Genomic DNA, 72,089 nt, shown 5'->3' on the forward strand with positions numbered 1-72,089 from the left:
TACATGTTTGAGTTAAATGCAAAGAGTAAAGGGTAAAATGCAAATTTCTAAGTCATAAAATTGGATGAGATTGAAGAAATGTGTAACCTTGTGTAACCACACCGCACAACATCACTCTAGAAACTTCCCCAGCCCATTTTCTGACAATACCCAGCCTCCACTGGCAACCACCAATCTGATTTCCATTACCATAGATGCATTTTACCTGTTCTTGGACTTCATATTGACGGGATTATGCAGTTTGTGCCCACTTGTGTCACTTTGTTTCTCCTTGACATTTTAAAAAATTATTCATCATGTTGTATGCCTCAACACTTACACTGTAGACTGATGAGGATTATTTTATTACCCGGGAATACAGTCTTCTTGTTTTTATTGAGCTCAAATTGACATATAACCTTGGTAAGTTTGAGGTGTACAAAGTGCTGCTCTGATAGATTTATGTATCCCCACACGGTTACTATGGGAACCGTAGTTAAGGCCATTATCATGTCGCAGGGTTACTTCCATTTTGTGTTAACAATTAAGATCCGTGGGACACCCGGGTGGCTCAGTGGTTAAGCATCTGCCTTTGGCCCAGGGCGTGGTCCTGGAGACCCGGGATCGAGTCCCACGTCGGGCTCCCTGCATGGAGCCTGCTCCTCCCTCTGCCTGGGTCTCTGCCTCTCTCTTTCTCTGTGTCTCTCATGAATAAATAAATAATAATATTTCAAAAAAATTAAGTTCTAGTCTCTTGGTACCTTTAAAATTTGTAATAAAGTAACATTAACTATAATCGCTATGCTGCGTGTTAGATCTCCAGGACTTATTTAACTACTATTTGCAAGTTTTTACTCTTTACAACATCTTCCCAATTCCTAACCCCCATGACTTCCATGCTACTGTCAGTTTTTACAAATTCAGATGTTCAGATTGCATGAGGTGACATTTTACAGTATTTGTCTTTCTCTGACGTACTCACTTCACATAATGCCCTCAAGGCCATCCATGGTTACAAAGGGCAGGATTTCCTCTTTACTCAACATATATATGTATCTGTGTACACACACACACACACACACACACACACCCCACATCTTTATCCATGCATCCACTGATAGACCCGTAGGTTGTTTCTATAGGTTGCTCCCATATGTGAATAATGCTGCCGGGAACATGGGTATGCAGACACCAAGATGCTGATGTCACTTGCTTCAGGTATATACCAAGGAGTGAGGTTGCCAGAGCATGTAATCGTTCTATTTTTAATTTTTTGAGGAACGTCCATACTGTTTTCCATTACAGCTTTACCAACTCACATCCCAGATAACCGTGTGTGAGTGTTCCCTTTTCTCTACATCTTTGCCAATGTTTGTCATCTCTTTTATTTTTTTAATTTTATTTTTTTTAATTTTTATTTATTTATGTATGATAGTCACAGAGAGAGAGAGAGAGAGAGAGAGAGAGAGAGAGAGAGAGAGAGGCAGAGACACAGGCAGAGGGAGAAGCAGGCTCCATGCAGAGAGCCCGACGCGGGATACGATTCTGAGTCTCCAGGATCACCCTGGGCCAAAGGCAGGCGCTAAACCACTGTGCCACCCAGGGATCCCTTATTTTTTATAAAAACCATCTTAACACATGTGAAGGGATATCTCAGTGGTGGTTTTGATATTTATGTCCCTAATGATTCATCATTTGAATCTTTTCACATACCTGTTGGCCATTTATATGTCTCCTTTGGAAAAAGTATCTATTTAGTTTCTATGCCCATTTTTTAATTAGATGATTTTCTTTTTTGATATTGATATAATGATTCAGCTTTGTAGAGCATACATTTCTATGATTTTTTTTTCTAGGTTATCTAGTTTGGAATATAATTGTTAATAGTAGTCTCTTCTTTCTCTTTCTACAGACTAATTACTTTCTCAATAAATCAGTGTTAATCCTCTTTTTTCTGATATGTTTTATTTATTTAACATTTGATTCATAGTTATGATAGCTAAAGTATCAATTTGGTAATACTTTGGATAACTGGTCTTATTTTCATTGATCTTTGGTGATTACCGGGGCGTTATTTTATTTATTTTCTGCTCTTGACTCTGTTATTTTCTGCCACCTTCATCTATTGAGCTTACTTTGTCCTTTTCTACTTCCTTTAGGATATAAGGCTTGTTCTTTGAGATCTATTGTCTAATCTACTCATTTTAATAATTAGAAACTTCCTCCTAGAACTGCTTTGTAGTATTCAAAGTTTTGAATTGTTTGTCATTCAGTTCTCTGATTCAAGATATCCCTAATTTCCCGTCTTGAGCTCTGTTTTTGAATCTTTGTTGTGTCAGAAACATGTTGATTTAACCTCACAACTTTTTTTCTAAAATGTGTTTAAAAACTGTAACAGAAAATAAGAGGCATTATATAATGATGAACAGAAAAATCAATTCATCAAGAGATATAATAATTGAATAAAAATGCACCCAACACTGAAGCCCTTATATATAAAGCAATATGATTTTAATAATTAAATAAATTTCATGTGTAGATGCTCCAACAGTGTAAATTTTTTGATTTATCCATTTTCTTATATAAGTATAAGATATCCCCGATCCTTTTGGTGTTCCATAGGTCTCGAAAAAACTTTTTTTTTTTATTTCTTCACTCACACCTTAGATGTGTCCTTTTTATCTTTTTAATTTTATTTATGTTATTCATTCAGAGATACAGAGAGAGAGAGAGAGAGAGCAGAGACACAGCAAGAGAAGCAGGCTTCATGCAGGGAGCCCGATGCCGGACTTGATCCTAGGACTCCAGGATCATGCCCTGGGCCGAAGGAAGGCACTAAACCACTGAGCCACTCGGGGATCCCCCTGTGAGTGTCCTTAAAGCTTAAGTGAATCTACTGTAGGCAGAATATATAGTTGGGTTTTTTTTTTTTTTTCCTAAATCCATTTAGACAGTCTGTGTCTTTTACTCGGAGAACTTAAACCATTTATATTTAAAGTAATTATTGACAGATAAGGACTTACCATGATCATTTTGCCAAAAGCTTCATAATTGTTTTGTTTCTTTAGTGACTTTCTTCGTCTCTTGCTTTGTTGATTTTTGTGTGATATGCTTGGATTCTTGTCTCTTTATTGTTTGTGTATTTATTATAGGTTTTTGCTCCATGGTTACCATGAGGATTTCATAGTACTTCTTACGACTGTCAATTTTAAGCTGGAAACTATAATTGCATTAGAAAGTTCTACCCATTTACTTACACCCCCAATTTTTGTTGGTGTTCCAAACTTTATCTCTCTACATTTATTTTTAACACTTTTGTCTCATAACCTAAGTGCTAGATTTCATAGTGATTCCCACATCATTGAATTATTAAGACATTTTTAATTTGACTATATTTATTTACCTTTACCAATGAATTTTATAGCTTCATATATTTTCATCCTACTGATTAGCATCCTTTTTTCAGTTTAAAGAACTCCCCTTAGCATTTCTTATAAAGCAGGTCTGGTAGTAATTTTCTTAAGTTTTGTCTGTCCAGGGATCCCTGGGTGGCGCAGCGGTTTGACGCCTGCCTTTGGCCCAGGGCGCGATCCAGGAGACCCAGGATCGAATCCCACGTCAGGCTCCCGGTGCATGGAGCCTGCTTCTCCCTCTACCTATGTCTCTTTCTCTCTCTGTGACTATCATAAATTAAAAAAAAAATGTTTAAGTTTTGTCTGTCCAGGACTCTTTATTTCTTCTTCATTTCTGAATGACAACATTCCTGGGTCAAGTGTTCTTGATTAACAGCTTTGTTTTTGTTTTACCTTTAAGTACTTTGAATATATCATGCCATTCTCTTCTGGTCTAATGTTTCTGCTCAGAAATTCTGGTAGACTTATGAGGAGTCCTTTATATGTGATGATTCTTTTTTCTTTTCATGCTTGCAAATTTCTCTCTTTGTCTTCCACTATCGAGATTATAATGTCTCAGTAAAAATCTCTTTCAATGAATCTGGAGATCTTTACATTTCCCAAATCTGGGTAGCCATGTCTCTCCTTAGATTTGGGAAGTTTTCAGTCATTAATTCTATAAATGAGGTTTCTGTCCTCTTTCTCTCTTTTCTCCCTTCTAGAACTTTTATAATATATTTTTTTGATCATGCCTTGTAATTCATGGAGGGATGGCTTTGTTCTCTCTTTTTCATTCTACCTTATTCTCCTCTTATTAGATATCAAGAGAACTGTCTTCAATCTCACTATTCTTCTGTCGGATTAAGTATGATATTGAAGCTATCTATTGCATTTTTTTAACTCATCCATTGTATTCTTCATCTCCAGAATTTCTATTTGGTTCTTTTATTATTTTATTCATATATTCTTTTTCTGTGTTGGTTGATTTGTCTATCTGTACTCTTTTTAATTTTTCTGAACTTCCTTAATATAAATTCTTTTGAATTCTTTATCAGATAACTTGTAGATCTCCATTTTGGGGGGTCAATTATTGGAATATTGTGTGCTTTTGATGGTGTCATGCTTTCTTATAGAGTGTGCTTCAAGTGGGTTTGCATATTTGATATTTACATACTTAAGGGTAAACACACCTCTGTCAGTCTTTTTGGCTTCAGGGAGCAAAGACTTTGACTTGGAGATGGTTATAAGGATGCTGACTGGGTGAAATGTAACGTCTTTGGTTTCAGCAAAGGCACAGTGGTGCCTCCATGCTGCTCTTTCAGCTAAGGTTAGCATTGGCCAGACTGCAGGGTTCTTATCCGGCCAAGGCTGCAGGAGACCTGGCAGTAGCATTGGCAGGTAGCCCTACTGAGATCTTCAGAGGCCAAGGCTGTTGGGTCTCTTCCTGTTTTGTTTTTCCTCATGGAAGAAAGTTCTACCTGAGGGAATCCTTCTCCTCTGTATGCTGGTGCTCAGAATACTCAGAGCTGTACTGGAACCAGGAACCTAGTGTCAGCTACAAGCAGCACTACCAAAAGGCATGTGTCCTGCAGCATAGGTGGACTTGCTATGGCACTGCTGTCTGGTGTGTGCGTGTGCAGATCTCTTATGGAACCAGTACAGGGGCTTGTTACTGAGACTCCAGGTAGCTGGGGTTGTGTGACCCACCAATGGCCTCGGCCTTAGGATGACAAGATGCAGCACTGGCCTGAGCCCAAGGGGCAGACCTTGTACAGTCTGTGGATGGTGGGTCAGAGCCTCAATTCTGGCTCCAGGGAGAGTCACAAGACAGCAGGGGTACAGCTCTAGTGGTGGTCTATTAAAGTCATGTGTTGGGACCTGGCAAGGCTGACTAAGTGCAGTGGCAGTGGTGATTCAAAGTCATGTCCTTGGAGCCGAGGGGCAGCTCTGTGACCGAGGACCAGGAATGGGAAAAGGGCAGTGGCAGCTCCAGTGGCATGATGATAAGGTACCTGGTCCCTGAGAGCAAACAGAACCACTCTGGCCCCAGAAGGCTGGTGTCACCCCAGCAACAGCTCCAGTCTCTGGGAGTAGAAGCAGGAAGGAGGCTGCTCGGGGCTGCTCCTTTGGTTCAGATCCATCAGTGAAGCCAGGGCGGGGGACCTCCATGTCATGGCTGGAAGGAGTTTGCAGGGATTCACCTGCCCTCCTCCCTGGGGCTTCCTCCCCGCACAGAGCTGCTTCAGAATAGGGTTGGAGCAACACAGGCAAAATGCTTCCTACACTTTTCTATGTACCTATGCTTGATTTTTGAGCTCTGCAACACTTTTACTGCTGCTGCTTTGTAATACTAAGCTTTCCCCGTCTTCTGTGTTCTTTTCTTTAGTTTGTAGTTACTTCCTGTCTATATTGGGGGAAGAGGGGGAGAAAGAAGACGTGGAACCTTCTAGCACTCCATATTGCTGATATGACCCATAAAATAATTTTTACAATCCATTTTCCTTTGGCTGTATCTGTGGCTTCTGTCCATGTTGGTACTATTAGGAGTATAGCTGCTGGGAACTTTTTTTTTGGAAATCTTTTTGTGCAAATATATTTTCATTTCTCTTAGTTAAAAAATGAGAGGAAATCCTCGGGGTCATAGATTTGGTGTATTTATTAACTTGAAAAGAAAACACCAGTTTCCAGAAAATGTTGTACACTTTTACATACCCAGTAACAAAATTTGAGTAACGAAATTGCATTACATTCTCAGCAACATTTGATGTCATTTTAGTAGCTTGGAAATGGTCATTATGGTTTTAAGATGCATTGTCCTCAGAATTGATAATGTTAATAAGTGTGTGTGTGTGCTTCCTGGCTATTTGTTTATACACTTTTGGAAAAAGTGTAAGTCTTCATTTTAATTGGCTTGGTTCTTTTATTGCTTATTTGTACTATTCTTTCTGTATCCTGGATGAATAAGCTTTGTCAGACCAAAGAAGCACAAATCTTCCACTCTGTGGCTGGCCTTCTCCTTTGTTTAAATGATATTTATTTTTTGAGTCAAAGATTATATCTTTGATAAGGTACAATTTATCAACACTTTGTCTTTTATGATAAGAGATCTTTGCCATGCTAGCACATTAAATGTTTTCTCAAGTATTTAAAAAAAATACATTTAGGCCTATCATCTATCTCAAACAATTTTTTATGTATTGTGTGAAATAGTTTATATTTTAGTTGCTTTGTTTTTGTGTCTTCAGTTATTAAAGAAATATTGAAAATTGCTGAAGTTCTTTTTCTGTTCTGTTGATCTCTGTCTATCCTTCCATCAATACCATACTGTCTTAATTGCTGTGTATTTATAGTAAATCTTGCAATCAGGTGATAAAAGTTCTTCAGTATCATTCTTTTCTTCGATTATTTTAAGTTCCTTCAATTTCCATATCAATCTTACAATTAGTCTCTCCTTTTCTACCCAAAAAAATATATTGGAATTTTGATTAGAATTCTAATAAATGTATAGATCACTATAATGAAATGGACAACTTAACAGTATTAAGTCTTCTAGTCTATAGTCTAGTCTATAACTATTGCATATCTCTCCATTTATTTCAGTTTCTTTGGTTTCTCTCAAAATATACAATTTTCCATGTAAACATCTTGTATTTCTTTTGTAAATGTATCATTACATATTTTATGTTACTTGTGCTATAATGAATGGTTTTAATTTCATTTTACAATTTTTGTTGACAATAGAATTACAATTTATTTTTCATATTGATTTTATATCCTACAGTCTTGCTAATGTCCGTATTTTTCAAAGAAGTATTTCTAGATTCTTTGTGATTTCCTATATAAGCAATCATGTTATCTGTTTATAAATTCTTCTCTTCCAATCTTTAAGATTTTATTTCCCAAAGCCACAGTAAATGTTTTGTGTGCCACACCTAAAAAGGCATAAATAATTTTGTTCATATTTCACTGTTCAGTGACACCCTTTTCTGTTGAACTATACCTCCCTGAGGTACAGAAAATAAATTTCTTTTGCGGACAATATCTCTGGCTGTGGTTGTGGAGTTGAATCCTGCTTGTGATTTTTTTCTTCCTGATAACTCTTTAGATGTGGAACTAGCTTTATCAGTTTCAACAATTGCATAAGTCAGTTCTTTATAATAAAACAATATATAATCTCTTATAAAACTACAATCTACTGATTCTGCTTCTCATTAAATACTGACTGCTGCAGATTTTGTATAAATTTTCTATAAATTATAATTTATTAGACAATTTGTCTTATTCATTGATTTTGTTTGAGGTAGCTCTAAAATCAATATATGTATTTTAAAAATTGTCAGTTTAATGACTGCTACCTATAATTTCTATCAATGTCTAGGGCAGACTCTTAATTTGAAAAAGAATCTCTCAACTGTGGTGACATCTACATTTGTCTACACTCTTTTTTCTAATATTATTAATAGCTCATGCTTCCTAAATTTGTCTACCCCATACATACTATAATTTGGATGTGATGTCAATACATGTTTTGCAATTTATGGGAAATATTGCAACAAATCCCCAATTTTAACATATATGAAAATAATTAAGTTATCATTAAATTATTAAAATAATAAATAAATATATCATTAAAATTCAAACAACACATTTTAACCTGATATTTGTTTCTTCACTAATATTAAGTCCTATAATTTTAGGCTTAATATATAAAGATTTGATTGCTATTTTCATTTTTTCTACACACAGTGTTTTTTTTTTTTTTTTTTGCTGACCGTCTTATTTCTCTATTTTTTTAAACTATAGAGTCACTTCTGTAATCTCTAAGATTTACCAAATATTTTTATGATGCGTTCTGTTGTTTCCAGAATGAAAGTATGTTTTCAGAAGCCTAAACATTCAATTCCTCCTATTTATGAGTTCCAAAAATAGATCAATTAGTTAAGGGTGACAGGGTGAAGGCAAGTTACTAAGGAACTGTTCACATCCATGTGCTCTGGGGGGGGGCCTCTGTGTGCACAGGCTGTGGTAGTTTCAAAGTGAGGTGTAAGCATAAGAATTAGAAGGCGGTAAAACCTTGAAGCTCATTCCTACTATGCCTTTAGCTAAATGCATCTTCCAGAAAATATTTATACCTCTGTGCATCTCTCAACCTTTTGCAAATGTAAATTTCAACAAGAGATTCACCTTATAGAGTTCCTAATTTTACATATATTACTTTTTTTTATTCCATTTTATTGAGATGTAGTGATACACCACACTGTGTAAGTTGAGTATGGCATAATGACTTCATTTACATATATCGTAAAATGATTACCGTGAAATTTAGTTAACATCCATCACCTTAGATTGATATAAAAAAAGAATAAATAATTAAAATAATGTTTTAAAACCTTCTGGTGAGAAGTCTTAGCAACATTCAAATATCCCTTGACCTTAGTGTGAACCGCAGTGGTCATGTTGTATGTTACATCCCAAGTACTTACTTACCTTATGACTGGAAGCTTATCCCTTAATCATATTCATTCAGTTCCCCCACACCTCACCCCAAGCCTCTGGTAACCACAAATCTCTCTTTCTCTGGATTTTGAGGTTTTTTTTTTTCTTGTTTTTTTGTTTGTTTTTTAGATTCCACATACAAACTTTTGTTTTTATGTCTGACATTTCACTTAACATTATGGTCTCAGGGTCCATCCATGTTGTCACAAATAGCAGGATTTCCTTTTTTTATGGCTGAATATTACACACACACACACACACACACACACACACACACACACTTAGCCGTCTGTCAATGGACACAAGCTATTTCCATGTCTTGGTTGTTGTAAATAATACTGCAATGAAAAACATGGTACAGATATCTCTTTGACATACTGATTTTACTTCTTAGTTATGTACCTAGAAATGGAATCACAGGATCATAAAGTAGTTCTATTTTTTAATTTTTTGAAGACTTTTCATGATGTTTTGAATAGTAGCTTTCCCATTTTACAATCCATCAAGAGTGCACGGGGTTCCTTTTTTCCCACATCTTCACTAGGATTTGTCACTTCTTGTCCTTTGGTGATAGCCATTCTGAGAAGTATGAGATGATGTCTCTTGGTGGTTTTGACTTGCATTTCTGCATGATGGTTGATATAAAATGACACCTTTTCATGTGCTTGTTGACCATTTGGACACCTGTGTAAAAATGTCCATTCAGGTATTTGGCCCATTAAAAAATATTTATATATTTTAGTGAGAGAGGGGATGCACATGAGTGGAGAAAGGAGTGAGAAAAAGATTCTTCAAGCAAAATCCTTGTTGAGTGCAGAGCCCAACTGGGACTTAGTCTCATGACCCACGAGATCATGAACTGAGCTGAGACCAAATGAGCCGCCCAGGTGTTCTGTTCATTTTCGAATTAGATTTTTTTTTTTTTTTTGCTACTGTAGGAGTCTTCTGTATATTTTGGATGTTAACCCCTTAATAGATGTATAATTTGCGAATATCTTCTCCAATTGTTTTTGTTTTTATTTTTGTTTCCATTTTGTTGATTATTTTCTTGGGAAGCTTTTTATTTTGATGTAATTCCACTTACAGAATCTTTTTGATTCTGTTGATTGTTCTTTAGGTGTCATATCCAAGAAACAATTGCCAGGTCTGATGTCAAGAAGCCTTTTTCCTAAGTTTTCTGTAATTTAAGGTTTTACATTTAAGTCTTTAATCCATTTCATTTTTTTCTCTATTTTTTCTTTAATCCATTTCAAATTAAATTTTTTTGTGAGTAGTGTAAAACAGAGGTCTAGTTTCATTCTATTGTGTGTTAACATTCAGTACTGAAGAGACTGTCTTGCTCCAACTGACTATTCTTGGCTTCCTTGTCAAGTATTATTTGACAATAACACATAGTTTTATTTCTGGACTCGTGATTTTATCCCATTGATTCATGTGACTGTTTTTACGCCAACATCATACTGTTTTGATTATTTTAAATTTGTAATATAGCTTGAAATCAGGAAGTATAATGCCCTCCCGCTTCGTTCTTTCTGGGAATGCTTTGGCTATGTATGGGCTTTTGTAGTTCCATAAAAATTTTAGGATTATTTTTACTGCTTCTGTAAAAATCACCATATGGATATGGATTACCTTGAATCTAAAAGTGGATTTGGGCTTATGAATATTTTAGCAATATTCTTCCAATCCATACCCATGGATTGATTATCTTTTCATTCTTTCATTAATACCTTGTTTTTTTCAGTGTACGTGTCTTTCATCTCCTAAGTTAAATTCATGTGTTTGATATTGTTAATGGGATCAATTTATTTCTCTTATAGATAATTAATTTTGTATACTGCAAATCTACTGATTTTCTTTATTAGATGTAATACCTTTTAATGACATTTTAGGATTTTCTCTATATCAAATCATTGGCAGATATACATTTTTTTCCTTTCCCTTACAATTCTGGTATGTTTTATTTATTTTTCTTGCCTGATTTTTAAGTCTTGAAATTGCATTATTATATTGAATAGGGGTGTTGAGAGCGAACATTATTGTCTTATCCTGGATTTCAGAAGAAATGTTTTGAATTTTCCACCATACAGCGTGTTGTTAGCCATGGCCTTGTCATATACGGCATTTATGTTGAGATACGTTCCTTCTATATGTAATTTGTTGAGTTTTCATCATAAAGAGATGTTAGATTTTATCAATTTCTTTTTCTGAATCTATTGACATGATTGTGATTTTTAAATTTTATTCCTTGTAGTATATTACATTTCTTGATATTTGTGTGTTGAACCATCTGTGTATTCCAGAAATACATCCCACTTGATCATGACAAATGATTTCTTGATGTGACTGAATTCAGTTTGCTAGCATTTCATTGAAAAATTTCACATCTATGCGCTTCAGAAATATTGGCCTATAATTTACTTTTCTGGCTTTGGTATCAGGGTAATGCTAGCCTCTTAGAGTGAGTTTCAGAGAGTTTACACCTCTTTGATTTTTTGGAAAAATTGAGAAGGATTGGCATTATTATTTTTTCAGTATTTGATAAAATTTATTTAGTGAAGCTGCATGCAAGCCCTTCATTGGGAGTTTTTTGATTACTGATTCAATATTTTTCCTAGTGATTAGCTTGTTCAAATTTTCTATTTCTTCATGAGTCAGTCCTAATGGATTGTATATTTCTAAAAATGTATGTATTTCTTCTAGGTTGTTCGGTTTGGTGGTATATATGTTTTTGTAGTCGCCTGTTAGGATCTTTTGTAATGTCTCTCTTTCATGTATAATTTTGTAGATTTACAATTTTCTCATTTTTTCCTTTAGTTAATTTAGCTAAAGTTTTGTCAATATTGTTTATCTTTTCAAAGAAATAACTCTTTAGTTTTATTATTATTTTCTATTCTGTTCCTGTCCTCTATTTCTTCTTTTCTCTATTTCTTTTATTTCTTTTCTAATCTATACTATTTCCTTTCTACTGCTAAGTTGTGGTTTCATATGTTCTTATTCTAGTTCCTTGAGGTATAAAGTGAGGTTTTTTAGTGTCTTAGAACTACTTTTGCTGCATCCTGTAAGTTTTGGTATGTTGGGTTTCCATCTTCATTTAATTCACTATACTTTTTTATTTTCCCTTTTATACATTGGCTGTTGAAGAGAGTAATAATTTCTAAGTATTGTTGAGTTTTTCTGTTTTTCACCTATAATTGATTTGTAATTTAATATCATTTGGTCAGAGATCGTACTGTCATGATTTTAATTTTTTTGTATTAGTTAAGACTAATTTTGTGACCTAATATATGATCTATTCTAAAATATGTTCTATGCAGACTAGAGAAGAATTTGTATTCAGCTTTTGTTGAAAAAAATATTCTCTATATGTCTGTTAGGTCCATTTCATCTAAAGTTTTGTTGAAATTTCCTGTTTTCTTACTGGTTTTCTATCTGGATGTTCTATCATTATTAAGTTGAAGTATTAAAGTCTCCAACTATTATTTTGTTGTGTCTCTCTTTTTTATTTCTGTATTTGCTTTGGATGTTATATTTATATAATCCAGTGTTAGATATATAAGTATTGACAATTATCAGATTTTGATGAGTTGGCCATTTTATATTATATAATGACATACTTTTGTCTCTTTTTACTATTTTTACTTTAAAGTTTATTTTGACCAGTGTAAGTATAGATATCACTGTTCAGTTTGGTTAGCCTTTGTTTGAAATGCATTCATCCCTTCACTCTTGGTATATGTGTCCTTAAAGCTTAAGCAAGTTTCTTATAGGCTCCATATCATTGGAAAAGAAAAAAAAAAAAAAAAAAAAGCCTAGTCAAACTGTCTTTTGGTTGGATAATTAAATCCATTTAAACTAAGTAATTATTGATAGGTAAGGACTTACTATTACCATTTTTTATTGTTTTCTGATCTATTTTGTAGAAGCATTGTTTATTGCTTCTTATCTTGCTGACTTCTTTTGTGATTCAATGGCTTTTCTATCTATATTCTTTGAATTATTCATCATGATCTTTGTGTAACTTCATCTTTTTCCCTGTGGTTACCATGAGGCTTAAATACTTAAAAATTATTGTACCTTGGGATCCCTGGGTGGCGCAGCGGTTTAGCGCCTGCCTTTGGCCCAGGGCGCGATCCTGGAGACCCAGGATCAAATCCCACGTCGGGCTCCCAGTGCATGGAGCCTGCTTCTCCCTCTGCCTATGTCTCTGCCTCTCTCTCTCTCTCTCTCTCTCTCTCTCTCTCTGTGTGTGACTATCATAAAAAAATTAAAAAAAATATTGTACCTTTTGTAAACTGACAAATTATCTTTTATAGCATTCCTAAACTTTGTAATTTTACTTCTCCTTCCCTTCTCCTTTTAGGTTGTTGATATTAAATTTTACATATTTTATGTTGTTTATCCAATAACAGATTATTATTGTTATTTTTAAGACCTTTTAACTTTTAAATTAGAATTGTATTCAGCTTTGGGCAGGGCTTCAGAGCAGGTCCTGTGGACAGAAAAAAACACTATATGTTAGGGGATAAAATCAGAAAGAAATAAATGCTCACCTCCTTGGAAAATCGGTGCTCTTTCCAGCTTTGGATATGTAGTGCTGCTGGCCAGGATCTTTGCTCAAGTGCCACTATAATCAGAACAGCAGGGCATCTACTGAGATTCCTGGGATCTCTGGTTAGATTTCCTTGGAGGCAGAGTTGGACATTGTGTTCAGCAGTAGGAAGGGGCACAGATGAGCATCCCTGCCAGCAAAGGTAGGGACGGGCACACAGAATAGGCCTCAAGACTGGTGAGACTCACCAGGCAGGATTGGGCACCACTCTCTCTGGCCACTTGGATTTGCTGGCTTGGCTCTGTTGCTGGTGCTCAGGATAGGCTTTGTGATCGAGAGAGCCTGGGAGTTACCCTCATCAGTTCTTGGCTATGAATTAGCAGACCTGTCTGGGTGGAGCAGCAGAACTAGCTTCCAGACCAGAAAGATTCTTTTTGGGGGGTCTTCACTCAAGTGGAATCATGCCCTCTGTTTCCTGAGGAACCTAGTCACCAGGTTTGCCCTGCAGACAGCTCTCCTGCCAGGCTCTCCTGCCAGTTCTGCTGGGCTAAGAAGCTTTCCAGACCCAACCTTCTGGTTAGTTAGTGCTGGTATTCACACCCAGCAATGGGTGAGGTTATGACGTAGCTCCCCTCTGCTAAAGAAGGAATCATGCTGAATTCCTTGGTCAAACTGTTGATTGACTTGGCTCAGCAATTGAGGAAAACCTCCAGGTGGGACTTTTATTTGTATACCACAGATAGGAACTTGCTCTGCCAAGATCTGGGAGCTGGTTGCTAGAAGCCTCTTCCCATTTTGTATCATTATCCAATTCCTAGTGATCAAGTACATTCCTTTATGATCCCTGTGAGGTGAGACCACATTGGTCTTCTGAGAAGTGGCTTACAATGTTGGGGGCGCTGGATGTCCACACTGGGCTCCTTCTTTTCACTGAGACATCTCCATGTGTTAGTGTCTTGGTCTGACAGAGGGGCAATCAGTTTGCATCTACTGTTCTTATCTTTTAATGCTGCCTATCTGGGTCACTATGGTGCAGGGAGGGTGCTGTGACTTCACCTAGGATTTTAACAGTGATATCTTGTCCATGGGAGGTGAAGTTGGGAATGGCCTGTTACCATCTTGGTAAGTTACTCCTCTGTACTGCTTTAATTTTAATATGAGCTATTGAAAAGTATCATGTTACTTTTGGACACTTAATTTTCCTGAGAGTAGGAATCATATAATTATAAAATTTGGATGTCTTTGGTATTTTGAAATGAAGGTAACATTTTTAAAGAAGCTTACAGTAAATGTTAAGAACAAATATGTGTTTATTAAATAAAAAGTTCACTGAAACATCAATTATACATTTTTAAAAGTATTCCCTCTTTTATAGTTTTATTTCAAAATTTAATTTGATAACCAATTAATTTTTTATTTCCCTGTTGATTAGTTCTCAATCAAACCCATCTTGATAAATCTTTAAGTCCTTTAGACAGTTCATTTCATTTATCTAGGCCATGTTTTATTCATCAATTGAAAAAAGCAGAAGGATTACATTAGTGACTTAAAACTGGGTTCTCCCAAACCACAATATTCAAAAGAAATTCAGCATTTCACCAACATCTTATAGTTTAATTTCATTTGAAATGCAAATATCAATTAACACTTAAATAAGTTAATAGACCAATGGGAGACTAATTGACTACATACTCATATTAACCTACTGGTTAGACCTCAAAAGAAATCCAGCCTAGTGCATATATTTGAAGATCTTATAAATGTGTCCTTGATTTTAGAGGTAGGAATTTGGATTTTTTTTTTCTTTTTAAAAGCCAAACTTGCAAATCTGCTAAGTTAAAATTGTACAAACCATTACAATGTTGTAAGCACACATGCAATTCAGTTATGCGACTTCTAGGCAAGTGCATGTGCTATATTTTTGTTTTCATCAAACCCGAAATGTGTAGTTGCCAAACAGTATGTAATCAGATGATACACAATATAGTAGATAAGACGAATGTTTCAATTTTGCTATTACAACTAATTTTCAACTGATGAAAAAGTAAATATAAACCATTTGATACCTAGGGAGTCTGCTATTTAGAAGAAAGAGGGTAGCAGGGAAGTTGGCAAAGTAGGTGGATCCTGAGCTCACCTTGTCCCATGGACACAATGGGGCAACAACTGTACGTAATGCACCTAACTCTGAAAATGACTCGAAGACAAGCAGAACAGATCTTCTACAGCTGGTCATAGAGAGAAGGCCATACATACATACATACATACAGCATTCTGCAGGCTGAAAGAGAAATGGTAGGAAAAGATACTCTATGAAAATGAAAGCAAAAGCATAAAGCCAGATAAACAATTCTTACATCAGACATAGTAGACTCTAAAACAAAGACTGGAGCAAGAATAAAAAGAAGAGAATTAACTAATGACAAAGGGGTCAATCTAACAAGAGGATATAATAATTATAAATATCTATGGACTCAACATAGAAGCATTCAAATACATAAAGCAAATATTAGAAAACATAAAGGGAGATATTGACAGTAATACAATAGTAGTAGGGAAATTTAACACTCAGTTTACATTAATAGATCACCAAATAGAAAATCAATATGAAAACAATGGCTTTGAATGATGTATTAGACCAGATAGATTTTTTTCTATTTATCTGTTAAAACTAATAACAGTAGAATATACATTTTTTTTTCAAGTGAATGTGGAACATTCATTAGGAGAGATCACATTTTAGGCTATACAAAAAGTCTCAGTAAATTTAGGAGAATTAAAATTATATTAAGTATGTTTTCTGAACACAAAGTTTTGAAACTAGAAATCAGTTATAAGGAAAAAAATGCAAAAAGCATAAAGACATGGAGGCTAAACTTCCTCCTTTAAAACCAAATAGTCAACAAAGAAATCTAAAAGTAAATTTCAAAAATACACGGAGACAAATGAAAATGGAAACACATGATCAAAAATCATTGGAACACAGCAAGAGCAGTACTAAGAAATACAGGTCTAACTCAAGAAACAAGAAAAATTGCCAACAATTTAATCCTACACGTAAAGAAATCAGAAGAGAAAAAAAAGGAAGGTTGGAAATAATAGAGACCAAAATTAAAAAAAAAAATTAAACTAAAATCTGGATCTTTGAGAAGATGAGGAAAATACATTAGACTGATTGGAAAAAAAGAGATGACTCAAATAAAATTACAAATTCAAGAAGAGAAATAATACCACACTACAGAAACACTAAGAATTGGGGCACCCGGGTGGCTCAGTCAGTTAAGCATCTGCCTTTGGCTCAGGTCATGATCCTGGAGTCCTGGGATCAAACCACATGTTGGGCTTTCTCCTCTAAGAGGAGCCTACTTCTCCCTCTCCCCCCGTTCATGTTCTCTGTCAAATAAATTTTAAAAAATCTTAAAACAATAGAAATACTAAGAATTATAAGATAATGCAATAAAAAATTATATCAGAAAATTGGAAAACCTAAAATAGATATGTCCCTAGAAACACATAATCTTCAAAACCAAATCAGAAAGAAATTAGAAAACTTGAACAGAGTCATAATAAGCATGAATCAATACTACTACTAGTTAATAATTAATAATAATAATAATAATAATAATATCTTGAGCAAGAGCACAGGTCAATGGCTTCATATGTGAAATCTACTAATCTTTAAAGAAGACTTGATACTTTTCTTCTCAGACTATTAAAAATTTTTGAAGAGTAAGGAAAACTACCAAAAATTCTTTAGCAGCATTACCTTGATACCAAAGCCAGACAAAAGACACTCTTTTAAAAAACAAAAACAAAAAAACAAGCACTAGACAACAAGCTAATATTTCTGATGTACATAGGTGCAAAAATCTTCAGCACAACATTAGCAAGTTAAATCCAACGATACATTGAAAGAATCATGTACAACACTCAAATGATTTTTTTTCTTCTGGGAATGCAAGGATTACTCAATATTTACAAATAAATCAGTGATATCACATTAATAAGAAGAAGGATAAAAGCCATGACTATCTTGATAGATTCAGAAAAAGCACTTGACAAAATACAACATCTGTTCATCCCCAAATCTCTCAACAAAGTGGGTTTAGAGGGAATATACCTCAACATAAGACCATTTATACCACAGCTAGATATCATACTCAATGGTCAAAATCCAGAAGTCTTTCCTCTAAGATCAGGAACAAGAGAAGAAATGTCTGTAATCCCTACTTTTGTTCATAGTACTGGACAGTCCTAGCCACAGCAATCAGATAAGAAAAATAAATAAAACCATCCAATATAAGATATACAGATTTACAGATATAAGTAAAACTGTCACTATTTGCAGATGATATAATAATACATATAAAAAAACTTGAACATTGTAAAGCTTCAGGATACAAAAATAATACACAGAAATTTATTATAATTCTATACACCAATAGCAAAGTAGCAGAATGAGCAATTAAGGAAACAATGCCATTTACAATTGCATTGAAAGTAAAATGTCTAAGAATAAATTTAATCAAGTAGGTGAAAGACCTATGTTCTGAAAACAATAAGATATTGATCAAAGAAATTGAAGATGACACAAACAAATGGAAAAAGATATCCACTTATAGACTGGGAGAAATAATATTGTCACAGTGTTCATACTACCCAAAGCAATCTACGGATTCAATGCAATGCCTATCAAACTACAAGTAGTATTTTTCACAGAAATAGAGCAGATAATAACAAAATTTGTATAGAAGCACTAAAGACCCCGAATAGCCAAATAATCTTGACCCAAATAGCCAAATAATCTTGAAAAAGAACAAAATTGGAGGTATTGCAATCCTAGATTTCTGGATATACTATGAAGTACAATAATCAAAATAGTATGGTACTCACACACAAAGATCAATGAATCAGAATATTGAGGCTAGAAAGAAACTTATGTTTCTGTGGTCAACTTATTTGTGACAAAGAAGCCAAGAATATATAACGGAGAAAAGACCGCCTCTTCAATAAATGGTATTGGGAAAACCTGATAGCTGAATGCGAAAGAATACTACTGACCACTTTCTTATGCCACATGTGAAAATAAACTCAAGATGGATTCAAGACCTAATCATGAAACCTGAAATTTAAAAAAACTCCTAAAAGAAAACATAGGCCGTAATCCCTTGGAGATCATCTACTTTGGCAACATCTTTATGGATATATTTCTTCAGGCAAGAAAAACAAAGGAGAAATAAACTATTGGGACTATCTCAAAATAAAAAGCTTTGCCCAGCCAAAGAAACCATCAACAAAATGGAAAGGCAACCTACTAAACGGGAAATAAATCTTTACAAATGACATATCTGATAAAGGGTTAGTATCCAAAATCTATGAAGAACTTACCACAACATCAAAATACAAATAACCTGATTAAAAATGGGCAGAGGGCCTGAATAGACATTTGTCCAAACAAGGGGAGATGTCCAACAGACATATGAAAAGGTGCTCAACATCACTAATCATCAGGGAAATGCAAATTCACATCACAGTGGGATGTCACCGCTCAGAATGGTTGGTATCGAAGGACAAAAAATAAGTCTTGGCAGGGATGTGGAGAAAAAGCATCCTTTTCGCACTGTTGTGGGGATGAAAATTGGAGTAGCCACTGTGGAAAGCAGTATGGAAGTTTCTAAAAGATTAACTCTAGAAATATCATATAATGCAGTCATTCCACTACTGGCCATGGGTATGTACCCAAAGAAAATGAAAACATCAATTTGGAAAGATATATCCACCCCCGTATTTATTGCGGTCTAATTTATAAAAACCAAAAAATGGAAGCAACCCAGATGTCCATCTGTAAGTGAATAAATAAGAAGCTGTGGTATATACACAGTGGAATGTTATGCAGCCATATAAAGGAATGAGATCGTGCTATTTTGAACAACATGAGTGAGTCTACAGGGTATTATGCTAAATACAGAGAAAGACCAATACCAGATGATTTCATTTATGTATAGAATTGGAAAAAAAAAAAGACACAGACACAGACTCAACTATAGAGAACAAACTTGTGGCTGCCAGAGGGGATGGTGTGGGGGATGGGTAAAATAGCCAAGAGGGATTAAGGGGTACAAGCTTCCAGTTATGCAATAAGTCGTGGACATGAAAAATATAGCATAGGAAATAGAGTCAATAATATTGTAATATTTTATGGTGACAGTTATTACATTATCTTTTTGAGCGTAAGTAGTGTATAGAACTGTCAGTGTTCTACACCTGAAACTCATATGACATTTCATGCCAAATATACTTTAACAATAATAATAATTTGGAAAGAGGAGAGAAATAGGTTTGGCCATATTTTGTCTATTAAAAAAAGTCGTGATTTGAAAAAAAAATGATTTCCTCCGCACAGTGCAGCAAAAGAAAATACAAAAGCCAGGGGCTGAGGCTGGCATTGCACTACAGACAGTAGCCATTTATTATGTTTCAGTTTGGACTTGCTGACGAACAAATATATCCACCTGTTCCCAGGCTGTGTCATTTTTGTAAGAGAGTGATGCATGCAAGTAATATTGGCTGAATAGAATTTAAAAACCTGGAAAAACATGTAACACTAAATAACTTTAGGGTATTTCGGAAAGAAAAACTAAAAAAAAAACTAAATGAAGTTGTAAGCCAGGGTGCTTGACACTTTTTGTTTTTGTTTTTTAATGCATCCGACCTGGAGCCACTGGAGCATCTGTACGTTGAACTATCAACGTGAAAGGGATGGAGAGTTGATCTCACACGCCCAGGGAATGGGCTCCGCCTCATCCTGACCTAGTGCATGTAGCCTTGGAGGGCGAAGGCGAACAGAACTGGTGGGGCCAATGCTCGTTTCTAGGACCAGAGCCTCAACCCCCTAGTCTAACACCATCCAACTAACATCTCAGCTTCTAATCAATCAGGTTTGTGACTTTTCCTCCTTAACTAGGGCTAGTGAGGTTGGAAGATGGGCCTCCGAAAATGAAATTTGGCCATAACTAGTCTCTTCACCCAAACACAAAACACATGGCCTGAATTTCAGGCTTTCGAGTGTATCAAAGGAGCTTCACTTTTCTTATTATTTTTAAAAATGAGCTCTTTACTTGAACTATTCATTTTTAGTCATAAGTCAGTGTCAGAGTGCGAATAAAACCAAAACAGCATCTACTTCTTTATCTTATCTTCAGAGAATCTAATTTTCTCTTTTTTTTTTAAAGAGTTTATTTATGTATTTGACAGAGAGAGAGGGAGCGAGCCAGTGGGGGGAGAAGCAGAGGGAAAGAACCTTCCAGCACACTCCCCGCTGAGCACAGAACCCGACCAGGCGCTCCATCTCACTGCCCGAGATCATGACCTGAGCCCAAGCCTAAGAGTTGGATGCTTAACCACTGTGCCCACAGGTGCCCCACAGAATGTCATTTTCAATTTTAGTACATTTTTATCATGATGTTTGCTTCCATTCTTCTAAAAGCCTACTGACATTTATAAGTGGGAATTTAGCCCTGACTCCTTTTTTCATACCTCCTCATTATAAAAAAAACACAAAACTAATGTGATACTGGGTTAACTCAATATTCAGTGTTTACAGTCGCAGATCTATGTAAATATCATTTTTTAGCTGAGCCATAATGTATTTCATAATTAAATTTGCTACCTACCACTTATTTTTCCCTTCAATTAAAATTATCTTTTAAAAAATTGCATAGTTTGTACCTATTTATTGCTAATTTGATCCCAAACTCTTAGATTATAAATCTGAAAATATAAAAGTCACCTTTATTTTTGTCTTGGTGCCATGTGTCTTAGAAATGTCCATTTCCCTTTAGTTGGTCTTTGGTCTGGCCTGGGAATTTCCTTTTCTCTTTTCTTTATCAGATCTTTTGTTACTTGCTCTCTACATTCATGGACTATTTTTCCATTTTAAAGAAACAGCTTCTCCAGTTTCTTCTTTAAAAATTATGCTAAAGAGGGATATTTTGTCAAGCCTCAATATCTCCGCAGCCTGATTATAGTTAATTAGTGTTTGCCTTAATATGGAATTCTATCTTGAAAATCATTTTTACTCAAAACTGCTAAGGCGTTGCCCTATTTCTAATCTTTCTCATGAGCACCGAGTGAGGTCCAAGCAGAACAACCAGTGAGCTCAAGTATGAGCTAGCCATTAGCTCATGAACTTCCATGCTAGCTTGGAACTTCCATTCTAGCGCGGAAGCTTGAACTTCCATGCTAGCCCACATTTGGCTATTAGAAATTTATTGCATTCTTGTTTCTGACTTCTTTTAGTCTGTGTGGAGCCCAAGTTCCTTCTTCTTCCTTTCATGAGCCCAAGTTCATACCATGTCCCACCTTGAAGATCTCTGTCATTTCCTCAGACTTCAGGTTACTTAGCTAAACTGAAATATCTCCTCACAAATTTTTTTTTAATTTTTAGAAATACCTTCTTTGGGGCACCTGGGAGCTCAGTCAGTTAAGCATCTGCCTTCAGCTCAGGTCATGATCCCAGGGTTCTGGGATCAAACCCTACATTGGGCTCCCTGCTCAGCGGGGAGTCTGCTTCTCCCTCTCCATCTCTGTGCTCTCTCTCCCTGTCTTCAATCAATCAATCAATCAATCAATCTTTAGAATTACTTTTTTTTTTCTTGTTGTTAGCCTGGGCAAAATGCTCTCTCTAGCTTTCTATACTGTACACAGAATCCAGAAGCTCATTGTTCAGTTTTTTTTTTAAATTACATTTAGGTAAAACTAATAAAATATATTCCCATTTATAAAATATAACTTTTGATCCAACTTGTAGGCCATACTGGTGTGCGTGTGTTCATTATAAAATGGATGGAATGATTGACATTATTTGAATAGATATTTAGAATATTAGATGATAACTAAATTCTAAGCTAAAGCATGTGAATTTATGTCTAAAGACCTTCAAAAATTAATGTTGTAAGTATTGCAGTATTTCTCAAATTCAGGCTAGGCAAATTCAGGTCTAGTTTCTATTAATCCTTTATAGCTTGTGGTGTTTTTTCCAAAAATGATTGTCACCCTAGGAAATTCCCACAGGTGAATTTAGGGAAGGAGGCTATCTCCATGTGTATATTTGCAAAAACGATATAGGATCTTCCTCTAAGGGATATGACTTGTCCTTGAATTAAGGATACCCTGAAATCGACTCTGATCTCTGAAGAGACTATGATCTTAAAACTGAGTAAGCACTCCTTAATCTCCATTTTGGTGGCTCATGACAGATCAAGTCATAAATTTTATGTAATTTGAATATATATGAATATTAATATATGTAAAATACAAATGTATGTGCTAGTAGTAGCTACTTTCAGATAGCACAAAGCATGATAGGAAGCTGGATTAATAGCCCTTAAGAATGAAAAGTCAGACATGGTATTATTGTATTCATGGCCTTACCTAGAAACTAATATCTATTGTTCTATTAAAACATAATGTTGTCTGAAGCATTTCCTTACTTGGGAGATTCTGATATTAGTAAAAGTTTAAGGGTGTTTCAGTTCATGTACAAGGTAATATATATGTAAAAATTATTAGCAAAATATACAAATAAAACTTTATTTTACTTTTTTGCTTACATTCAGATCCCATAGAATCTATTGTCCTTCCTCTCCCGCACCCCTGGAACATAACTTTTTTCTTATATAGATTTAACTGGAGAAAAAAAATCAGAAAGAGCAGTTAGCCAAAGACCCAGTTTTATTAAGTTAATAACAAAAATAACCTAGGATAAAAAGTCGAAATAATTTTAGAAGGAAATGATGGCCAAATTACTGAAAACATGGAAATAAAGTGTGTTTGTAATTATGCAAACCTTGTGAATCCATTATAGATAAGGTATTCGAAGTAACAAAAATAATAACAAGCTATTTCCATGGAAACCTCTGGATCATAATACATATGGTCCTTTAGAGATTTCAAAAATATCCTTGTAGAAAATTGCAAACTCTTAATGCTATAAAATCCCAGGAGGCAAAAATGTGTTACAGCAAACTATCACAGTTTAAAATTGCATTTAGCTTAATGTTTATAAATATTTAGTATCTATTGAAAATAAACGTTCCTTAGGAAAAAAATATGCAAACATTTATATTTGGCAGCTTCTTTTTATCTTTGCATGTTTCATGGCAGTAAACTTAATAACATAAAAATGACTATGTAACTATAATAACTAATGAAATATAACTATTTTCCCAAAGTTCCTTATTCTTCTTAAGATGAATTGATAGAAATAGCAACTGGATTAATGCTAGGTGAATGTCCTTCTTGAGTCTCAGTTTATTTTATCAATGAAATTCAGAATTTTTTAGCAATGCATCTTTAATACATTTTGCCACTCACTTGTTCTGGAAATCTAGGCAAATCATTAAATTCTCCCAAGTTGGTTACATTACATGTAAAATGAAGGTACAATTAAGCAAGCATTCTAGTAAATTTTATATATTTAGTTAATATTTTTTTATATTCAAATGACCAGTAACACTTTATCTTTACAAAATCTAAAATAAAGTACAAAATAAATAAATAAAAGTTCTGGTATTAAATAAATGAATCCAAAGAAACAAATGACTGTATCTATCAAGTACCAAAAATATTTTTGCACTCATGGTTTGTTTATTTTCCTCCTTATAATTCATTGACCATACCATTCAGTTACTATGTAGCAGCTCTAAATACAAACACATATTGCAGCATTTTCTCTTATACAGAAAATGTTGAGGTTATAGTAATAGAAGCTTTAAAACATTGAGACTAAGTGGAAAGGTAGCATTATTTTTAACATAACAGAGATCAAAAAACAACCTAATGTCACTTACTGAATGATTAAAATATTATTGACTGACCATACGACAAAATATCAGGTCACCAAAGTAACATGAGAATAATATGGTGGAGGGCCTCCTGGCTGGCTCAGTTAGTAGAGCATGCAACTCTTGTGCTTGGAGTGGTGAATCTGAGCCTCATGTTGGGCACAGACTTTACTCAGAAAATCTGGTAGAGAAAGAAGTGCCAGGAATATGTTTCTCCACCTAGAAAATAATTAAATGGCACAAAATGGCTGAAGTGACTCATCTGAAACATGGAGCTCTCTTTGAATACTTAGAGTTACAAGGGGAGAACTTAACTGGTAAGCTACAGAGACTATTACCCACCCAAATTCCCTGATCTCTGTGGCAGGCAACTGTGGAGATGACAACCTGTCTTTCTGGAATGGCTTTTTGAAGCCAGTGTGGGCAATAAGGGCTTTGTCCTCCAAATATTGGGCTTATTAGTTTTGATTGCTGATAGCTGCCTCTTCTTGTCAAAATGCAGGTACGGAATCTGGCCATCATTATAAATCACTCTACCAGCTGAAGAGGCCTCCAGGAAATTTGAAAGTGCCACATTTGTTTTTGGTTTTTAGACATTCAAAAACAGCAGAGCATACAGGGATATTTAGAAAGCCACTGCACATTCCCAAAGTCAGTCTTAGAAACAATCCGAGAAGTCCATCAACTTTCACTCAGGCTAGCAAGCAGCAGAAAAACAAACAAACAAACAAAACCAAACAAATAAAAACACATTTTCAACACTGAAATAAACAGAAAACCCAAAGGGAGGTAAATAATCTGAGTTTCAGAGTTACCATGTTATAAGATTCGAATGCAAATTTCTTTTTAACAACACCAACACAAAACATACAAGGAAACAGGAAAGCATGGCTTATTCAAAGGAGCAAAGGAAGTTGACAGATAACATACCTGAGGAAGTCCAGACATCAGAGTTAATGGACAAAGACTTTAAAACAACTGTCCAAAGATAATCAAGTAGCTAAAGGAAGACATCATAGGAAAAGATTTATGAAGTAAATGAAAATTTTAAAAAGGAGGATCCCTTGGTGGCTTAGTGGTTGAGCCTTCAGCTCAGGCCATGATCCTGGATACCAGATGGAGTCCCATGTCAGGCTCTCTGCAGGGAGCCTGCTTCTCCCTCTGCCTTTGTCTCTGCCTCTCTCTCTCTGTCTCTCATGAATCAATACATAAAATCTTAAAAATATATAAAATTTTTAAAAGTCATAAAAAAGGAACCAGAAAGAAACTTAAAAATGCACTAGAGATTCAAAAAGAGATTTAACAAGCAGTAGAGGGAGTCAGCAAACTTAAAGGTAGGAAATTTGAAATTATTAAGTTGGATAATAGAACAAAAATGAAGAAAAATAATATACAAAAGGTTATCAATAAATTTATCAATTTCTCATCAGCAACTCTGAATTCCAAAAGGTTTGATATATTAACAGTTCTTCACAGACAAAAACAAAACAAATTAAAAAAAAAAGCTAACAACAGAAAAAAAAAAAAACCAACTACCCAATGAGAATTCTATATCCAGCAAAATTCTTTTTCAAAAATGAGGACTATATTAAGACAGGGATAAAAGCTGTAGATTTCATTGCAACTATATATGTTTTGAAAGAAATGCTAAGAGGAGTCTTTCAGGTGTAAATGAAAGAATATTAAACAATAAGTCTAAGTCTTGCAAATAATTAAAAATCTCCATTATAGGTAAGTACATGGGCAGTTATAATTAATTTTATTGTGTTTTGAATATGTAACTCCACTTTTTATCTTCTACATCATATAAGAGAAATTTAAAAAATCATCTATTATTATGAACCCAACGTCTAATCATAATCTGTGATACCAATAACAGAAAAGTGCTATTGAAGTTAATATATATTCAAATTAGTTTAACATTAAAATGCCAATTGTAATGCTCATGCCAACCACTAAGAAAACATCTGTAGATTGTGCAGAATAAGAAATAAATGGCAATTAAAATGTTTCAGTATTAAAAAACAAAACAAAACACAAAAAAAAAAAACACCTAAAAACAAAATGGGCAGTAGTGGAGGAAATGAGGAACAAGAAAGTTGTAAGGCATAATGAAAAAAAAAATTGCAGAAGTTCCTCTGTCAGTAGTTTCTTTAAAGGTTAAGTGGATTAAACTCTCTGATCAAAAGACAGACCAGAAGAATGAATAATATTACAAAGAAGATCCAACTATATGCTGCCTACAAGGGACTCATTTTACACTCAAAGATAAAAAGAAAATTGAAAGAAAAAAGTATAGAAAAGATATTCCAAGGAAAGAGTAACCAAAAGAGAATCGGGGTGGCTATACTAATATTAGGCCAAAGAAGGTTAAAATCCAAAAAGTTTATAAGAGAAAAGATACTACTTAATTTCTCAAAAGAATAAAAGTTATAAACATTGACAGATCTAAAACAAATCTTCAAAATACATGAAACAAAAATTAATGGAATTCAAGTCTTTAATTCCCTACTTTTGATAAGAGATAGATCAACCAGACAGAAAATATGTAAGGAAATAGAGGTGTTGAACAACCCACAAAGGCTAAGGACACATACAGGGCACTCCACCCAAGTGGAGAAGAATACAGGTCCCTTTTAGGTTCACATGGGATATTCTCGACATTAGATCATATATTAGGCCATAAACACTCTCAATACATATAAAAAGATAGATATACATAGTATCTTCTCAGACCACAAAGGGATGAAGTTAGAGACCAATAACAGAATGAAACCTGGAAAATTCATATATATATAGGGAAAATAACTTAAAAAGTGTCAAATCAATGGATCAAGGAAAAACCAAGGGGAAAATTACGCTGATTAAAGATGAATTAAAATATAAACAGATCTTGAAGCACCTGGGTGGCTCAGTCAGTTAAGTGTCTGACTCCTGGTTTCAACTCAGATCAGGATCTCAGTGTCCTGGGATTGAGCCCCACAATGGCCTCCACCCTCGCTGGGGTGTCTGCTCCAAGGTTTCTCTCCCCCTTCCTCTGCCCTCCCCGCTACCCTCTCTTTTAAATAAATAAATGTTTAAAAAATATAAATAAAAACACTTCTCCAAATTTATGGGATGAAGTAAGAGTAGTGTTTGAAGAAAAATTTATAGCTATAAATGACTTCATTTAAAAATAATTTAAGAACGTGATTTTATACTGAGTAACTAAACAGCATCATGCAAAAATCAAAAATAGCAGAAGGAAGAAAATAATGGATCAGAATGGAGATAAACAAAATATATAATAGAAAAAGAGACAATAAAACCAACGATTGGTTATTTGAAAGATCAACAAAATTGACAAACTTTATCTAACTTGACGATAAAATAGAGAAGATGCAAATAACTGAAATCAGAAATGAATATAGAGATATTACCACCAACTTTATATATAGAAGTATTATTATAATATGAACTATTATACACCAGGTTAGATAACCCAGCCCTGGAAAAATTCCTTGAAACACTTAAACTGGGGAACCTGGGTGGCTCAGTCAGTTCAGCATCTACCTTCAGCTCAGGTCATGATCCCAGGGTCCTGGGATGGGGGCCCCACATCAGGCTCCCTGCTCAGTGGAAAACCTGCTTATCCATCTGCCTGACACTCCCCCACTTGTGCTCTCTCTCTGTCAAATAAATAAAAATAAAATATTTTTTTAAGAAACACTCAAATTAACTAAATTGACTCAAAATGAAATAGAAAATCTCACAGACTTGTAACAAATAAAAAGATCGAATCAGTAATCAAAAACCTTTCAAAAAGGAAATGTCCTGGAACAGGTAGGTTTTTTTTTTTTGGTGAGTTATACCAAACAAAGACGAACTAACACAAGTCCTTCTCAAACCCTTTTTAAAAACTGAAGAGAAAACACTCTTTCATTTTAAACGTTTTAAAATCATTTTTAAAAAAGATTTTATTTGTTTATTTGCTTGTTTGTGTTTTAGAGAGAGAGAAAGAATCTCAAACATACTCCCCACTGAGAGAAGAGCCAGACTTGGGGCTCCATCTCATGACTCTGAATTATGATCTGAGCTGAAATCAAGAGTCAGATACTTAATTGACTGAGCCACTCAGGTGCCTTGAGAAACACTTTTTAAATTTTTTTTTTTTGTGTCTGTGAGGTCAGCATTATCCTGATACCAAGAATAGAGAAAGCTATCACAAGAAAATTACAGACCAATATTTTTATATAGATAAAAAAATCCTCAACAAAATATTATCAAATCCAAGATCATATTAAAGTAATTGTTCCCCATGACTAAGCAGGATTTATCCTAGGAATTCAAGGTGTTTTAATGTAAGAAATCCAATCAATGTAATATGTTAATAGGAAGGGAAAGGGAAAAACACAGATCATCCCAGTGGATGCAGAGAAAGCATTTGACAAAACCCAACACCCTTTTATTACACAGACTCTCAGATAACTAGGACTAGAAAAAATTTCTTTGACATGATAAAAAGGTATTGATGAAAAAATCTACAGTTAACATCATACTCCAGTGAAAGAATGAGTTTTCTCCCTAATATTTCAAACAAGTAAATGTTTCCCGAGTTTACTTACAGCCATTCAACATCGCATTATAAATTCTAGCCACAGTTATAAGAAATAAAATATCCACATTGGAAAGAAGTTAAACCACATATATTTGCAGATGACAAGGTCCTGTATATGGAAAAATTTCCAAAATTCACAAGAAAGCTACTGGAACTAATAAAGTCAGAAAAGTTTCAAGGTACAAGATACTATTTCTTTATATCAGCAAAGAGCAATAAAAAATAAATTAAGACAGTAGAAATGAGGTAAACATAAACTGATAGTTTTTGGTTTCCAAGTACATATACAAGTTATGCTTATATTGTGCTATTAAGTCTACTTGGTATACAATAACATTATATCTAAAAAATAATGTATATACCTTAATCTGAAAATATTTTATTGCTAAAAATGCTAACCATCACCTGGGATTTCAGCAAGTTGTAATATTTTTCTGTCCTTGCATGTTATACATGTAAGGGTTCTTCTGAAGACCTGCAGCATTTATACCCAACAAATTTTGAGTGTTATCCTCAATGACCTCAGGTTTGCCCCTAGATTCACACTCCGCTCAGTACTTTGAGTATCCTTGGCCTCAGAAGACAAGTTTTGAAATGGTTCACACTTGTTTATCCCTCTAGAGCCTGTATCTTCCTCGGGAATCTTTTTTTTTTTTTTCTATTCTCTTTCAAGTAGTTATTTAAATTCTAGTTAGTTAACATGTCGTGTAATATTGGTTTCAGGAGTAGAGTTTAGCGACTCACTTACATATAGTTCCCCGTGCTCGTCACAAGTACCCTCCTTAACATGCATCACCCATTCCTCGCCGCCCCCACCCCCTCAAGCCTCAGTTTGTTCTCTATAGTCCAGAGTCTCTATTGGTTTGCTTTCTCCTTTTTTGGGGACTCTAATACATCTTAACATGTAATGGTGTGGGCTGCAACATTATTAAATTTATCACTCTCCATCCAGATTATTTCACCTCAATTCCTACTTTCAAGATTCTCAAGGTAAGGGATACGCATCATTCTCTTATACCCCAAAACTTCTGGATTTTTTTTTTTACGTCCTCCCAAGAAACATCATTACATTTCATTTCACAAGCTACATCTAATGGGCATAAATGCTTCAGCCTACCACTAAACATCCAGCTGACAAGAAGGTTGTTCTACTCTCAATCTGGTAGGCATCACTAATCTTAAGGGTTTCTCTCATTTGGTTCAATGGAAGAACAACTCCATGGATGACAGAAGGGAAAAATTACAATACTACCCCCAACTTCTTCCAGGACTCCTTCAAACACTCACATTTTCAGCTTTCTCTTTATATTGACTATTTTAGAGTAGTGGGGTGTATATCACAGCAGTGGAGTGTTATCTTCTGAAAATCCCTGGAGAGAGTATCTGGAATTTCCTTCATGCTCTCTGAAGCATGGAGCATGGGAGTGTAGTAGGAATTTTTTTTTTTTTTTTTTTTTTTTAGATTTGGGCCTAAGTCAAAAATCAATACAAATATTTTAAATGCACATGGAACATTCTTCAGAATAGATCATATGATAAGCCAAAAAAAAGTCATGTTAAATTTAAGAAGATTGAAATCATATCAGGCTTTTTTTTCCAACCATAATAATATGAAAATAGAAATTAATTACCAAAAAAGTGGAAAAATATCCACAAATACATGAAGCAAAGCAACATCCTACTAAATAACAATGGTTTGACAAACAAAAGAGGAGATGAAAAACAAAAACTCTTGAGATAAAATGGAAACACAATATTCCATAATCTGTGGGATGCAGCAAAGGATTTATAAGAGGAGCAAAGTGATATAGGCCCACCTCAAAAACAAGATTCTCAATCTAACCTGAGAAATTAGAAAAACAAGTAGGAAAAGAAGTGTAAATGAAGGCCAAAGTTTTTGGAAGAAAGGAAATAATCAGATCAGAGTAGAAATGAATATAAGAGAATAAAAAATAATAGAAAATATAAATGAATCTAAGAGATGATTCTTTAAAAAGATTAATAAAATTCATATACTTTTAACCAGATTCATCAGGCAAAAAAATGGAGGGTCTAAAATAAAATCATAAATGAAAGAGGAGTTACAACTAACACCACAGAAATACAAAGGATTAAAGAGACAACTATGAACAATTGATGTCAACAAATTGGACACTCTATAAGAAAATACATAAATTCCTAGAAATATACAATCTTCCAAAATTGAATAAGGAAGAATATTAAATTCTGAACAGACCAATTACTAGTAATGAAATGGAATTAGTAATTAAGAAGTTCTCAACAAAAGCCCAGGACAGGAGGGATTTACAGGTGAATTGTTTTAAATATTTAAATAAGAGCTAATACTCATCCTTCTCAAACTACTCTTTAAAAAAATGAGGAAAAGGAATGTTTCCAAGTTCATTCTAAGAAGCCTGCATTACCCTGACACCAAAATCAGAAAAAGACACCAAAGAAAAAGAAAATGAAAGCCCAATATCCCTGATGAACATTGATACAAAAAAATCATAAAAATATCAGCAAATTGAATTTTAAAATGTGTTGAGAGTATTAGTCACCACAATCAAGGTGGATCTATTGCAGGAAAGCAAGGATGTTTCAATATCCACAGATTAACCAATGTGATACATTAACAGAGTTAATGTTAAAATTATATAATTATCCCAATGGATGAAGCAGAAGCACTTGAAAAAAATCCAATATCCATTCATGATAAAACTCTCAGCAAAGTGGGTATAGAGGTAACAAACCTCAATATAATGAAGGCCATATAACAAACTCACAGGTAATATGGTCAACGATGAAAAGCTGAAAATTTTTCCTGTAAGATTAGGAACAAGACAGGATGCCCAGTTCTCCCACTATCCAACACAGTACTGTAATTCATAGTCACAGCAATCAGATGAGAGAAAGAAGTAAATGTCATCAAAACTGATAAGAAAGATGTAAAACTGTCACTATCATCAGACAACATAGTGTGTACAGAAAACCCTAAAAACGCCGAGAAAAACTATTAAAAATAATAAACAAACTCAGTAAAGTTACAGTATATAAAGTTTATATATATAAATTTGTTGCTCAGTGCACTAATAACTATTAGAGAAGTTAAGAAAAATAATTCTACTTACAACTGCATCAAAAAATAAAATAACTAAGTATAAATCTAACCAAAGAGGTGAAAGACCTATACTCTAAAAACTACAAAACATTGATGAAGAAAATTGAATATGATACAAATAAATGGAAAGATATGCCACGCTCACAGACTGGAAGAATTAATACAGTTACAATGTACACATTACCCAAAGCAATTCATAAATTCAGTGTGATCCTTATCAAAATACCAATGAAATTTTTCATAGAACTAGAACAAATATTCCTAAAATCCGTAAGGATCAACATATGCGACTGCATAGCCAAAGTATTCTCGAAGAAGAAAAACAAAGCTGTAGATATCAGACTCCCATATATTAAGCTATACTAGAAAGCTATGTTATCAAAATGTATGGTAATGACACACACACACACAAAAACACATGGCTCAGTGGAACAAAATAGAGAGCCCAGAAATAAACCCACACATATTGGTTAATCAATTATATAGTCCATTATGTCGTTGTATTGTAAATTAACCACAAAAGAGGCAGGAATATAGAATGAGAAATGGAAGAGATGGTGCTGGGAAACCAGATAGCTACATGCAAAACAATTTAATGGGGCCACTTTCTTATACTATATACAAAAGTGAGTTAGAGACCTAAGTGTAAGACCTGAAATAATAAAACCCCTAGAAGTAAACATCAGAAGTAATTTTTTTAGACATTAGTCTTAGTAATATTTTTAGGGGTCTGTCTACACCAACCAGGGTAACAGAAACAAATTTATAGAATTTATAGAATTGAGAATACATTAAATTAAAAGATTCACATAATGGAGGGAAAAAATCAAAACATGAAAAGGTAATGTATTGAATGGAACGGAGATTTTCAGATCTCTCTGATACAGGGTTACTATCAAAAACACCAACCAAACAACCAACAATCTGATTGAAAACCAAGCAGAGATTTGAATAGACATTTTTCCAAAGAAGACACGCATATGCCCATCAGACACAGGAAAAGATGCTCAAAATCACTGATCATCAGACAAATGGAAAACACAGCCACAATGGGGTATCACCTCACATTTGTCAGAATGGTCAGTATCAAGAAGACAAAAAACAACAAGTGGTGAAATGTGAAGAAAAGGGAAACCTTGTGTATTTTTAGTGAGTATATATATATATATATATGGAACCCCTATAGGAAACAGTATGGAATTTCCTTAAAAAATTAAAAATAGAAGAACCATATGATCCAGAAATTTCAATTCTGGCTAATTTGAAAGCATTTACATATATATATATATATATACATATATATGTATATATATATATATATATATATATATGGTATCGTATGTATATATTTATATATTATATATGCTATTATATTTATATATTTATATATGCTAATATATTATATATTTAAATATATTCTATATTTATATAGAATCTAAAATTCTCTCTCTATATATATCTCCTGAGGTTCCTTGTGACATTATTTACAATAGCCAAGGTATGGAAACAACCTAACTCTCCATCTGTAGATGAACTGACAATGCGAATGTGATCACACACACATACATATATAATAGAATATTATTTAATATTCTATTCATATATAATAGAATATTAACCAGCCATAAAAAGGAATTAAATCTTGCCATTTGTGACAACTCGGAGTGACCCAGAATGCATTATGCTAAGTGAAATGAGTTAAAGGAAGGTAAATGTCTTATGTCACATATATGTAGAATCTACAAAACAGAGCGGAAACAGAAGCAGAAGCAGACCTCTAAATACAGACACAAGCCGGTGGTTGCCAGACAAGAAGGGAGGTAGGAGGATGAGCAAACAGGTAAAGAGGTAAGAGGCCTGAGCTTCTGCTGGGCGGTCAGTCACGGGCTGGGTGATACCACATAGTAACAGTCCATACTATTGTGATAACCATATGGGGACAGTAACTAGACTCATTGTGATCATTTTATAAGGTATATAGGTGCCGACTCAGTGCGCTGAATGGCTGAAGCTAACATAATAGTGATCGCCAACTTCATCAAAAAAATCAAAACAAAAGGAAAATCTCAACAGCTAGTCACCTTATTCTGACTCAGTAATTACATAAAATAGAAACACAGCTTATCAGATATGGAAGGGGATGACGGAGATAAAACAATGTAAACACAAACTAGAAATTACCTGAATTTGCTAAATTGGAGCATATTTGGCTAAATGGGGACTTGGCACAACAAATTGTTAGACTACTCTTAATGTAGATCAAGCTATATAATTCTGAAAGAATTTTTACAATACATTTGAAATAAAAGGGAGATGTAGGGAGATATTGGAGGGTGATGCCACTTTAGAAAAACAAGCAAAGAAAGTCACATTTATATTTATATATAACTGAGTAATCATTAAAAAATGGTGCGGAAAGATACATGCCAAGCATTATCTTATTTATGCTTAAGAGTTGCAGTGAAGACAAAAAAGAAAAAAAATACTTTGAAAATAGAAATTATGCACAATGCAAATTAATAGAAAATATAAAATTCTATTTATGGAAACACCATAAAAGATTAAAAACAATACAAAAAATACAAGAAAGCAAAAAGGAAAAATAAAGACATTAATTTGCTTTTGCTTTGGGATTGTGACCAAGTTATTAGGAATTTTGTTAATTTTCATATAGCTTCCTCAGCAATGTAATTGGAGAAAAAAATGCTTGGGGTTTGTTTTGTGTAAATATTTCTCAGGTTTTCTTTCGACTGAAATTTCTCTATTAAATCTTCCTTTCAAATTAAAGTACTTCTTTCCTTTTCTAAAATATTATAGCAATTATGTTCTGCATAATGTAACAATTAAAACTATTAACCACACCACTGTCTCATGATATAACTTATTTTCCTTCTTGACCTATATCCATTTTAAATTTGTATTGGAATTTCAGAATTTGTCATATTATCCAATTAGATTTCGAATTCCTTGTGGTTAGAAACTCTATTAAATCTTGGATTTCTCTAATCATTCACAACATTGTGTTACATGCACTGATAGACACCCTGAATAAAAGTTGTGGAATTAATTTAAGAGTAAGGACTTTTGACTTAAGGACCTAAGTAAGGACCTGCTTAGGAGAGCAATGATTAATTCCTCTCACTCAACAAATATTTACTTAATTGGCACTTGGGTAAAAAGTCCTTTTGTGGGTATTTGGATTATCAGATAAAAAACTATCACGTATTACTGGCAATAAGCAAAAACACACTATAATAGCAGACACTGCTATGAGCAGCAAAGAGCAAACAAGACAGGGTAAAAAGGAGGAATGGGAGAAAGAAATAAGTTCTATTTTGATGTGGTACCATTTGAGCAGAGACCTAAATTCCATGAGAAAAAATCTATATGGATAACTGAGAAAAGATGAGTTTGGATAGAAGGAGTAACGCTGCCCATGTTCCAGGAAGGAAAGGAAGCGTCTGCAGCTTGAGAATCTATGAGCGCGAAGAAATGTGGTAAAGAAAACGGTCAGGAAGTCAGCAGAGTCAGATCATGCAGGTGCTTCTAGGGTTTAGGGATTTTACTCTAAAGTGCTAGGAAGGCATTGGAATGAATAAATGACAATCACATACAGATTTAGAAATAATTTCTTCTGGTTTGTTCAGAACACACTTTGGGGATAAAAAAAAAAGACAAATTGGGAGAATTAGGTAATGGAAATTGGGTGGTATTATGGTAAAACAGGCAAGAGGTAGTTGTTGGATAAACTACCCATGAAAATGCTGAGAAATAATCAGAAGTAAAATATTTTTTGAAAGGAATCACTCACAGATGCCATGCGGCATATGAATAATAGAAAATATTCAAAAAATATTTCAGATTTAAGGCCTGTAAAGCTAGCTGCTTAATAGTACCATATAATAAAATGGAGACTGTTTGGAGAAAGTAAGTTTGGCCTACGGAAAGGAACAATTCTGTTTACAGCATATTATGTTCCAGATGAATACTAAAGAGCTGTATTAGGTCTGCTAACCATACTAGAACTCAAGTCTAAAATAGAAGTGGCTTAGACCAACTAACAGCCTTATTTCTTGCTCATGTTATACTCTAACACAGCTCGCTGATGGTGAGGGAGCAGGAGGGTCATTCAGAAACTAGGATTTCAACTCTTTTTACCCTTCTCTTCCCAGAAAAATCAGTTATACATGCGTTAGTTCTAGATAAGACCTGCTTTTAACCAGATGCAGGGAAGCTTTAGTGATCCCAGATGAGTCTGTTGGAACCTACGTGGGGTGAGGAGGGTGCTTCTCAGAAACACAACCCAGCAAACGGTGTCAGAATCTGAGTGCGGTCAAGAGGCCAGGGCAGCCCCAACAGGGATTTGCATAGCACGAGGTATGAGAACCAAAGCAGAATGAGAAGGGCATCTACACAGCAGGCAGCCTTGGATCAGGTGCCACAGCCCCCACACACGGTATATATGGTGAGAGAGAGTGTCAGCATGGAGGGGGTCCTTGGAGCCTGGCGGTTGAGAAAAGAATCTCTGTGAATTGACTCGAGTGGGAGAGAAAGCAGGGGGTTCGGGGTGCTAAGATTCTGAGTGGAGTGAGGAGGATGTGTTTTCAAGACAGAGCTGATGGTAGAAACGGGCGACAGTGACTGTGGCACCACAACATGACCCCTGACTCCTAGTGCTTATGCTCTTGTGTGATTCCCGTACCTTGAATGTCACCAGAACCTGGGACTTGCTTCTCACCAGAATAATACAGCAAAGGCCAAGACAAGATGTGATTGTAATGATTTACTTCCTAAGAGTGTAGTAGTCATCTTGCTGGAGTTTCTCTCTCCCTTGCTAACTTTGAGAAGGGAAGCAAAATCCCTATAGTGAGGAACTTCAGGGTAGGGTTTAAGGGTGGCTTGTAGGCAACATCCAGCAAGAAAATGAGTTTTTCGTCCTGACTGGTATGAGACCAGCAATTTCTCCAATAACCTGAGTGAGCTTGGAAGTACATCCTTCCTCATTTAAGAGTTCAGATGAAACCACCACTCCAATGCTCAACCTTAGATTGCACCTTGATCGCTGCCTCACAGAAGACCCAGCTAACCTATGTCTCAACTTCTGATCCATAGAAAATGGCACACAATGAATATGTAATGTTTAATGCTGTAAACTGTGCTAATACTGTTATAGGACAATAGTTGCCTATTTAGCTACATACAGGGTGATTAATCAAATAGTTAAATATATTCAGGGTAATGAGAGCAGGTCTCTTAGTATCACATGGGAGTTCAAAACTTGGAAAAATAGGGGCTTTTCAAATCTTAATTAGTGAAATAGTAAATTTTTAGGTTTTATTTTTACCAAAAATGCTTAAAATGTAAGAAAACTAATGTAGTGTGTCTCACTCTGTGCTGAATACAACTATATAAGTCTTCAATTTTATGGGGCATTTGCTCTTTGTTCTTTGTGTTTATGATCCACAATGACACATCCTAACAGTTTCAGGATATTTTTGACCTTGGCAGGAAGACATGCAAAGGAAATACTTATCTCAGGATTATAAAATGAGTATCAAAAGTTCAGCCATGGGACGCCGTGGGACTCAGCAGTTGAGTGGCTCCCTCTGGTCCAGGGCATGACCCCGGGGTCCTGGGATCAAGTCCCACGTCGGGCTCCCTGCGAGGAGCCTGCTTCTCCTTCTGCTGTGTCTCTGCCTCTCTCTCTCTCTCTCTCTCTCTCTCTCGTAAATAAATAAAATCTTAAAAATATTCAGTCATAAAATTAATTGCTTGTCCAGGATCTAGAAGAAGCAAGGTGTCCCTAAAAGTAAGTAAGAAAATTTGACTCTGCTTTTTCTATTCCTTAATTTTATGAGGAAAATAAAAAAATTGCGAAATTTCTGTATACATTTACCATATTTTGAGTTTTTTTTCTTCATTTTTAGCTTCAAGGTTTAAAAATTGATAAATGAAGTCTTAGATAAATTAAATAGATATTTTCAGGAAACCAAAGTTTTAATGTTGTTGTGTGTGTCTAAGAGTCTTCAAAAATAAAGTTACACACATATCACCAAAAAATACCTCATATGTTACATATACAGCCAATTATATATGTTTTATTTTAATGTTTTTCATGATCCAGAATTTTAACAATATAAAATTACAGTTGTTATGAAACAAAAAGTTTATATATCTTTGAGGCTCCTGACTCTGCCTTCACATTCAGATTCTCTAAGAAGCTTTAAATAATAGTAATGCTCAGGCCCCCATCTGGATCCAGTCAACAGTAATTTTTAAGTTTCCCAATGTGCAGCCAGAATTAACGTAAATCTACTTTTAACAAAGTAAATGTAATTATCAGAATTATATGTAATCCATCATCTAAGAAATAAAACATAAATTCCCTGTAAAAAATAAAATACAAAATCTCAGTAATCTGAATTCTAATATATAGATTTACACTCATTTTTCTCTAATTTTAAAGTAAATATTTTTAACTTTGTAATTAGATTTCCTTCTCTAAATATGCAGATAACAAAGGAGTAAAATCACTTAAGGAGTAAAATCACTTGTGATAATATTTTTGAAAAACACAAAAGGACTCAAATTAATTTTGAGTATATTTGTAAAAAACTGGAAGATCTGACTTCCATATTTACCCAAACTTTCCAAACTTTAACAAAGGAGTAAAATCACTTAAGGAGTAAAATCACTTGTGATAATATTTCTGAAAAACACAAAAGGACTCAAATTAATTTTGAGTATATTTGTAAAAAACTGGAAGATCTGACTTCCATATTTACCCAAACTTTCCATTTATTATCAACTTTTTGGTTGACATTTTCCTCTTTTACCCCATCTATGAGCATTTTGCTCAGAGTGGGGCCTTTTCAAAGTAGGAGAGCAACTGCCTCTTACAGAGCCCTTAGATTGTCAGGCACTGGAAGGTGGGAGACACTAGACTATGTCACATAACAGTAAAGAGAATAAACCCATCAGTAGAAACCTTTCTGGCAACCAGCACCAGAGGAGGAAAAATTAAACTGCAATCGATAAGTTGTGGAAGACTCCAAATGGACAAATCTAAGAATTAACAAGTCCAAAGGGACCCAGTCACAGGGTGGCTCCAACACTAGTGAATTTTACTTCCAGAAGCTCTACCTAATTCTTAAACACCCAACAATAATCTCTTTGCACCTTTAACAAGAGAAAGGAAAATTAAACATCTTGAAATATGCCAAAACTTTCTATTATTTTTAACAAGTCCTGCCTACAGGAGAAACTTTTTTTTTTTCTCTATTTACCAGAGAAAAATAAGGTTTATTCAGAGCCAAAGCAACCTTGGGGAAGGGAAATACCTGACTCCCATTGGCTCCAGCTAGTCTGTCCCACCTGAGGAGGGAGAAAAATGAGAAACACCGGTAAAGTACACAGACTAAGAGTACACGGTTAAGCAAGACTGAGATTTAATCATAGGTCTATAGGCTCTTCCCTTACCCCACATCTCACAGCATTATTAAAGGCTTGTTTACCCAGTGCATTATGTACACCTTTCAACAAATTACAATCCATAAATTAAAATGGAAAAAGTAGTTTGAAGGGATGGAAAAAAACATCAGAACCAGAGTTAGAGGGGAAGAAGGCAATAATGAATATATCAGACCAGAATTTTTTTAAAAAATGATTAATATCCTAAGAGTTTTAATGGAAAAAGTAAATGTCAAGCAAGAACAGATGGATGACATAAGCAGAGAAAAAAAATGTTAAAAATTATGTTTTTTTTTAAATTGTGGAGATCAAAACATTGTAAAAGAAAGGAAGAATGCCTTTGATAGGATCATTAGAAAAGTGGATATGGATGGTGGATAAGTAAAGAACATCTGATCTTGAGGTTATGACAAGAGAAACTGCCAAAACTAAAAAAAACAAAGACAAAAAGAGACTGAAGGGGGAAAATCCAGAATATCCAAAAACATGGGACAATTACAAGAGATGTAAATGTACATGATAGGGGAACCAAAAGATTAAGAAAGAAATAAAACAGAAGCAATAATTAAAGCATTAAGGACTCAGAATTTCACCAAATTAATGTCAGACACCAATTACAGATCAGGAGCCTCTGAAAACACAAAGTAGAATGAATCCCCAAAATTTTACACCTAGGAGTACCATAGTCAACCTCAGAAAATCAAAGATAAAGAAAAAAGTCTTGAAAGATGTCCAGAGAAGGGGGGAAACTTACCTATAGGAGCAAAGAATTAAATCAATCTTCTTAGAAATCGGGCAAGCAAGAAGAGAGTGAAGTGGAATATTTAATGTTAAAAGAAAAACCCAACTAGTCTAGAATTCTGTTCCCTGTGAAATTAGTCTTCAAAACTGAACAAGAGATACACATTCCCACATCCAGACAAATATCAAAGGAAATCTTGTTTTGCAAGGAATTTTATAAGAAGTTGTTTGGAGAAAAGGAAAATAACATAGGTCAGAAACTTAGATTTATATAAATAAATGCATAAAAGAAAAAAATACAGATAATATAAAATGTTTATTTTTAATTGATCTAATAGATAACTATTCATTATTTACATCAATGGACAGATAATGCAAACAGAAAGTCAACAAGGCAACAGCGACTTTGAATGACCCACTCAACCACATTGATTTAACAGACATGTTCAGAACCTTCTATGCTAAAGAGCAGAATACATATTTTTTTAAATATACCTGGATCAGGGATCCCTGGGTGGCGCAGCAGTTTGGCGCCTGCCTTTGGCCCAGGGCGTGATCCTGGAGACCTGGGATCGAATCCCATGTCGGGCACCTGGTGCGTGGAGCCTGCTTCTCCCTCTGCCTGTGTCTCTGCCTCTCCCTCTCTCTCTATCATAAATAAATAAAATAAATAAATAAAATAAATAAACCTAAATACACCTGGATCATTCTGCAGAAAGATCACATATTAGACCACAAAACAAGTCTCAACAAATTTAAAAAAAAAAAGAAACAAACTGGTCATACCATGTGTCTTTTCTGACCACAATGCTATGAAAATAGAAATAAACCACAAGAAAAAAAATTTAAGACCACAAGTGCATGACGATTAATAACATGCTAATAAAAAAATGAATGGATCAACCAAGAAATCAGAGAAGAAATAAAATATTATATGAAGACAAATGAAAATGAAAACACGACATTCCAAAACATTTAGGGTGCAGCAAATGTGGTTTCAATAAGGAAATTTGTAGCAAAACAAGCCTACCTCAAGAAGCAAGAAAAATATCAAATACATAACCTAACTTTACACCCAAGGAGTGAGAAAAAGAACAAAACCAAACCCAGAGAAAGAATATAAGTAATAGGGACGCCCGAATGGCTCAGCGGTTGAGTGTCTGCCTTCAACTCAGGATGTGACCCCGGGGTCCTGGGATCGAGTCCCACATTGAGCTCCCCGCAGGGAGCCTACTTCTTCCTCTGCTGTGTCTCTGCCTCTCTCTCTCTCTCTCTCTCTCTCTCTCTCTCTCTCATGAATAAAAAAATAAAATCTTTAAAAAAAGAATATACATAATAAAGATTAGAGCAGAAATAAATGATACAGAAACTAAAAAACAAATAAAAAACAAAAAACAAACAAAAAACAAATCACAATAGAATAAATTAATGAAACTAGGATCTGGTTCTTTGAAAAGATCAATAAATTGATAATTCTCGGAAAGACTCAAAGAAAAAAGGGAGAGTACTCAAATAAACAAGTAGTAATGAAAAAGAATAACCAATACCACAGAAATATAGAAAATTGCAACAAAATATTATAAAAACCTCTATGCCAACTAATTGGACACCTTAAAAGGAATGGATAAATTTCTAGAAAAACATAATCTATCAAAGCTAACAGAGAATAAAAACCAGAAAATTTGAACAGTCCAATTACCAGCAATGAAACTGAGACATAAAACAAAAAAACAAAAACAAAAAACTCCCAGCAAACAAATGTCTCGGACCAGATGACTTCACAGCTGAATTTTGCCAAACATTTAAAGAGAGTTAATGTTCATACTTCTCAAGCTATTCTAAAAAATACAAAATAAAGAAAATTCTCCAAATTCATTCTATGAGACCAATATCACCCCGACACTAAAACCAGAAAAAAATGCCAGAGAGAGAGAGACAGAGACAGAACTACTGGCCAAAATCTGTCATGATGTAGATACAACAATCTTCAACAAAATATTAGCAAACTGCATCCAACAATATATTTAAAGAATCATACAGCATAATCAAGTGGGATTTATTCCCAAGATGCAAGGGTGGTTCAGTATTTGCAAAAACAATTAACATGATACATCACATCAATAAGAGAAGGGGAAAATATCATTTGGATAGATGCATAAAAGGCATTTGACAATATATAATATCCATTTATGATTAAAACCCTCTGTAAAGTAGGTCTCGAGGGAACAGATCTCCACAAAATAAAAGCTTCATATGAGAAAACCCATAGCCAGCATCATACTCAGAGTTTTTCCCCTAAGGTCAGGAGCAAGGCAAGGATGTCCACTCTTATCATTTTAATTCAATATAGTACTGGAAGTCCTACTCTCAGCACCAACAAAAAGAAATAAAAGGCATGTCAATTAGTAAGAAGAAGTAAAACTCTCACTATATGCAGATGACATGATACTATATAGAGAAAACCCTAATGACTCCACCAAAAATAAATTGAGTAAAGTCACAGGATACACAACCGCTGTACAGAAATCTGTTGCATTTCTATATGCTAAGAATGAAGTAGCAGAAAATGAAATCAAGGAAACAATCCCATGTACAACTGCACCAAAACCAATAAAATATCTAGGAATAAACTTAACCAAAGAGGTGAAAGACCCGGGGGCATCTGGGTTGCAAGCATCAGACTCTTGATATTTGTTTTTGTTTTTTTTTTTTAATAAATTAATTTTTTGCTGGTGTTCAATTTACCAACATACAGAATAACACCCAGTGCTCATCCCGTCAAGTGCCCCCCTCAGTGCCCGTCACCCATTCACCCCCACCCCCCGCCCTCCTCCCCTTCCACCTCCCCTAGTTCATTTCCCAGAGTTAGGAGTCTCTCATGTTCTGTCTCCCTTTCTGATATTTCCCACACATTTCTTCTCCCTTCCCTTCTATTCCCTTTCACTATTATTTATATTCCCCAAATGAATGAGAACATACACTGTTTGTCCTTCTCCGACTGACTTACTTCATATTCCTCAGCCATTAGAAACGACAAATACCCACCATTTGCTTCAACGTGGATGGAACTGGAGGGTATTATGCTGAGTGAAGTAAGTCAGACTCTTGATTTTTGGCTCAGTCATGATCTCAAGGTCATGAGATCCAGCCCTGTGTTGAATTCTGTGCTCAGCATGGAGTCTGTTTGTCCTTATTCCTCCCCCTCATTCCCTCCCTCTGTGCTCTCACTCTCTTTCTCTCTCTTAAATAAATGAATGAATAAAATCTTTATGAAAAAAAAAGGGTGAAATACCTGAACTCTAAAAACTATAAAACATTGATGAAATAAACTCAAAATGATGCAAAGAAATAGATATTTCATGTTCATGGGTTCAAAGGACAACATTTTTTTAAAAGATTTTATTTATTTATTCATGAGAGACACACACAGAGAGAGGCAGAGACACAGGCCGAGGGAGAAGCAGGGTCCCCGCAGGGAGCCCGACGTGGGACTCGATCCCAGGACCCCGGGGTCACGCCCTGAGCTGAAGGCAGATGCTTAACCACTGAGCCACCCAGGGTCCCCCAGAACAAACATTATTAAAACGTCTACATTACCCAAAGCAATCTATACATTTAGTGCAATCTGTAACAAAATACAGACAGCCTCTTTCAAAGAACTAGAACAAACAGTACTAAAATCAGCATGGAACCACAAAAGATCTCAAATAGCCAAAGCAGTTTTGAAAAAGAAAAAAAAAAAAAGGCCAGATTTAAATTATGCTCCACAAAAGAAACGGTCAACAAAACTCAAAGACAACCTACAGAATGGGAGAAGATAGTTGCAAATGACGTGTCAGATAAAGGGCTAGTTTCCAAGATCTATAAAGAACTTTTAAACTCAACAGCAAAGAAACAAACAATCCAATCCTGAAATGGGCAGAAGACATGAAGAGAAATCTCACAGAGGAAGACACAGACATGGCCAACACGCACATGAGAAAATACTCCGCATCACTCGCCATCAGGGAAATACAGATCCAAACCACCATGAGATCCCACCTCACACCAGTGAGAATGGGGGAAATTAACAAGGCAGGAAACCACACATGTTGGGGAGGATGCGGAGAAAGGGGGACCCTCTTGCACTGTTGGTGGGAATGTGACCTGGTGCAGCCACTCTGGAAAACTGTGTGGAGGTTCCTCAAAGAGTTAAAAATAGACCTGCCCTACGACCCAGCAATTGCCCTGCTGGGGATTTACCCCAAAGATTCAGATGCAGTGAAACGCCGGGACACGTGCACCCCGATGTTTCTAGCAGCAATGCTAGAAACAATCTGCTCTTAGCTTAGTTGCTGATGCATATTGCAAACTATATGGCAACCACAAAATAAATACATATACATAATATTTTATATATATATAAATGCCTTGAGTCCACATGACATTAAATAAGAAATTAATAATAAATATAACTGGAAAATTACAAAATACTTGGAAAATAAACTATGTTTATAAATAACAAATGAATCAAAGATCTCTCAAGTGAAAATTAAAACAAAAATTAGCTAAAATAAATTGAGAGATAAAAATAAACAACAGCTAATCAAAATCTGTGGGTTGCAACAAAAACAAGCTTGGAGGAAAATTTCCTGCACTGAATCCAAATATTGGAAAAGTAAATCTAAAATCACTAATTGAAGTTTGATTTTTCAGGGAACTTGTAAAAAGAAAGCAAATTTAGTCCAAAATAAACAGAAGGTGGGCAGCCCGGGTGGCTCAGCAGTTGAGCACTGCCTTCAGCCCAGGGTGTGATCCTGGAGACCCAGGACTGAGTCCCACATTGGGCCCCTGCATAGAACCTGCTTCTCCCTCTGCCTGTGTCTCTGTCTCTGTCTCTCTCTCAATCTCTGTGTGTGTCTCTCATGAATAAATAAAAAAATCTTAAAAAAAATAAACAGAAGAAAGGAAATAATAAAAACTGGAGCAGAAATCAATGAAGTGGGAAAACTATCTCAAAAAAGAAAATCAACCAAAACAAAAGTTGATTTAAAAGTTCAATAAAAGATCAATAAAAGCCTCTAGCAATGCTCAGAAAAATGGAGGAAAGATACAAATGATTAATATCAGAATTGAAGGAGGGGACATCACTATAGATCCCATAGACATTAAAAGGATAACAAAGGAATATTATGAAATTTATGGTCACAAATTTGATAATCTAGATGAAGTGGCCCAATTCCATAAAAGACAAAATCTTTCCAAATTCAAAAGGACAAAATAAATCATATGAAGAGGGCTGTCTCTATCAAGGGAATTAAATCAATGATAAATAAGACATTCCGAAAGAGAGTACCAGGTCCAAATGGGTTTACTGATGAATTCTACAAAATATTTAAAGAAGAATCTAATCCACATATCTATAATTTCTTCCAAAAGAGAGAAGAAATATTTCCTAATTCATTATTTAAGACCAATATTAACCATGATTCCAAAATCAAAGTTAAAAAAAAATCAAAGATATTACAAGAGAAAGAGTAGATAAAAAAAGAAAGAGTAGATCAATATCCTTTGTGAAAATAAATATAAAACCTGCAACAAACTATCAGCAAATAAAATTTAAAAATGTATATATGCAAATAAAAATGTATAAAGATCATTATGAAATTGCAACCTAAACCAATAATGAGGAATAACTACACACTTGTAACAATGTTCAAAATTCAAAACATTGACAACAAACCCAGGAGTGGAATTAGAACAACAGGAATTCTCATTAATTAGCTGTCAGAACACAATAGTGTCTAGCTACGTTAGAATACCATTTAACAGTTTATTATAAAACTAAATATATCCTAACTGTGTGATCCAGCAATCACACCCCTTGGAATTTCCCCGAAGGAATTGGAAACGTGTAAACACAAAAACCTGCACATGGATATTTTCAGCAGTTTTATTAATAATTGGCAAACGTGGGGGCGGCAAGGATGTCTTTTCGCAGGTGAATATATGAACTGGTATATCCCATCAATGGATTATTAGTGCTAAAAACAAATAAGATATCAAGCCATGCAACAACGTGGAGAAAACCTAAATGCATAATACGAAACGAGACAAGCCAGTCTGAAAAGACAACTGTACGACTCTGAGTATATGACATTCTGGAAAAGGTTAGACTGTGAAGATAGTAACAAAGATGAGTTGGTTGCCAGGAGGAGGAGGATGGAGGCAGGCATAAGCAGACAACGAAGGAGACTATTCCATATTATACTTTAATGTGATTGATACATATCATTATGTATTTTTTTCAAATCCATTGAATGTGCACCATCAAAAGTGAACCCTAAAGAAAACTAAGGACTTTGGGCAATAACGATGTGTCAGTGCAATTTTATCAATTGTCACAATTGTGTCACTGTTACAGGGTGTTGTAGTGGAAGAAGTTGTAAGTTACTCAGAAAAGGGGTATGGGCGCAGGTGTTATATGGAAACGTGAGGTACTTTCCACTCCATTTCCTCTGAACCTAAAACTGCTTCTTTAAAAAAATAAAATAAAATAAAATAACGTTTATTAACTGAAGAAAGTGAATTGGAACTTCTATCAAAAACAAACAAAGAAAACAAAACCAAACCAAACCAAACCAGATTTCCTCTTCCATGTATGAGAGCCATGGGAATCATGCTCCATTCCTTCAAAGGGAATTAGTAAGTTACACACACTGTTGGGGATAATAAATATTTCTGGCAAAGAGTGAGCATTCCTTTTGCCAGAATGTGCATCGCCAGTTCTTTCCCTTGGCAGTTCATGAGCAAACGTTCCAGCAGACCCGTAAATAGGAGGCCTTGCATGATGTACAGGGAAGAAATTCCAGCATTTGCCCTGCTGTAAACATCTGAACTCATAGCATCTGACATCTCCTTTCTGACTGGCGCATAGTTCTCCACTTCCTAAGGCAGCTGGTTGAAACTAAATATATATTTTTGCTCTTTAACATGGAGTCCAAGTTAATTTGAAAAAAGAACTGTAGTTGACCCACAATGTTACATTAGTTTCAGCCGTACGACAGAGTGACTCAGCAATCCTCTACATTATGATAAGCTCACCCCATCTGTCACTGTGCGGCAATATTACCGTATCATTGACTATGCTGTACCTTTCCTCCTCATGACTTGCACATCCCATAACTGGAAGCTGTACTTCTCACTCCCCTTCAGCCATTAAAATATCTTCTTACGGTTACTTTAAAATTTGCAAACTTAATTGACTTCACAATAAATAGGCTCTAATCCAGTGCTCTAACACCTTTATGAATCAGCTGAGGATCTTGTTAAAATATAAATTCTTAGGTGGGGCTGAGATCTCTAAATTTCGAACAAGCTCCCAGGAGTAGCTGGTCCTGCCAATAGAAGGACAATACCTCTAAAACAGGTTCTTGACCAAATTTTTCAAAGAGTAGTCCAAGAGTGACCTGCGCTAGAATTGCCTGTTGTGGTCATGAACATTTATATCCTAGGGCCCAACACCTACTGAGTTATATCAGAATCTGCCATTTATTATTTATTTATTTATTTATTTATTTATTTATTTATATATTTATTTAGATTTTTATTTATTCATTCATGAAGAGCAGAGAGAGAGGCATAGACATAGGCAGAGGGAGATGCAGGATTCGATCCCAAGTCAAAGGGATCTCAACACTCAACACTGAGCCATCCAGGTGCCCCCAGAATCTGCCTTTTAAACAAGTGTCCATGTGATTTTCATATATATATATTATATATATATATATATATATATATATCTCAATATACGAGATTTAGCACGTGTCTAAACAGCTTGGTTCTGCACAGATCTATAAAGCTGTTTCTCTTTGCATTGAATTTTTAAATTTTCCCTCAAGTTTTATGTGAAAATGCCACTTTGGAATAACTATAGAAAACCAGCTGTTATAAAATCACTTAAATTTTAAAAGACTTATAAAGTCAGATAAAGTGTGAGCTTAAACTATGTTTATATATTATTTGATTTATGGTGCTATTTAATTTTTCTGTCATTTCATGAATTTTAAATGCAAAGGAAGGGAATATCTTTGCTTTTGCTCTAGGCAGTATTTTGATTTGCAAGGCTGATATCTAAACCCTGATGAAAACTGTTGTGTATCTTTATTGTGGCTTGTCTCTTATTCTAGAAAATTGTTTGAAGAATAAAAAGCAAACTTTTTCATAATGCCCACTTACTGGGAACTCTGCCTCCAGGCAAACTCTACAGCTTAGAACACAGCCAAAAAGCTCAAAATACACAAAAATGGGATCTCCAAAACAGAATAGCAGTCCTAAGGTCCCCCTGCACATGTACATATTTGCACATACATACCCCTATATATATTAAGACCTAAATTCTAATTCAATAAAATCCATATTTATCTATCTTCTAGAAATTTTATAAAAGCTTAGGGAACAAACTATAAAACCTTGGGGACAAAGGCATGAACAAAAATAAATCGAAAGAAGTAAAAGCTAGCTATTCAAAGTATAAGAATGTATAAATTTTAAGCTTTCAAAAATTTTTATAATTAATTTTACTTCTCCATGTTTAATAGTGAATGGATAGGCACATTTGGATCAGTTTTTACTAAATTATCTTAATAATATATTAGATGATAATTACACTTCATGTAATTCATGTAATTACACTTAAGAACAATTTATTCTAATATATCCTCATTTGATTCTGATGACACAAAATATTTGTCTGTATACCATTTAAAAAAAAAATCCAGAGTATCAGCAGTCTTCTATGTGCTGACTATTGGTTCTAAATTAATAAGCATTTTACAAAAACTGAGTCTCAAAATTTGGTCAGAGGTAGACTTTGTTTCCCACATCCCAATGGCTTTCTTTAATTTTGGAGCTAGAAAACAAAAGGCAAATGAATCTTAATGTTTTCATAATCACAGAAGCTGCATTTTCCTAAATAGGTAGGACTGAGTATAACTTGAAACACCCAACGTGCACACCTAAAGCACGACAGGTAGGAAAACAAAACCCAACCCAACCCAACAAAACAAAACAAAAGAACCCCACAACATTCAGCAGAAAAAGACAGTCCATTTAAAACAGTAATAAACTCAATTGTCATCTTATTTTGCTCTTGACATTCCCCTGGCATTTGCTCATATCAGCCATTTGGGATAGTTTGTCAGCTGAATATCAAAACAATCATGACAAGCAAATAAATATAAAAGTCTGAGAAAATATACTCAAACAGGAGTCACAGCTATGTGTGAATGACAGGGAGCCACTGATACTGATGATTACATCTTATTTTGTGATAGAAGGCTAAGAATCCTTCCTCCCAATGCTCTGTAGTAGACATACTGAGATTTTTCTCATGTTAAACTCACGCACACACACACACACACACACACACACACATCTAAGCAATTTGGGAAAGTTTCATTCTACAGTGGTTAACTCCTCGAATCTACTTTCTAAGCCAATTATGTGGACAAACATGCCTCGTTTAAGTTCAGAATGAAGTAGCCAGGATCTAAAACATCATCAGCGTGACACCTCCAATGAATAGGAACCACTGATCAGGAATATTCATTGTTTATTTGTTGTTTAAATAATCATCACTGAGGAAAAGAGAATTCCATTCTATAAAAAAAAAAAAAAACTTTACTCAGAAAATCCAGTGAACTGATTTATTCATATGCCATCAATTGAAAACATTTCCAGATCAATAAAGTGATGACAACAGACAATTTGAACAAATAGTGCGTAAGATTATTTTGGGGGAAAAACTTTCATCAATTGCAAACGGATTATGCTTAGCTTTGTACCATATAAAAATTCAGTTATCTTTTAAGGCTCTTGATAATAAAAGCCTAATCTAATTTACAGAAGCAAGTGCTTGGCAAGTTGACTGTTCCCACACATTTAGCGTATGCCTTCTGCATAATGCATCAGTGAGTGTATCCCTCTCTCCATTGGTCAATAACAGAGAACATTCTATTGCTAGGTAGAAAAATGTTGTGCTCCCCCCACCCCTAGTGCTGAGAAATTAAATTTTCCATTCCAAGTGTGCTCTGTTGGATCATTCCTTCTGTGCTTTATCTGAGCTCCACGGGGTTTGTTTGGAGCCACAGAGAATCAGATATTCCTACTTCATTTTTGCTGATTCTCAACTCACTAAGCTTAAGCCAAATTAATGGAGTATCACTCAAAATATCACACAGCAATCAAAGAGGGCAGATTTCTAAGCACTAAATTATCTCAGAAATTGAGAAAAGCAAACTAGAGCAGCTACACACAGAGAAGTTGTGTGTAGTACTAGCCACCACAATGAACTGCTAAAATTCAGGCTTATACTACCATATTGCACTTCCTAATTTTTTCTCAAATGGTAAAAAGAAGTAACACATTTTTTTTCAGTGAATAAATATGAAAACATATTTCCTAGAATCAATATAAACACTAAATTCAACCAAAGGGTCAAATGATTAAGCATATTTAATATATAGAAATGTATTTCCCAATAAAACACAGATTAATTTAGTTTTTCAATATTTTTAAAGTCTACAAAGTCCTTATGAAGTCCATGAAAACAAATCACTGAGTAGTTAGTATTTTGTTTTCAGTTCATTTGTACTCTCATTAGCTAAGAGATAGTATTTGAAAAAATAAATGCCATAACGATAAAGGACTATTATCCAAAATATACAAAAAACTCTAAAAACTCAACAATAACAAGTAGTCTGATTTAAAAATGGCTCAAAGACCTTAACAGAAATCTTACCGAAGGAAATATACAAATGGCAAATAAGTATATGAAAAGATGCTCTGTATCATATGTCATTAGGAAAATGCAATGAAAACAATGAGATATCACTACACATCTACTAGAATGGCCAAAATCTGGGATACCGACAAAGCCAATTGCTGGGAGAATGTGGAGCAACAGGAATTTTCATTCATGGTCAGAGGAATGTAAAGTGATACGGCCAGTTTGGAAGATAGTTTGGTGGTTTCTTACAAAACTAAACATACTCTTACCTTGCAGCCCAGCAACTATTCTCCTCGGTGTTTAGCCTTTAGCCAAAGGAGTTGAAAACTTACATCCTTACAAAAATCTGCACATGAATGTCTAGAGTAGTATTTTTTAAATAATTGCCAAAACGGGAAGCAACCAAGATGCCCTTCAGTAGGTGAATGGATATAAACTATGGTACATCCAAAGAATGGAATAATACCTGGCACCAAAATAAAATGACATGAAGAACACTTACAGGCATATTACCAAGTAAAAGAAGGCAGTCTGAAAAAGCTACATAATGTATGATTCCAAATATATAACTTTCCAGAAAGGATAAAACCATACAGACAATAAAAAGACCAGTGGCTTCTAGGAGTTAAAGGAGAGGGAAGAATGAATAGGCCAAGAGTGGAGAATTTTTAGGGCCATGAAACTACTCTGCATGATACGAAAATGATGGTATATGTCATTGTGCATTTTTCCAAACAATAGAATGTATTATACCAACAGTGAATACTAATGTGAACTATAGAATTTGGCTGATAATAGTCAATGTAAGTTAATCAATTTTAACAAAGGGGTAATTCTGATGGAGGGTGTTGAGAATGCACAGTGGGGAGTATTTTAGAAATCTCTACATTCCAACCCATTCTAGTGGAGACCTAATACTGAATAAATAAATAAATAAATAAATAAATAAATAAATACAAGCAAACAAACACTTTCGACCAGAAAGGATTGGCATGACATATTTAGCATGCTAAATGGGAGAAATATGCCACAAAGAATACTTTATTCAGCAAAGCTGTCATTCAGAATAGGAGAGATAAATAGTCTTCAGGACAAACAAAAACTAAAGGGATTTGTGAACACTAACCAGCCCTGTAAGAAATATTGAAGGGGATCCTTTCAACAGAGAGAGAGCCCAAAAGTAACAAAGACCAGAAAAGAACAGAGACACTATACAGGAACAGCAATCTTATAGATAATACAATGGTACTAAATTCATATCTTTCAATAATTACTCTGAATATAAATGGACTGTATGCTCTAATCAGAAGACATAAGGCATTAGAATGGATAAAAACAAAAGCAAAAACAAACAAAAACAAGACCCACTGATATACAGCTTGCAAGAGACTCATTTTAGACCCAAAGACAACCCCAGATTGAAACTGAGAAGGTGGAGAACCATTTATCATGCCAATGGGTATCAAAAGACAGCTGGAGTAGCCATCCTTATATGTGACAAACTAGATTTCTAAACCAAAGACTGTAATAAGTGATAAAGAAGGACACTACATCATAATAAAAGAGTCTATCCAACAAGATATAAAAATTGTAAATATTTATGCCCCTAACTTGGGTGCAGCCCAATACATAAACCTTTGTTCTTTAATAACAAAATTAAAGAAACTCATTAATAATAATACAATAATAGTAGGAGACTTTAACACCCAATTTACAGCAAGGGACAGACATGTAAGCAGAAGATCAACAAGGAAACAAGAGCTTTGAATGACGCACTGGACCAGATGGACTTAACAGATATACACAGAGCATTTCATCCTAAAGCAGCAGGGTACACATTCTCCTTGAGTGCACATGGAACATTCTCCAGAATAGACCACATACTGGGTTACAAATCACATCTCAACTGGTACAAAAAGACTGAGATTATACCACGCATATTTTCGGATCACAATGCTTTAAAACATGAAGTCGATTTCAAGAAAGAATTTGGAAGGACCACAAATACATGGGGTTACTTTTTTTAAAAAAGACTTTATTTATTTATTCATGGGAGACAGAGAGAGGCAGAGACACAGGCAGAGGGAGAAGTAGGCTCCCTGCGAGGAGCCTTGTGTGGGACTCGATCCCGGACCTTGGAATCACCCCCTGAGCCCAAGGCAGACATTCAACTGATGAGCAACCCAGGAGTCCCTACATGGAGGTTATAAAGCAACCTACTAAAGAATGAAAGGGTTAGACAGGAAACTAAAGAATAATTTAAAGAATACATGGAAGCAAATGAAAATATGACAATTCAGAACCTTTGGGATGCACCAAAGGCAGTTCTGAGAGGAAAGTATATGGCCATACAGGCCTTCCTCAAGAAACAAAACAGCCAACAGCCAAACTGTGGAAGGAGCCTCGGTGTCCATCGAAAGATGAGTGGATAAAGAAGATGTGGTTTATGTATACAATGGAATATTCCTCAGCCATTAGAAACGACAAATACCCACCATTTGCTTCGACGTGGATGGAACTGGAGGGTTTGATGCTGAGTGAAGTAAGTCAATCGGAGAAAGACAAACAGTATATGTTCTCATTCATTTGGGGAATATGAATAATAGTGAAAGGGAATATAAGGGAAGGGAGAAGAAATGTGTGGGAGATATCAGAAAGGGACACAGAACATAAAGACTCCTAACTCTGGGAAATGAACTAGGGGTGGTGGAAGGGGAGGAGGGCGGGGGGTGGGGGTGAATGGGTGACGGGCACTGAGGGGGACACTTGACGGGATGAGCACTGGGTGTTATTCTGTATGTTGGTAAATTGAACACCAATAAAAATTAATTTATTAAAAAAAAAGAAACAAAACAGTTCTCAAATATACAACCTAACCTTCCACCTAAAGGAGCTGGCGAAAGAGCAATGAATAAAGCCTACATCCAGCAGCAAAAGAGAAATAATAAAGACTAGAACAGAAATTAACGATATGGAAATTAAAAAAAAAAAAGTAAAACAGATCAATGAAACTAGGCACTGGTTCTTTTAATTATAAGATTGATAAACTCCTAGCCAGACTTATTAAAAAGAAAAGAAAAAGGATACAAATAAACAAAATCATGAATGAAAGAGATTACAACCAACACCAAAGAAATGCAAAGAATTATAAGAGGATATTATGAACAATTGTAAGTCAACAAATTAGGCAATCTGGAGGAAATGGATACATTTCTAGAAACATATAAACTACCAAACCCGAAACAGAAATAAATAGAAAATTTGAACAGAACCATAACCAGCAAAGAAATTGAATCAGTAATCAAAAATCTCCCCAAAAAAACAAGAATCCAGGACCGGATGGTCTCCCATTGGAATCCCACCAAACATTTAAAGAATTATTACCTATTTTTCCTGAAACAGTTATAAAAAAAATAGAAATGGAATGAAAACTTGCAAACTCATTCTATGAGGCCGGCATTCCTTTGATCCCCAAGGCAGACAAAGACCCTACCAGAAAAGGAGAATTATAGACCAATATCCCTGATGGACATGGATGCCAAAATACTCACCAAGACACTAGGGAACAGGCTCCAACAGTACATTAAAAGTATTATTCACCATCAGCAAGTGGGATTTATTCCTGGGCTGCAAGTGTGGTTCAACATCCACATGTCAATCTACGTAATACGCATTAATAAAAGAAAGGACAGCAACCAGATGATGCTCTCACTAGGTGCAGAAAAAGCCTTTGACAAAATACAGCCCCTTTCTTGAAAAAAAAAAAAAACTAAAAACTTTCTCTGTGTAAGGATCAAGGGAACATACCTCAATACCATAAGAGCCGTAAATGAAAAAAAAAAACCCACAGCTAATATCATCTTCAATGGAAAAACTGACTGATTTTCCTCTAAAGTCAGAAGCACGACAGGGTTGTCCACGGTCACCACTGTTGTTCGACAGTCCTAGAAGTCCCAGCCTCAGCAATCAGACAACAAAAAGCAATAAAAGGCATTCAAATTGGCAAAGAAGAAGTCAAACTCTCCCTCTTTGCAGATGACATGAAACTATGTAAAAAACAAACAAACAAACAAACAAAAAGACTTCAACCAGAAATTGCTAGAACTGATATAGAAATTTAGCAAAGTCACAGGATATAGAATAAATGCAAAGAAGTCAGTTGCATTTCTCTACAATAACAGTGAAGAAGAAGAAGGAGAAATCAAGGGATCAATCCCACTTACAATTGCACCAAATGCCATAAGATACCTAGGAATAAACCTAACAAGAGGGGTAAGGGATCTGTACTCTGAAAACTGTAGAACACTTGTGAAAGAAACTGAAGAGGACACAAAGAAATGGGAAAAAAATTCCATGTTTATGGATTAGAAGAACAAATATTGTTGAAATATCTACCCTACCCAAAGCAACTTATACATTCAATGCAATCTCTGTCAAAATACCATTGACATTTTTCACAGATCTGGAATAAACAATCCTAAAATTTGTATGGAACCAGAAAAGACCCCAAATAGCCAAAGTAGTGTTGAAAAAGAAAACTAAAGCTGGAGGCATGATAATTCTGAACTTCAAGATGTACTACAAAGCTGCAATCATCAAGAAAGTATGGTAGTAGCACCAAAACAGACACATGGATCAAAGAAACAGAATAGAGAATCCCGAAGTGGACCCTCAACTCTATGGTTCAACTCATCTTCAACAAAGCAGAAAGGAATATCCAATGGAGGGACGCCGGGTGGCTCAGCCGTTGAGCCTCTGCCTTCGGAGGATCAAGCCCAGGGTGTGATCCTGGGGTCCTGGGATCCAGTCCCACATCCAGCTCCCTGCATGGAGCCTGCTTCTCCCTCTGCCTGGGTCTCTGTCTCTCTCTCTGTGTCTCTCATGAATAAATAAATAAAATCTTAAAAAAAACACATTGAGATCCCACCTCACCCCAATGAGAATGGGGAAAATTAACAAGGCGGGAAACCACACATGTTGGAGAGGATGTGGAGAAAGGGGAACCCTCCTGCACCGTTGGTGCGAATGTGAACTGGTGCAGCCACTCTGGGAAACTGTGTGGAGGTTCCTCAAAGAGTTAAAAATAGACCTGCCCTACGACCCAGCAATTGCACTGTTGGGAATTTACCCCAAAGACTCAGATGCAATGAAACGCCGGGACACCTGCACCCCGATGTTTCTAGCAGCCATGTCCACAATAGCCAGACTGTGGAGGGAGCCTCGGTGCCCATGGACAGAAGATGGACAGAGAAGCTGTGGTCTGTGTGTACAGCGGGCTATTCCTCGGCCGTCAGAAAGCATGGATACTTACATTAACAGTGCTGTGGATGGAGCCAGAGGATATCATGCTAACAAAATACGTTAGAGAGAGACAACATGCTGTATGATCTCAGTCATGTAGAATTCAAGAAACAAAACAGATGGGGGCGCCTGCCTGGCTGTCAGTTAAGTGTCTGCCTTCCACTCAGGTCATGACCCCGGGGTCCTGGGATTGAGCCCCATGTTGGACTCCCTGTTCGGGAAGCCTGCTCATCCCTCCTCCTCTGCCTGCTGTTCCACCTGCTTGTTCTCTCTCTCTCTCTCTCTCTCTCTCTCTGTCAAATAAATAAAATATTTTTTAAAAAGAAACAAAACATCTGAACATAGGGAAAAGGAAAAATAAAACAAGACGAAAACAGGGAGGCAAAACACGAGACGCAGAACTCTAGGCAATAAACTGAGGGTTGCTGGAGGGGTGGGTGGGTGGAAGGGATAACTGGGTGATGGGCGTTAAGGAGAACACTTGATGTAATGAACACTAGGTGTTATAGCTAAGTAATGAATCAATAAATTCCACCCCTAAAACTAAGAATATAGTATAAGTTAACTAAATTGATTTTAAATAAAACACAAAAACAAATACACTCAAAATATGCAAAGTTTATGTAAATGTTCCTAGAACATTAAGAAAGTTTAAAGTCCTTGGTATCTCTAAAAGCCATTTTCCAGATTGTAGTCATTATACTTTCTATTTACTCATGTGTAGCTTTAGATTTTAATATATTTCCATCCATCTTCCATTTATTTTGTGCCTAAATTAGCCTATAATTGTTAAAATATCTTGCTTCTTAATACTTTATCTTTATTGCATTAAAAGCAAACTTTAACAGCAGAGACCATTTTGGGTGGGACTTTAGATTTTTTGTTTGGGTACTAAATGCAGAAAAATAGCTAACAGTGTGTTTCGTGTATCCTTAAGTGATAGAATTCCACTAAATTCAATTATATGTTTTATAATTTGTATATAAAACATTAAAAGGAAATGGATACTTGGCAAATAAAACTCAAGAAAAATTGGATCTTACCTATTTAAAAAATCCTAAAGAAAAATGTGCTTGGAAGAAATGTGTCATTTTGTGACAGAGAAGCCAGTTGCACCGGTGATATGGAAGATAAATCTATAAGGCATGGTAATTTTTTTATCATTATAAAAAGATGATGTAATAAATCCTTATTATGCACCATATTGGTTTTCTATTGCGACCACTTTTAAAATAAAAAATTTTTATGGTCCACTAGATTGTATTTAAGGTAAAAGATGACAAAAGAAACATGACTGTAGAAATATTTTAGAAATTTTTATAAGTTGTTTTTAAAATAAAAGTCAAAGATAAAAATCAAAGATCTTTAAAAGGATATTTTGAAAAGAGGCAATTTCCATGAGATAAGAAAGAAATATATTTTGAATAGAAACAGCTGCTATTGGGGCACCTGAGAGGGTCAGTTGATTGTCTGCCTTCAGCTCAGGTCATGAGCCCAGGGTCCTGGGATGGAGCCTGCTTCTCCCTCTTGCTCTACCTGCCACTGCCCCTGCTTCTGTGCGCACTCTCCAATAAATAAATAAATAAATAAATAAATAAATAAATAAATAAGAAAGAAAGAAAGAAAGAAAGAAAGAAAGAAAGAAAGAATGAATAAAATCTTTAAAAAGATTGCTGCTAACATCTACAGAGTTGAACTAATTTGGCATATTCAAGACACAACCAACGTGAACAGAACCAAAGCATTACACCGTATTTCTCCTTTCTGCAGAAGACAGACAGATAGGAGAATTACCTAGAAAAGAGAATCAGCAGAAACTGATGACTGATTAAAGTTAGGGGCTGAGAACAAGATTGCATTGAGTTCAGGCTTGAGCAACTGTGTAGATAATTTTAACATTAATTAGAAAACAGAGAGAGGATAAATGGTTTTTGGTGAATATATTATAAATATTGAAGGATAAGCAAAAGGGAGACCAGTGAGCCCTAAGATAAATGGCCTGAAGTTCATATGAATCACAAAGAAATTAGGTAGAGGGCTTCAGATTTGGGAATTACCAGAAAATATATTATAATAAATGGTGTAAGAAGACACAAGACTGACTAGGAAGGGCAAACCCTGAAGAACTTCAGCATATAAAGGATAAGAAGGGGGGAAAAGAAAGATGAGATGGAGACTGAGAAGTCTGTCAGAGAAGTGGGAGGAAACCAGAGGAGTGACTTCTCATCTGAGCCAAGAGGGATTTTAGGAAAGAGCAATTAGAGAGTCACATGCTCATAAAAGTCGAAGAAAGATGAAAAACGCCCACTATATTTAGCAAGGAGAAGATTTCGTTGAAATCAGCGGCAGAGGACTGGTAGATGTAGATGGTGGAATGCAGTGAGTTGATGAGAAATTGGGGCATAAAATACCAGCAAGCAAAGGAATTTGATTATGAAGAGAAGCTTGAATGGGTTGCAATTAAATGTAGAGTCAAAGAAGGTTTTAGTTTTGATAAGATGAAGTGAGGTAAGGGGGGTTAAGATAAAGTAAGATAAAGTGGGATAAAATTGCTTGTGCTTAAATGTGTGGTACCGGTAGTAGCTGATACAAGGTGCCAGTAAAAGGTCAAATTAAAAAGATTTAAAACTATATATATTTACAAAGGAATGGCCTACGTATGTGTGAAAACATGGGACTCTAAACTCCAGTGAAGGGAATCGACCAAAGCCAGTAAGAGGGACTCCTCAATGGCTTACTCCATGGGATCCAGACTTATAAGACTTATGAGCTGTGTGACCGGGCTTAGGTAGTTTACCTGTATTCCGGTTTCTTCATTTAAAAAATGAGGAAAATGATATTTATCCCAAAGGGTTTTTGCAAGGATCAAGGGGCCGATACTTGTAATGAGAAAACCATTTGTCCCATGATAAACTTCTAAAATATCTATTATTTATTTATTTATTTATTTATTTATTTATTTATTATTTATTTATTTATTTATTTATTTATTTATTTATTCATTCATTCATTCATTATGTTATGGAAATACTAAGAACTGAAATAGAACATATTAACATTTGAACGGGTAGTTGGGCATATGACTAGGGTTGGTAGGGTTAGACGAGGCAGTAAGCGTGTGAAACAAGATGCTCAACATCTTCAGGGAGATGCGGATCAAGTCCACACCGATAGACCACCTTCTGCCTATTATAATGGCTAATAATATAATTAGATGGAAAATCGGAAGTGCAGGAGAGGACGTGTAGGAATCGGAACCTTTATACACCGTTGGTAGGAATTTCAAACCATGCAGCTTAGTGCTGCGCCGTGGATGAACCTTGAAGATCTTGTGCTGGATGAAACAAGCCAGTATCCTAAGCTTCCACTCACGTGAGCTCCCTGGAGTAGACAAATCCACAATCACAAAATAAATTGTGGTTGCCAGAGACTGGGGAAGGACTTAATGAGGCATTTGTAGTTAATGGATAGAGTTTTAATTTTTCAGGATGAGAAGAAATTTGGAGATGGATGGTGGTGGTGATAATTGCACAATAACTCAGATGGACCAATATTACTGAACTGCACACTTAAAAATACCTAAGATGCTACATTTTACGCTGCCTGTATTTTACCAGCATTTTGAAAGTTTTTAGGAAGCGTCTAGGGTCTGTGGGCTACAAGAAGTTGTTGAAGCCCTAGTCGTGTGGATTCTATTACGTCTGTGAATTAAAAACCAACCGTCCGTTATGGAAATGAAGGCAGTAAGTGTTAGGCTCTGAGGTTTGAGAAAAAGAGAGGTAAGGATCCTTCTATTAATTTTTTTGTGTTTGTATTCTTTTTAAAACAAACCCCACTACAGATTATCCTTTTGCGTTCATAAATATTTTAGTTATAATATCTCGTTTGTAGGCGGAAAAGTAGGGGGGGTGGGATAGCATCATAACAGCCAGCTCTTGCTCCGCACGTTGGCCTACCGAGAGCATCTGCACACTGACTCACCAGCCTCGAATCAAATTAACCAACTGCCAACAAAGTCTACACTGCTTCCTGATGACCACCAATCCCAGACATTCACAATGACCCAGACCTACAATTCTTTATTAGGAAACCTCTCCTGTTAAATCTACAAATCAAAAGCCTGAAACTTTGATCAGGTCTTAGCTACAGGAAGATCTAGTTTCATCGGCTACCCCGTGCTAACTACACCCTGGGTGCCAATCTCCACGCCACAGGGATCTGCAGGCAGCAAAAGACATGGTCCATGCACTGAAAGCTGCTAAAATCGAAAATGAGGATTTTTGTCCTAAACCATTTTGGACTTAAACTTCTTAAATCGTACACCAATAACTTGGAAATGAGACTGTTTTGTATTTATGTGAATCGATTCTACTTAACATGTAGACAGTAGCTTTCCCAGCCGCATTTACTAGGTAGTTTTTGCTCTCAGGACTCAGGTGTCTAAATGCCTCCTGGTCCGAACGTGTTTTCCACACACCAGGCATTGTCCACCAGTGTGCAGTTTGCACCCCCATGAGTGTGTCCACCGGTAGGGCTCAGGGGTGAGTGACTGGATGGGGTGTTACACCATTTCTTTGGCTCATAAAGTGCATCGGGGATCCTGGAGAAAGCCGTGGGTAGAAAAGTTCTTGGTGTTACCGGCACATATCCAGGTCCTAGGGCGTTGGACAAGCTAGGATCCCTCCCTAATGCTGTCCGTAAGTGTTCTTGTCTTCTTTGGCATGGATGACAGAGAATATACCACGGAAAATAATATGTGCTTTTTTAAAGCATTTTTTTAAAATTTTATGTATTTATTCACGAGAGACATAGGCAGAGGGAGAAGCAGGCTCCATGCAGGGAGCCCGACGTGGGACTCATCCCAAGACCCCGGGGTCACGCTCTGAACCAAAGGAAGATGCTCAACCACTGAGCCACCCAGGAGTCCCTAATATGTGTTTTTAAAAGAAAGTTAGAATTCTATGATTAAGAGTTGATCATAGGAATTGCTGACAAAACCTGAATAACAGTTAAACCAGGCTAGATTTTTCACAAACATCTAGGTCTGCATCATGGAAATGAGTTTTTAATTGCATTTTTACAGACACTTTGCATTTCAGTCGGCAGCCAGGCATTTCCAAACCAATTGTCTACTATTTCCTGAAGTCTAAAAGTTTGGGCAAGAATACGGAGCTGTGTCGGTAGTAGTTGCTCTGACGTACACTCAGGTGGAATTTATTTTTCTCCCAATTCCAAAACAGATTTCAGATATTTGGTACTAAATGTCCGCGCTACATGAGTACGTGTTTTAGTCTCCTTCACGGATGTTGGATATTTATTGAAATTGCCCAGAATCTGAGCTGACGACTCGTGACAGTGTTTACTTCCCTGTCCCATGCCAGCTGGAGTGAACCTTCACTTGAGCTTTGATAGTCACCTTCTTGGTTTAGTTGGAATGATCTCTTCTGGCCCTTGTGCGACTCACAGTGATGTGATGGGGGCACTTCCTTTTTCATCACTTTTGGTGTCATGGAGCAAACTTTTATCATCTCTCTATCCCCTGCCAAATGGTGCTTCCACCTAAACGAGCTCGTTGTCCTTGCTAACCCCGTCCCACTTCTGGGCAACAGGATCAGAGGCTCCTGAACGCCAGTGCTTGAGCATTCAGGCCACCTCCAGCGCCCCTCGAGGGCCACTTCCCTGACTCTGCTTTTCTAGGTAGGTAGGACAGGCTTGCTGTGGTGACCTGATAAACTCCTGAATTTCTCCTCTGCCCACTGAAGTGACAGGAACTCAGATTTGATTTGCTTCTGAAATTTATCTTTGTTTCCTGAAAGCTCCTTCCAGTCTCCTTAGCTCCACCTCCAGGACCTCTCAGTGGCCTCTTCCAGGTCAGGACTTCCGATGTCCTGCTTGCTCCTGGGGAAGGAATTAAGGCAATTACCTCCTTCCACAAACATGCTTGATGGAATCCCTCAGGCAAACCCAGCATGGTTCAACAAATATAAAATAGAATTCTTCACAGAAGAAAGAAGGGCAAAGCACACCAGAATGGGTCATGGGGGCAGGTAGGCATTCTCCACTCACATGGAAGGGAAACCACACAGTTGTTTCATACAAACACATACGTGGATTGTGGGAATGGAAGTGGGAAGAGCCCTCACCTTCTAGGAACACAAAGTACCCACTTCAGATACGTAGGTCACGGCTCATCATTATAGGTTAGCAAGTGCGACTGTGGAACCCACTATGAAAAAGCAGCGTCCACACAGCAGAAATCTAGGCCTGAAGCAGTGTGCACATGTGCAAACACTAGGAACCATATCCCCTGGGGTATTTAGTCATTGCTCAATGATGGAGTCAGCTGTCCATCTCTTTATTATTACAGCTGAGGGCATTTACACACACGCACACACGCACACACGGCTGACGTAGAGGGTGAGTACATGAGACATGGAAGCTGGAGGAAGCAGGGTGGGAAGGCAAGAAACAAGTGAGCGTAGGGTGACCAAAATCATGAACTTAATGATGAGGAATACAGAGAAGGGGTGAGAAAGATGAAAATGGAAGGAGGGGATGTGAGGGCGGGGGGACATACACGTATACTTACATACATGAAAAGGAAAAAGAAAGAAACACATAATGAGAAAAAGTGAGACCAGAAGGAAGCAGAAATAGATAATAGGAAGAAAAAGAGAAAAAATGAGCCGCTACACTGATCACTTCTCAGATGATCATTAAGTCCCCCCTAGTTGGTTTTTGAAAATCAAAGTATTCATGCATGGCTGGAATATCAACAAGGAATTACTGTTATTATTTTATTTATTTATTTATTTATTTATTTATTTATTTATTTATTTATCAACAAGAAATTAATGATGAGGGTAATTTTGTGAATTTGACCACACGGTGAATCTTAAGGAAGCCTTGCCTCCTATTTTCCTTTTTTACTTCATGTACTAAACAGGACTCTCCAACCCCCTTTATTATGATCCAAAGAACAGGCTTTCTATCGGGATAATGAAGACATTTCCTTGGACAATGAGGTGGGCGATATCTGACCACTTAGGAGATGCAGAGAACCAGCCCGCAGGTTGTGTCACATGTCTTCTCTGTCTAAAGACTTGGGGGATGATACAAATAACTTCGAAAGCAACAGAATTTAAGCGTCTATAAACGTAGACTGTACTCGTGTCTATAAACTACGCACAGACGTACCATATTTTATGACCCTATTTATTTGAATTAGTATATATCTATGCACAAAATCCCATCGGTTTTATTTCAAAAGTGTTTCCGATATCCAGTCCAGTGCCTGTGTTCCATTGCTCCTCTACTGGATTAGTAAGGCACCTCTTTGTCCTGATTATACAGTATTTTCTTGTTTGTCTGTTTATTATCCCTCCTTAAGAATATAGATCCCAAGAAAGCAGGGATCTAATCTGTCTTGTTCACTGTTTCTCCATCACCTAGAACTGTCCTTGGCACAGAGCGTTTAAGGCTAAAACACAAAAAAATCTTTTACTCACTGACAGTTTCTGAAGTGATCCTCTTCAGCTCATTGTTACTGCAAATCTATCCCTAGTTACTTATTTTCCACTTTATATTTTAATAAATTAAATAGGACTCTGACACTCTTATGAGAATTACAGCTTTTCTTCCTGTTCCCCGTACTACCATGTTTTTACACATACACTAGTCAATATAAATTAAAATATATACTATTATCAGATTTCTGATCATCAATCATTATTAAGCAGCAATTTAAAATATTTCCTCTTTAATAATAATTAAGCATGCCAACACTGACCTTGAGTTCATTTTAGTACCCAAAGGCAAATTGTCTACTGTAATTTTTTTTTCTATTTTGTTTTCTCCTAATTATTTTAAAGCTCATTGGTTATCCTCTCTCTCTCTATAAATCACACATTTCTCTATGTGTCTTTTTTTTAAAGATTTTATTTATTTATTCATGGGAGACACACAGAGAGAGGCAAGAGACACAGGCAGAGGGAGAAGCAGGCTCCCTGTAGGGACCCCAATGTGGGACTCAATCCCTAAGCCCTGGGATGAAGCCAGGCGCTAAACTCCTGAGCCACCAGGCTGCCCCTCTGCATGTCTTTAAAGTGGGTAATTGATTTTTTACATTTTAGAGTCCCTGGCAAAATGGTGAAATGGAGAGTGAATTTTGTATTACCTGCAGTAGGATAAGACGCTCACATTAACACGGTAGGAAGTTATGACAAGATTATATACCTAATGTTATATATATGTGTGTGTGTGTGTGCATGTATTTCCCATTCCTTGAACAGTATGATATCCCCATAGCTGAGGACCTATGATGTGACCTTAGATTAACTTTTTACATGGGACATATTGCTACCTAATGATAAAGTACTATTACTTTGGAAAACTACATTGTTTTTTTTCATTGTTCTTTTTTCTTATAATGTTAAAATATGGGATAAAGTTTGAAAAGAGATATATGTTAATGTGGCTTATTGTCCTTGGCTTTTCTATCATGCACCTCATCTGACTCCTCACAGTGTAACTAATGTTTCATCTACGCACTATCAGTTAATAACTAGCTATTGTTAGAAGACAGGTAGGTTTTGTGCATGTTATGTCAATCTTAGAAACTAGTACAAGGCCTCAACACCTTTATTTCTTTGTTTCCAAATGTCAAATTCACTCAAATATTAGACATTTATCATTTGTCTGGTGAATCCTTGACATGAAGGGCAGCTTACTATTACTATTATGGAGAAAGCATCTGTGCCTTAGAGACTGCTTTCCTTTTGATAGATTAACTGACTTTTCTTTTTTCCTATTACATATTAAAAGTAGTATGTTTTGTGTATACTTGGCCAATCTTCAAACTAACTAAAAACATTTATTTATGTATTTTTATTACTCTGTGCTTTAGTGTTGAATATGAAATCAGAAAAAGTTATTGCATGTGATAAATTTGAATATTAGCATATTATTATTGCACTGATAAGAAGGTAACTGCCACACATAAGTTCAGACCAATAGTTTAGTTATGTGACAAATCCATTAAAAAGGGAAAGCTAGTCAATTTTTATCTGCTTTCTAAAAAGCATGTTGGTACAACCTTGACACTTTGACTTTAAAAATATTTGATTTCAACCATATGCAGAGCACATATACATAATTCCTCTGAATCACTTTCTCTAAGTAAATCATATCTCATTTGGGAAGTATTATTGGATGACATGAATTGGAATTGTATTATATATAAATATAATTCCTATTATATTCATTGAAGTGAAGAAATTGTTTAAAATTCAAAACCACTCTACAAATTTTATTTTCTATATTCATTTCTTTTCTAAACCCTTCCTCATCTTTTAAAAATTTAAGCACTAAAAGAAGCCAGGTTGACTTACTTCATCTCTCACAACCGACTATGTCAAGGTAATATTGGGTAGGACAAGGTGCCAAAAAAAAAAAAAAAAACTGAATTGGAATTTGTAAACTGGAGCAAAATTTTATTCCAGCTCTAACTCTACAATCAATGCATAAACTAAAACTGAGACTATTTCACAATTATTACTATATTCACAATGATTAAAAGTTATTATTAATAACTACATTTAACTGTTCAAAGACCAACAATATCAATGCTGGCAAGGATTTAAAAGAACTGAAACTGTCACTCTTTACATTAAGTATGCAAATTTCTTTTTTTAAATAATTTATTTATTTATTCATGAGACACAGAGAGAGAGAGGCAGAGACACAGGCAGAGGGAGAAGATACGGGACTCGATCCCAGGACCCTGGATCACACCCTAGGATGAAGGCAGACACTGAACCATTGGGTCACCCAGGCGTCCCACAGCTTTTTTTTTAAATAATAGCTCCAAAGTGGGTACTATCCACACATCCTTCAACTGAGGAATACATCAATATTTTGTAGAATATTAATACAGAACACTACTAACAATAAAAAAGAATAGACTTTTACCCTATGAAGTAATATACATAAATTTCATACACATAATATTGAGCAAAAGCAGCCCAATATCAAACAACAAATACTAAATATATATTCTGATTCCACTGAAGATAGAAGCTAAAAAAAATGAGAAAAAATAAAAGAAGAAAAGCACAGCATTCAACCTACCAATGAGAAGAGTTTGAGCATATGGTACAAAATTAGAAATTGAACCCATCAGAGATCTGGTTTGCAGAGCATCCAGGTAACCCAAGTCTAAAGGACAGACATTTCCAAGGAGAGATGAAATGTCTGGTACATCTGTGGCTGATCATCGATTAGCAGGCACCGACTGCCCCACAAGTAGATAAGAAAAAAATGAGATAAGCTTTTAAAAATATGCTAAAATCCAAATGGGCTAGTATAATAGCATGGAACCAGTGACAGCCTGTTTAGGAATAAAACTTTCATGGTTTTTCTCAGTGGTTCTGTAAAAACTCCTTACTCTTCTGAGACTGGAAAATGTATATGATGTGAAGATAGGAAATATGCTTCCACTTCCCCTGGGAGCAGTTTACTCTTCACATACCATTAGAATGAAGCAGTAGCCATTTTTCTAGTTTATTGTTCTCATCCTAAAGGATAGTGAAACATCTCATATTTCCCAGAAAGACAAAATGGTCACAACCTAGTCTGGGTCACTAGGTTAAACCCCAGGGTGCCAGAAAGACTAAAGTGCTTGCTCCCTAGGTATTTACTTTTCTAATGGTATATAGCATAAATATCCGAGGTAGCTTTCTATTATGAAAGCTAGAGACATTGGGGCTTATTTGGCCCATGAAAAAAATGTATTTAGATTCCACAAGGTAAGAGTAAGAATCCACGACTCTTTCTATTTCATCCTGAAGAAGAAAAAACTTCCTTTTTTTAGACAAAATTCTCTCTTTGGGGAAGAATGAGGGACTCCTGTCTCTCATTGCATAGTAATGGAGATAATATGTCATTCTCTACTTTTCACATATGAAGTGTTTGGCTCGCTATGTAGGCGGGTTTCCATTCTGGCTCTCATCTCTACACACCAGGGGTAATGTCTATAGAAGCAGGACTGGCATATTTACTATTTATTATAAGACAATTAATAAGAAACTGTGCCTAATCTAGAACATCATGTCTTCATACTCAGGAAAATGTTAATAAAGATGAAAATTTAAAACTTGATAGAATTCCAAACACAAGGAGAGTTCACTCTCAACTAAGGGCTAATTTCCATGAAATCCTTAGGTTAACTGGATTAGAAAAACAACTGCATCAGTAACCTACCACAAATCTAGTGATCATTCAAATGACAAACATTTTTTTTTTCCAGAGGGTCAAGGACATAAAGAGAGACTCATTTTATGGTAAAGACATGAAGACAGAAGTGAAAACTGGCTATAAAACACTAATACTGATAAATATACTCCAACCTGCCAGCCTCCATCATAAGCTCAAGGCAATGGCAGCCGATTTTGCTAGCAAAATTTAAAGCCTAGCAACAAAATAACACAACTTCAGCTAAGCTCCAGACTAAACTGATACAAACCACCACAGTGACTGCATAAAAGAAAAGGTATGGCTATTTTCAGGCATAAATATAATTTACTTCAGTCTCTACTGTACTACAAGTGATAATGAAAATTTAATAAGAAATTAAATACACGCAAAAAAATTGAGGTTAAGAAAAGTGTTGAGAGTCAAAATAATAAACATAATAAGACCCAGAAATGACCCAGGTGCAGGAAAGCTCTAGCTGGCACAGAGATAGCCCAACAAAATGAACCCAAAGAGGCTCACACTGACATACAGTAATTAAAATGACAAGATGTAGCGATAAAGAGAATTTTAAAAGCAGCAACAGAAGACAATTACAAACAAGGAAAACCCCATAAGGCCATCTGTGGATTTTTTAGCAGAAACTTGGCAGGCCAACGGAAGTGGTATGATATATTCACAGTGCCAAAAGGGAAAAGAAATCTGCAGCCAAGAATAATCTATCCAGCAAGGCTATCATTCAGAATAGGAGGAGAAGTAGAGTTTCTCAGAAAAACAAAAGCTAGAGCAGTTCATGACCACTAAACCAGATCTATAAGAAATGTTAAAAGAGACTCTGAGTGGATAGGAAGGAACAAAAACAAAAGTAGGGAAAGTAGGAAGCAAAAAAAAAAAAAAAAAACAGTAGAAATAAGCACATAGATAAAAGTCAGCCAACAGGGCAGCCCGGGTGGCCCAGCGGTTTAGCTCCGTCTTCAGCCCAGGGGTGATCCTGGAGACCTGGGATCAAGTCCCACGTAGGGCTCCCTGCATGGAGCCTGCTTCTCCCTCTGCCTGTGTCTCTGCCTCTCTCTCTCTAGTGTCTCTCATAAATAAATAAATAAAATCTTAAAAAAAAATCAGCCAACAGACTTCCAAAATAAAAGGATGTAAAATATGGCACCATCTACCAAAATCATGGAGGATGGAGGGAAGGAGGGGTAAAGAATGGACTCAATTGCAATAAAAACAAAGTATAGGAGGAAAAAAAAAAAGACAAGTAAGATAGAAACAACTAACATGATGACAAATATAAGTATAATCATATGATAATTAAATTAAAAGTAAACGGACAAAACTCTCCAAATAGTAATGGTCTAAAATACAGAAATTTTTTGATTCAATTTAAAATCAGGCTCTAACTATATGGTATCTCCATGAAACATTCCAGATATCAAGCTATGGACACATGAAAAGTGAAAATATGCAAAAAGCCTACTATTCAAACACTAATCAAAAGAAAACTGACACAGATATATTCTCAATTACACTAGACTTCAGAATAAGAAATATTGTCGGGGAGAGACAGAGACATTACATAATGATAAAGCGGTGAGTTCGTTTAGATGACAGGACACTTTTCAGCGTGTATGTACCTAACAGAGCTTTAAGAGACATGAAATACAAAACAATGGAACTGAAAAGAGAAATAGACAAATCCACAATTATACCTGAAAAGTCAGTATTCTGCTGTCATTAAAAAATAGACTAAGGAGGCAGAAAATCTCAAGTGTAGACAGTTCCCAACTTACAAGGGTCTGGCTTAACAATGTTTGTACTTTACGATGGTGTGAAGCAATACATATTCAGTAGAAACCGTGCTTAGAATTTTAAATTGTAATATTTCCCCAGGCTAACGATGTGCCGGTGATACTCAGGGCGCTGCGCAGTGTCAGTGACTAGCAGCTCTCAGTGACTCTGAAGGCAAACAGAACTGATAAAACCAGTCTATATCCATACAATAATTCTGTGTTTTTTTTTCACTTTCAGTATGGTTTTTTAAAAAGTATCTGAGACCTTCAGCACTTTATTATAAAATAATAAATTATGTTAGATGACTTTGCTTAACAGTAGGTTAACGTAAGTGTGATGACCATGTTCAAGGTAGGTGAGGCTTATTTTTGGTGTTGGTAGGGTGGGTGTGTTTTCTACTTACAACATTTTTTAAATGTATGATGAGATTATTGACTTATAACTCCATTGTAAGTTGAGGAAGATCCATATATAGGAGATTTGAACTTTACTGCTAGTCACCAACAATAGGAGACACATGTTCTTTTCAAGAATGCATGGAATATTCATTAATGCGGCCCATATTATCAGGACATAGCACGAATCTTGACAAATTTAAAAGAATTGAAATCATGCAAGGTATGTTTTTTCCTGATATCAATCAAAATAAATTTTAAATGAATTAGAGGAAAACCTGTGAAATATCCTCAATATTTGGAAGTTAATAAACTTCTAAGTTACCTGGGATCAAAGAGAAGTCACAAGAGATTTGAGAATATAACTCGAATTGAAGGGGTTCCTGGGTCTCAGAGGTTAAGTGCCTGCCTTGGGCCCAGGGTGTGATCCTGGAGACCCGGGATCGAGTCCCATGTCGGGCTCCCTGCATGGAGCCTGTGTCTGCCTCTCTCTCTCTCTCTCACTCTCTCTCTCTCTCTCTGTCTCTCATGAATAAATAAATAAAATCTAAAAACAAAAAAAACTTGAAAATTAAAAAAAAGTAAAGATGCAAATTTGGATAATAAAACCAAATATGAGAAAAATCTTTAAAAATTAAATAAATGGGTGAGTTGCATCTGGGTGGCTCAGTTGGTTAAACATCTGACTCTTGATTTCAGCTCAGGTCATGATATTGGGGTTGTGAGATTGAGCCCTGGGACAGTTTCCATGCTCAGTGGGGAGTCCGCTTGAGATTTTCTATTTCTCCCTCTGCCCCTCTCCTGCTCACACTTGTTCTCTTTCAAATAAATAAACAAACAAACAAATATTTTTTTTAAAAAAATATTTGGAGAGTTTTATTGTGTTTATGGATTGAAAGACACAATTTGTCAAGATATTAATTCCTTCCAAAGTGATTTTTGGCTTAGGTGTAATTCCAATCATAATCCTTTTAGAGTTTTGTTTGTGAAAACTAGAAACAGTTTCTTTGGAAAGGCAAGGGAAATAGACAATTCAATTCGGAAAACAATTTAAGAATTTGGAGTCCTCTCACTTCGGTTTTCACATTTAATATGAAGCAACAGTAATAAAGATGGTGTGGTATTTTGTAAAACAAAGACACATAGACCAACGGCACAGAATAGAGAGTTGAAGAAGAAGAAGAAGAAGAAGAAGAAGAAGAAGAAGAAGAAGAAGAAGAAGAATATCCACATACATTTGGTCAATCAATTCCTAACAAAATTGGTAAAGAAATTCAAAGAAATTCAAAGGGGAAAGGATAGTGTAGTTAATAATTTGGTACTAAAAAAATTGGGCACCCCTATGTGAACCAAGTAAAATGTAAACATTTACAATATGTTTAAAATTAAAATATATTATCAGTTTAAAACTAGAACTGATTAAAACCGAAAATTTCAAGAAGAAAACACTTAAAAAAAAAAAAGAAGAAGAAAACACTTGAGAAAAAAAAAAAAGAAAATACTTGAGAGTATATTGAGACTTTAGGAAAACCAAAGCTTCCGTAGGGAGGACACAAATACATAAAATAAATTTAAAATTACATATTAGACATGATCAGATTAATCTTGCCTCCTCTTTGGAAGACATTGTTAAGAAAATGAAAATAAAATGAATATCCAGAAACATGCTTACAGTGTATTCTGAGTAGACAAAGAACTAACATACTTCAATGACAATAGGACAAACAATGCAATACAAATGAACAAAAGATTTAAGTAGATACTTTATTTAAAAACACAGAGATAGCAAATGAGGATTAAAATGTGCCTCAACATCATTAGTCACTGAGGAAATTATAATTAAAACCACATCTACCATTACATGCTGGTGAAGATACAGAGCAAGTATAACTCTCAAGCACTATTGGTGAAAAATGCGAGTTACTATTACCTTGAAAAGTAATTGTAATTTCCAAGTCTTATAATTTCTAATATAGTTAACTATATATTTATCATATTACATAGCAACCTTTCTTGTGTGCTTTTTACTCAGGATAAATAAAATACACATTCAGACAACATTTTGTAGGTAAATATCCAATCCCTGAAGAAATTCTTAGTTTTGAAAAAAATTCTATTTTGTGTGGCAAGTTTTCAATACCTACTCACCTAATCTAGTGAAATAGTGATTACTTTGATTAAAATGTGTTGTTTAATAGAGAATTATCAGTTGCTTTAATATTTATTTAGAACTAAAGCATCATCAGCCAAAAAAACACTCATTTTAAGTATTGCGATCATTTGACATTTATCTTTTCAGAAACTTGATTGTGCATGTGTGCCTTGTGTTTAGCTTAGACCTAACCTTCATTTACCTTAAATTTGAATCAAAATTTCAGTCTGTACCTCCAAAGGT

This window comes from Nyctereutes procyonoides, unplaced genomic scaffold, assembly GCF_905146905.1.
Source record: "Nyctereutes procyonoides isolate TBG_1078 unplaced genomic scaffold, NYPRO_anot_genome, whole genome shotgun sequence".
NCBI lineage: Eukaryota > Metazoa > Chordata > Mammalia > Carnivora > Canidae > Nyctereutes > Nyctereutes procyonoides.